Raw genomic sequence first — 64,667 nt, forward strand, 5'->3', positions numbered from 1 at the left:
TCAGGCTCAGACAGATTGGTCAGTGAAACGCTGTGGCATCCTCACATTCCGTACGGTTTAAGTTTAGTCTTAGTTTCAGTCACTCGAGGACAGTAAGAGAGTTGTCCTGAAGACACTCCAGTGGTCTCTCATCTGTTTGACTAAGGTCTCTGTCCTGCTGAAAGGTGAATCCTCAGGTTTATTACATGTCATTCTACATTAAAGGGATAGTTCACCGAAAAAATGAAAATTCACTCATAATCCACTCACCACTATGACAATGGAGGGGTGGGTGAAGTGTTTGAGTCCACAAACCTCTTCTTCAGAAGTTATAATAGAACAGAAAACATGTCTCCATACTATGAGTGTGATGTCATGAAATGTCCAATATGAATGTCGGGGCCTCTGGACACTTGGATGACACCACTGTTTCCATTACGTCTGAAGTATAAGTCGCAGGTTACTTTAAGTGTATCGGATTCTACTGCAACAAACTTTACCCCTGAGACAAACACTTCACCCACCTCTCCATCTTCATAGTGGTGAGTAGATAATGAGTGAATTTTCATTTTTCAGTGAACTATCCCTTTAAAGAGCAGTTAATGGTCACTCAAAGTTCTAGTGGTTTTTGCCTTTCACCCATTTACACAAACATTCCTACAGCGCATATACAGGCAGCACTTTATCAGGTGCAATCTAGGGATCAGTATTTTGCCCAAGGACACTTTAGCATACAGAATGGGACACACTGGGATCAGACCACCTGCCCTATGGTTAGAGGACGGCCCTCTCTCCCCCCTGAGCCACATCCGTCCTAGTAGAGTCCAGTGAGCTCCTGCAGATAAACACTATCTTAAACAAGTGTTTAAAGTGTTAGAGGAGGACTCTACCCAGATCTTCCCACCGGTTCACACACTTTCCCATGTGCTCCTTCAGAAACACACAGTACACAGGGAGGTACTGCTGCTCATCTATGTAGAACACGTGCTACCTGAGTCAGACGTGCTTATTTTTACTCACAGTTGCATGAATGAATTAAATCGCAGAGGAGGCATTTTTCAAAAGACAAAAATTATATTTATTATACATATTTATGTTTACAAAGCCTCTGGCAACTAAAGAGTCTTGAGTGATGTGGGGTTATTTGGCCATGCCAGACAGCCAGCTGAGTTTGAATAAAGAGGAAGTGGCTGTGTCTTCGTCCTGATCGGCGAGCTGTCTGAAGAGACTGCCCGGCCTGAAGCTGTCGTTGCTGTCCACTGTGGAGGATGGAGGGGCCTGATGGAGGAAGGAGATCACTTCAGGTTCACTGAGGTTTTAAGGAGATTGTCTTGTCGGTAACAGGTAAGAAAAAAACAACACCACAAGCCATTGACCCTGGTCAAAGCCCCAACCCCCACAGTGGTTTATCAATTTTCCTTACCATTGTAACATTTTACACACACACACACACACACACACACACACACACACACACACACACACACACACACACACACACACACACACACACACACACACGGCTCATTCAGTTAATGCAGTGCTGACTTACCATGATGCATTCTGGACCTGAAACAATGCATCCAGATAAAACTAATCCCTAACTTTTGCAAGCACTAAGATCTTTGTGTCGTCACATGACACAATTTAGAGATCTCAAATTGTGGAAATTTCAATGACACTGGAAGCGATGACTATTTCTGGTATCAGGTGCATCATTTCTGCTGCAGAGACACCGGTTTGCATTCCTGCTGACACTAACACAAACTTAGTCAGTTACATTTCAAGGACTGGTCCACTCACACAGTTAAGAAAGCCCCAGGGTCAATGCTGCTGTGCTGCTACTCAACAGTCTGATCCAAAGTTATTTGACCAGATTAGTGAGAACAGAGCAGAACTGTTTGCAGCCACCAGACCACAACAATCATTCAAATCAATTAATGAACCACTCTCACACTGCAAATGCACCAAAGGCAAACCAAGTCACTACTAGCAATACAACCAAAACACACACACACACACAAATGTAATCCCACACTGATTAACTTGCCTGGGTTTCTGGCACTCAGAAATGCTGGGAGGGCAGAGGGTGTGACAGATAACATTTACACCGAGTGGAACAAAACAATGAAACAGAAATGAAGACACACTGTGGATGTCAGTGAATGAAAGAACAAAACAAATGCAAACAAACAAAAACTCAGAGCAGCCTCAGCGACCTGATCCCAGCCGAGTTACTCACCAGCTTCTGCGGAGCTTCAGAATTCCTGGAGACAAACATGGATTTGCGCACATTGGACATGCTGAGAGGCAGCAGTCCAAACCTGCAGAGCACAGAGGACACATGGCTGGGATTAGGTCGACATAATAATGTTATCTGATCAGAAATATAGAAATCTGGTATCAGTTTCATCCTGTCTTGAACTGCATGAAATGAATCTGAAAAAAAATGTACGATATACGAAGCAGCATGTAACAAATACTTGCTTAGCTTCACACGTTTGATTATTTAATCAGACAACTTCAGATGTGAATCTGAATTTTTATATATGTAGTTATTAAGTGGAGCTCTCATAGCTGCCTTGTGAAGACAATAAACATATTTGACCTAATGCTCCAAGAAAAAAAGGCTTTTGAAGAAAAACATAAATATTCCTCAACATGATGTAAATCAGATTAAATCTATTCTGGAATTTTCATAGACACAGTCTCTTGTCCTCTCTGGGGCACAGTGCAACAGGCTGTTGTGTTTGGGAAGTGTCAGAGCTTGGCGAAGGTCAAAGGCTTCACTCCGTAGACATCACAGATATGAGACTGCGTAAGCAGCACTACTGTCTCCAGAACTAGAAAATACATTTGATTGTTTAGGAACAAGCAGACCCATAGATTAAATGAACTGTTGGGGTTTAAAGTGTGACTGCAGGAAAGCAGACTGGAGAATATGAGAGAGCATCATGCACAGATGTTGTGTGGATGAAGGGCTCCTGAAAGCTTTCTTCACTGATGAACAAAATCCACCATGGAAGTTATGTTTACATCTGCGTTGGTTTGTTGGCAGGATTTCTTTTTTTACATTTCTTTGATTTTGCGAGATGGAACATTTTCTCGGAATTGTTTTTAATAGAGGAGGATATATCGATATATATATGGAGCTGAAAAAGAGTTTCAAAACACAGGACCCTCAATTAGGGGAGATATGACCAGTCAGAGTCCTCTCCAAAAAGTTCAAGCTTTGTGAGCACAAATTTGTTTTTGTTTTTTTGAGAATAATTAATTGATCTTGATGGAAAAAAACAATCTGACATGTTGAGGGGACTGATATTTATGAGTGTGCATGATTTGGTGCAGATGCAAATAAAATCTAGTGAATTTAATAAGTCAGTGATTAAGCATCACTAACAATGATACAGTAACAAACAGTAACAGGCCTCACTGCTGCTCCTGCTTGGTGGAGCGATGTGCTCTACTGAGTGCCAGTCTAGTTTTATTCAGTGGGAAACACTGTAATGTCTGAAAATGAAGTCTGGAGAGCTGGGTCCGGGGTTTACCCAGAGTTTGACTTTCAGACTTGCACATCAGGAGCAGGAGGTTCAGACATGTTCATAACAGCAACATATCCTCCGTATTATTCAGGTGCAGCTGACAACCTCCTGCTCATTGTGCGTGTGTGAAAGAAAAACTGTGAATAAACTCTGCACCCACTTGTCTGGACTCTATCTGCAGGACGTGTGAAAACGGCAGCACTGCTGTGTTTCGTTTTATCCTGATCATACAGATGTCACTAATGTCACGTGGTTATTAATGAGTCACTAATGTCCAGCAGGGGCTAGCGTTGACCTCTGACCTGATCTGGCTGCTGGCCAGTGGCAGGATGTTGTACGGCTCCTGGGAGGTGACGCCGCTGCTCCGTGAGGAAAACTGCTTCTCTGAGCCCGTCAACAGTCCCAGCAGCACCTGCAAACACAGCGTCACATCAGACGGCTCACAGCACGCCCAAACACATCTCTCACTGTTTGGTTGATGTTTCCATGTTCATCAAGCTACAGGTAGACTGTTTATTGCATGTGTGTCTTTGATGGTAGAGGAATGAAAGTACCGATGTCCTCTGCGACAGGCGGTTCAGGTTGGCGTTCAGCGGGGGTGTGAAGACATCCAGGTCAAAGGGGTCGATGAAGCTCTCTAGCCAATCACAGACCTCTTGGAATCTGGAAGACACATAACAACAAATCAGGTGTACTTTTCTTGAAATCAACTTATTCCTTCATCCTTTAGCTATACCAATTATCCCTTAGGGATCACAGAGGGCTGCTGCCATTCCCTGCTGGGCCAGAGGCAGGGTACCCCTATCACAGTGACGACATATGGAAGACGGCTTTTCCAGTCGCCATTAATGTAACCAAGCAACTGTGACACATGAATTCTCAAGTCTGACCTTGAAATGCCACAACTTTGCATCTGCAGAAATTTCTTCCACTTACTTTTACGTCACAGACTCCATTTACAAGTACATAAGAGGCAGAGTGGAAAATCTGTTTTATAAATATGCATATGTAAATAATAAGGGTCTAGATTTTGACAGAGGAACCCTGCAACAGCAGCCGCCATGAGGCCCTTTTGTTTGTTACTGTATTACTGTGATCATTATTGTGCATAATCCAAAATTCATCGACACGTCCAAACACTCCGTGGATTGACACGTTGTTCGCTATGGAACATTCTGGTTTATTTCTCATTCCCCTTCAATGTGGCTCCTGTGAATGGCCCGAGCGAACTTCACATTAATCTGCTCTCAGGAAACACACCTGTACACCTCCGATTTTTAGAACGTGTAATTGTGTGTCTGTGTGCTGGAGAGTATCATACATACTGAAAGAAAACCTAACTAATCTCAATGACAGCAGTAGCCCCGGGTGGTGGCGTGAAGGTTAGAGAGCCACTGAAGGGTTCGATCTATACCACGGCAGCCAGCTGTTGTCTCCTCCCACCTTTATCACCACTGAGGTGAGTAAGGTCTTTAACCCCACCTACTCAGACTGAGATTACACGAGGCAGAAAAAAAAGGTATATTACCAGGCTCCTCTCCTGTGGAACCAGCTCCCACTCTGGGTTCAGGAGACAGACACCATCTCTGCATTTAAAGTTAAACTTAAAACTCTTCTCTTTGATAAAGCCTATAGTTAGTTCTGGATCAGGTCCTGAACCATCACTTAGTTATGCTGCTATAGGTCTAGACTGCTGGGAGAACTCCCATCATGCACTGAGCACTTCTCCCATCATGCACTGAGCACTTCTCTCTGACTCCAGAACTGAAGGAGAACAACTATTATTATTATTAACAACAATACTTCAGTAATTCATTATTATATGAATTGTGACTAAGGTTGCAAAGGAGCGTAGGAGCGTCCGGTAAATTTCCAGAAACTTTCCATGAGAAGTTAAGGTGGGGAATTTTGGAAATATTCCAAATTATTGGGAATTTATGGGAATTAACTGTAAATTGGGGGTAATTTAAACAAACTGGATCATATCCAAATATAAATGTCAATATTTTTGTTTTGTCATAAGCAGACATCCATGCAAAATAATACAATTAAAAAACATGACATTTCAACAGAACTATAGTTGGCTAAACAACTGGAATGGTCCTCAAAATATTTGACAATTGATGTATGAATTCTTGTATGGTTACAGAAAACCATCTTGCAGGAGTCTGAAGAAACAACATCAAGTTAGAGGTAGCTACCGCCACCATTATAAGCTAGCCTCTTAAATGGTCAATGAAATGAAAAATAACTTACATTTAGCACCTATTCTTATTCAATATTTCCAAGTTAAACATCAATACTATTATAGATCAAATATATTTACCCCATAATATTATCAAAACTTACTTGACTTCAGATAGTCCTCGGGCTCAAATGTGTGGCTTCAATAGTCTTGAAATCAGATGTGCATGTGATGGAGGAATGCACAGTGCATGTAGGGGGCGTGGCCTCAATAGCCCTGCAGTAAGCAGTGTGCTGTGTGCATGTGATTGAGGAGTGTACCTGAAGTAAATCTGGTTGTTTTAGCCAAGATTATGCTACAATATATTTCCCCCAACTATAGTTAAGTTCCCTGTTGAGGGCCCACCTCCAATTTTGTGAATTTCAGATTTATTCCAGTTAATTCCCATAGAAAGTTTCCAACTTTGAAAATTCCCCGAATTTTGCAACCCTATGTGTGACTGTTAACAATACTAATCTTTGTTGTTTACATTTGAACTAGTCAGATCTGATACCTGATGGATCTCAAGTGTTCCCAGTCTCTCTGGCCTCTCTCTCTCTCTCCCCCTCCTCACTATCTCTCTCTCTTCTCTCCCCTCTTTTCCACCCATCTCTCCTCTCCCCCCCTTTTTTCTCTGCTCACCCCAACCGGTCGAGGCAGATGGCCGCCCACATTGAGTCTGGTTCTAGAGGTTTCTCTCTGTTAATGAGGGAGGTTTTCCTCCACGGTCGCAAAAGTGCTGCTCACAGTGGGAACTGTTGGGTTTCTCTATATTAATACCATTTTAAGGGGGGTCACGTGATGACGGCCCAGGAGACGGTGGTTTTTGCGGGAGCTCCGCCAACACCCTACATATTTTTGTACATTGTCTCTTAAGTACACTGCCTTTTTGTAGTGCTTGTTCTGCGGTACGACTCTTGAGCAATTTTGGTCGAAACAACACCAAACAATGCCGAAGGGAAAGACTAAGTCACGACAGCCAACCGACGACACGGCTACGGAGCTAGCCCAACATGGCAGCGAGCACGAAGACGATGGCGGGGAGGCAGAACTTGAACCTGGACTCGCTAAAGCGCTGGACTTGATGACTACGAAACTAATGGTTGCTATTAACGACAAACTCGATCCTTTGGCTCTCTCATACTACCGAGCTGAAGAGGGCTAGCGGCCGCTTGGACGAAGCAGAGGCTAGGATGCTACAGCTTGAGACCGCTAACGAGCCGCAAGCTAATCGCGTAACAGCTCTGGAGAAAAAAGTCGAATCCCTCCTCGACCATACTGACGACCTGGAAAACAGAGGACGGCGGGGAAATATCCGCATCTTCAACCTGCCCGAGAAAATGGAGGGGTGAGATGCTGTGGACTTTTTTGAACAATGGCTACCGGATTTTCTTGACATGGATGCTACGAGGGGGCGAGTCAAGATAGAGCGGGCTCACCGCTCTCTAATGCCCTTGCCCGGGGCTGAGCAGCGCCCGCGCCCGCTCATCATTCGTTTCCACGCGTTCCCGGACAAGCAGAGAGTGATGGCAGCTGTACGGCGTAAAGCAGCAGGCGGGGGTGTTTCTGTGGAGGGAAGGAAGATATCCTTCTACAATGACCTCTCCGCCGCAGTACTTCGCAAACGGAAAGAGTTTAATGAAGCCAAACAACACCTCCAGAAAATCGGTGCTGATTACTCCATGCTCTTCCCTGCAAAGCTACACGTGTCGCTGAACGGCACCAAGAGGCCCCTCCTCTCCCCCACAGAGGCTCTGACCTTCGCAGCCAATGCAGCGCGTCAGGAATGACGGACTCTACGACCACACGAGAGCTAAGTGTGGACACTCGGTGTATTCTGGTGACTCCACTCTTTGATTCATCTTACATTCATGTGAGTAACTATTCGCTGTCATAATGCCTATTAAGAAGTCCCCCTTGCTTAATCATACTCGAGTGTCTACCCAGTTAAATCCAACTGTTTTAAAAATAGATGGCGATTCATACTTAAAAAAAACAAAACAAACTTTTGTTCATCATTTAATAATCGGGTGTAGCTGTGAGCCCCGGTCATCTGGGTTATGTCACTTGCTTTGTTTTCTACGGAAGCCCTAAAGGGTCATACATTTTATTCCACCTGTTTTCCCGTGATAACGAGAAAATATCTCGTTATCACGAGAAAACGGAAGGATTATCTCGTTATCACGAGAAAACGATCTTTGTTATATCGAGATAACGAGATAACAAAAAACAAAAAATCGATGGCCGTTCTCGGCTTCCGTAGTCTTCTCAGATGACGCACACTAATGTGTACATTATCTACAGCAAGGCATAAAGCTATTTCAGCCTGTGTCAGGCCTTGATTGAAGAGATATGTGATGCGGTGATCGGTATTCTCCTGCTCCTCTGACATTGCTACACTAAATGATTTTTCCTGCAATGATTTAATACGTTTTGTTTTCTCAAGATCTCGAATTAATTATCTCGTTATCACGGGAAAACGGAGGAAAATTATCTCGTTATCACGGGAAAACAGGTTGAATAAAATGTATGTATGTATGACCCTTTAGGGCTTTCGTAGTTTTCTCTCTGTTCACATGATGTGAGAAACACACTCGGCCCTAATAATTACAGAACAGCAATTCCCCGCAATCTGGGGAAGGATCCCCATTATCCATCCTCTTTTCTATTAACATTTCCTTTTTCTTTTCTTTTTTCTTTTCTTAACATGTGCAGTTTCTTATTGTTATGGTTCAGTTCATGCTCAGTACTGGTCTCTTACAGTTCAGTGTATCATGTCGTTGTATTTAGACAAATTACATAAAAACATGTCCCTAAAAGCAATACAACCTAGTAGAGACTATATTCAACTGCATTTTGGTCATCTGTATGGATTTTCAATTTAGCTCATTATATTTTCCAACAGAATGATGCCACCTTTTAAGTTAAAACTCTGTTCATGGAATATAAGGGGTTTGAGGGGTAATGTGAAGCGTAGAAAGGTTTACTCTTTATTGAAGACGGAGGGAGTAGATGTGGCTCTATTACAGGAGTCCCATTTAATATCACCATAATCAGCATCTCAAACTTAAATACAGTTGGGTTGGCCAGGTGTACTTTTGCTCTTTTACTACCAGCAGCAGAGGGGTTGTTATATTCATACACAAGAATCTACCATTCCAATTAAAAAAGTGTATAAAGGACACACATGGAAGATTTGTGATTATAAATGGTGTCTTAAATGGTAAAGATATTACTATTATGAATCTTTATTGCCCACCTTTATTGCCCACCTGCCCACAACTATTCACCAGATTTATTAACTAAAGCATTTTCAGAATTTGCAGAAGTGTCTTCACCACTGGCCTTGGTGGGAGGTGACTGTCTACTTAACCCTCGACTTGATAGACACCCCCCACGAAATTCTCCCCTGTCAAACCAGGCTAGAGCCCTCCTGTCAACTTGTGGGGAAATCAACCTGGTTGATACATGGCAAATATTACATCCTTCTGATAGAGAATTTATCTTTTACTCCTCTCCTCACAAATGCCACACACGGATTGATTATTTTTTCATACCCCAGACTGTGATGCAATGTGTATCCTCCTGCTCAAAAGGCAATATTGTGGTTAGCAATCATGCAATTCTTCTCCTAGAATTGTCTCTTGACATAGAATCTACGAAAAGTAAACGCTGGAGATTTGACACGTGTCTCCTAAAAGATAACAAATTCGTGTCTTATCTGAAAAGTGAATTTAGGATATTTCTGTCTATTAATTCACAATCTACTCATAACCCATCCTTACTGTGGGAAACTTCCAAAGCATACATCAGGGGTATAATTATTGCCTATTCAGCTTCAAAAAAGAGAAAACAATCAGAACAATACCTAAAACTTGAAAAAGAACTCTCAGATATTAAGAGTGCACTTTGTTTAACATCAGACCCGTTACTACTGCAGAGGAAATGCGCCATACAGGCTGCTTTAGACACTTTACTAACCCAGCAAGCAAAGAATGCTCTTCTCTTCTCAAAGCAAAAGCTATATGAGTATGGGGATAAGCCCAGTAAATATTTATCTCATTTGACCAAAATTAAAATGGATCCTCAGGTGATTTACTCAATTTTAGATGCAAATGGCACCCATTAATGATACTTTCAGGCAATTTTACGCTAAGTTGTATGAATCAGATCAACCACAGGGAGTCACAGACAGGATGGAATCATTTCTAGGGGGACTAACCCTTCCAACCATCTCTGATTCCCAAAAGCGAGATTTAAACGCTCCCATCTCCAGGGAAGAGGCCTTATTAGCACTTAAAGGCCTACAGTCAGGCAAGACACCAGGGCCTGATGGCTTGAGCAGTGAATTTTATCGGGAATTTCAAGATGTGCTTATAGATCCCTTCTTAGAAATGTTGGAACATTCTTTCATCACTGATAACCTTCCCAACTCACTAAGAGAAGCTGATATCACTTTAATTTTAAAAAAAAGGGAAAGCCCCCTGAGGACTGTTCAGGATACAGGCCTATGGCTCTTCTGAATCAGGACATTAAAATATTATCCAAAATTTTAGCATTACGTCTCGAGAAAGTTCTACCTTTTCTCATCAGAGAGGATCAGACGGGCTTTATCAAAGGTAGGAGTTCTAGTTACAATGTTAGGAGGCTTCTACATATTATTAATATTTGTCAGACACAGGAAATTGATAGCATGGTCATTTCATTGGATGCAGAAAAAGCATTTGACCGTGTCGAGTGGTCATACCTGTTTAATGTCTTACATAAATTTAATTTGGGAGACAATTTCATCAAATGAGTCAAACTACTATACAAAAGCCCCATGGCCGCAGTCATCACCAATGGCTATAGATCTGACAACTTCCCACTTCATCGCTCAACACGTCAAGGCTGCCCCCTTAGCCCCGCCCTTTTTGCTCTTGCAATCGAGCCTCTTGCTGAGGCCATAAGGCAAGACCCTGAAATAATAGGCTTAAATGTGGATGGGATTCAACATAAAATTTCTATGTTACCAAGATTGTTATACCCCCTACAGATGATCCCACTACTCTTGTCAGGCAAGGTACTGAAATTGCTCAATAGATGGTTAAGTGACTTTATTTGGAACAAGAGAAAGCCAAGGCTAAAAGTAACGAAACTACAACTCCCTAGTTCAAATGGTGGTTTAGATCTCCCCAACGTCAAATGGTATCAACTAGCATCCCACTTAAAATTTATAGCAGAATGGGTCAAGGAGGATCCTGCCTCTGATTTGCTGAGTCTAGAAAAGTCACAGAGTTCAAGCTCCCTGTCAGGCCTCTTGGCCTTCAAAGACTTAAAGACAGCCAGGAGCCATTGCAAAAACAACCCTATAATATCTAATACGTTAAAAGCATGGTTTATTACGAAAAAGCTTGAAGGGAGGTCTGGACAAACATCTCTATTGGTCCCAATTCAGGGCAATCCCAACTTCCTACCAGTCATGATGGATGTTGGCTATAGCACTTGGACAGCTCAAGGAATAAAGAGGATGCGTGATTTATTCCAGGGGGCATCAATGCTATCATTTGGACTTCGAGAAAAATATAGTCTCCCCAAACACGTCTTTTTCAAATATCTGCAGATTCGGGACTTCATAAATAGGGAAACTACTCTCAATACTGATGCTACTACATCTGCAGTTGAACAATTACTCCTCCTTGGCCCAGCTAAGAAATGCATTGCTCGCTTCTACAATGTTTTAAGTCAGACTGATGTGATAAATGTACAAGATGTTATGCAGACGTGGCAACATGAACTTGGTATAAATATTGATGGGGATAAGTGGACTAGGATATGGTCTCAAACAAAGAAAATTTCTGTATGTAACCGTGCCAGATTGCTGCAATTCAAGATTAACCACCGTTTACAAATCTCTCCTAACAAAAGACATAAAATTAACTCTCAACCCTCACCTGCATGTTTAAAATGTAAAATCTTTCTGGGTATCTATACTCATTGTATTTGGTCTTGTCCTAAAATTCAAGCATATTGGATAGATGTTTTGCAGGATTTGGAAAGCATTTTTGGCGTTGTGTTACACATGGACCCTCTCTCTTTAATTCTGGGTTACCCCAGTCAAGATACTATTGTGGATGCCAACTCTACCAGACTGTATAACATCCTTACATACGCAGCAAGGAAGAACATCTTCTTGTCTTGGATAAGCGACAAACCCCCCACCAAATCAAACTGGCATAAGATAATTATGGAATGTTTCCCCCTTGAGTACCTGACCTGTCTGCTTCACTCATCTGAAGGACAATTTATGGACATTTGGACTCCATATCTTCACTTTTCCAATTCCACAGTGGCTTCAGTGCTCTCAGTGTTGTCCTTGACTAGCCTTTGTACTTTGCCTCAGTACCTGTACAACACTGTACCTTGAACCTGTTCATTTGAATCTTGCAGAACTGTGATCTGGGGTGTATTTCTTTCTTTTTTATTTTTATGTTGTGATATATGTATGTACACTGACTGTCTAGACCAATGTTGTACTGTGCATTGTTGTCGATGTTATTTTGTGTTGTTATGTTAATATAAAAAACTCAATAAACATATTTGAGAAAAAAAAAAAGGATTTTAAGGTCTTGACCTCCGATATTGAGATAATGTATATTATGATTTGGCTCTAAACAAATCAAATTGAATTCTTTGTGGAAATATGACTCTTAACATAGTCTCAAGATATATGTATGCAGGAAATCCTAATAAAGAGTGATGTACTTTGACCTGAAGCTTTCATGTCCCACAGAGCAGGATGTCACCTTGTGGGTTCTCCAGCCAGATAACACAGTAAAACAGCTGCATGTGAGAACTTCAAAATAATAATAATAATGTGATGAGGATTCATACCTGGGGTCTTGATGTGATCTGGAGCTCTTGCCCTCCTCCAGTCTGCTGCCCAGTGTGGTGTTGAGGTAATGGAGGTCAAATAGCAGCTGCAAGGCTCTGTTCTGAGTCATGGGCAATACCCCCTCCTGGAGGACGGAGGGGCAGAAGAAAAGGAAGCAGAGGAATTCATGAAGCTACAGGTAAACATCTGTATCCTATAGCCTTCCCTGCTCATTTCCTTGATATGATATCTTCGTTCTCTCTGTCCTCCCAGTCTATTCTCACTCATTAACCCTCTTGTCTTCCTCACTTGCAGATATCCCTGAAAATCTAAACCACCACTGAGACAGGTCTGTTCAGCAAACATCCCTTTAGCAATCGATAGGAGACAAAGGAAACATTCAGGACCTCGTTTCGTTAAATCTATAATTACAAGGTTTTGTGTGTGTGTGTGTGTTAGTGTTTGTGTTACCTTGGTGCCGGCTTGCTGTGAGAGGCTGTGGTAGTGGCCAAGGACTTCAGTCAGACAGGCATGCAGCAGCTCCTGCAGGGTGGGCCGGGGCAGGGCATGACCTCCCACCCTGTTCACCTCCACACACAGCTGGAACAGCAGCGACTGGACAAACCAAGATGGCTGCAGAAGACACAACATTTCACATCAGATCTCTGAGTGGAGTAGAAAATCTCAGTGTGTGCTAGAAGACGGGCTGAGCAGCAGACCTGCACTGGAAGACGGATTTTGGACGTGACACTGCTCCCTGACTCGGCCTCTTCTTGGATCTCCAGGTCCTCCCAGTTTGTGGCTGTTGTCAGGATGGCACCAGCAGACTGTGCATGCAGCACTGTGCCAAACTTACCCAGCAACACCTGTCAATACACAACACAGTGTAACTACAGTGCAACAACTCCAATATGATTTAAAGCTGCATTCATATATTTTTATATTGGTCTGCATATTAATTGATAATGGAATTATTAGATTGTTGCAGCCCTACATGATAACTTTGTTGTAGTAAACAGCAGATTTGGTGATAATACTTTAGTTTGTCACTAAAACTGGATCCATTGTTTCACATTTGAAACTGTTTGCATGAAAACACATCATCACAGTCGTCATCTTTTGTTACAGACTGAATAACAAGTGAAAGTTATTTCTGTGTATTGAAAGAACAGATTGTACTCAATATGTTAAGTGCTGCAACAAAGGAACTAAAGAGATTGAAGCTTAGATGATTTAGTTATATTGGCCCTTTTCTGACCTGGTATCTGTCTGCAGTGATCCAATCACAAGTGGACAGCTCTGAGAGTCAGTTCATGGCTGACAATAAATTCTGTGATCAGATCTGACTTCCCCAATCAATATCCAAATAAACATGCAAGTCATTTCAGATTATGTTTTAACTGGTCTGACTTTAACAGACCTGTCTGTTGTCAATGTGCTAGTGTGTGTGTGTGTGTGTGTGTGTGTGTGTGTGTGTGTGTGTGTGTGTGTGTGTGGATAGTGCTGAGGGGCTGAGAGACTCAATGATCTGCCCTCAAGATTTTCCTTATTTGAAACAGGAAAAAAAAACAAAAACCATATATGTTGTTGTGTGTGTATTAATACTTTGGGTTCAGTATGAGACTGTAGCGGGACAGAAGATGTCAGCTGAGTAGGCGGTCCTTGTGTGGGGCCCAGGACCCACTTGTGTTCATGCAGCTAAAACAATGTGGCCACACGCGTCCCAGACCACCTCTGAATATCTGTGTGATCATAGCTGTGTTCACAGACTTGAACTTGGAGCTGACCACCCCTGATCAGATCACGCAGGATGGATGTTATTACCAGACCAGAACATAAACTTCTCCTGCTAATGAACCCTCTGACCCTACATTCTGTTTTTCTCTCTGCCAATTAGATTTATGTGCTCCTCAGCACATCAGCCTCTATGCTCCATGCAGAAAATACAGTTTCACAGATATACATCTTCCTTTCTGACAGTGTCTGACTTTGGAGAGGGCGGAGCTCCAGATGCGGTAGGCTTCCATGCTGCAGTTGAGAAGCTCTTCCTTCAGCCCCGCCCACTTGGCTTGGGCGGGGCTGACCTCTGTAGCGGACCTGGCTTTGCCCAGCTTCTTTCCCTGCCTGGGGGTCACCTTGGCCGTGGTTTCGGCCCTGCTCTGTTTTCCCAGAATGCAATGCTTCAGGTTAGGGCAGAGCTCGCCCATGGACTGGCACAGCCTGGCCATGAAGAGGACTGAACTGAGACGGGTGGGGCTGGGGTCAGGTGAGACTGCAGCCAGTTCGGAGTGGATGGAGGCCAGGATGTGGCGAACACAGGCCAGGGAGCCTTCACGTAAAGCCTCCTCCACTGCCGGCGAGTCCATGAAGCGGTTAAATGAAGATGCTGAAGAGGCCTCAGTAGTTCCAGAGGAGGGAACAGTGACTGAGATGGAGTCAGACCCTGCACAACGTGAAGATCAACATTTAGCACTATTTAGTACTATTCACCATCTAAAAGATGAACATTTTCACTTTCTCATATCATTAGGCTACATTATTTTTAAACCATGAACGTGTGTAAACGTACAGATAGTAACTATGACAAACTAGTGTCACCTGACAAAGAGGATAAATAGATTTTATAATTTTCCTGACCACTGATCTCAAAATTACCCATCACCAATCATTTTGTCCATGACAAGATGTGTGGAAACCAAGATGTGTGTATGAGCTGGATATTACTGGAGATTTTCATGGTGCCTGGAAAGGTTGAACTGAAATGCATTTGATAAACCCTCATCTCCTCCTGCCAGGCAAAAAAGCTGAAACTAAAGGGCAGATGGACATTTAATTGTACTGTTCATGCTCTCCAGAGGATGAGTAGTACAATTAAATGTCCATCAAAAATAGGCTGCTCTTAGTCTTTAAAGGATGAGCCCCCTTATCACAACTGCCAAGGAGTTTATGTTGTGTATTTGTTGGAGGATTACACAAAAACTACACAACTGATGTCCATGTAACCTAGTGGAAGTGTGTGGTATGGGTTAGGATAATTAGTGAATCATTAATAATAAGTGAATTTTCAGTTTTCTGTAAACTATCCCTTTTCAGGGAGATGCAACAAGTCAAGAGTCCTCCCAAACAGGTCAAGCTTTCTTAGTCCAAATCTCTCTTAATCTCCCAGACACACAAACGTGGTGCTTTATGTTTCTCATGTGACCAAACAGCCAAATTTCATTTTTATCTGTGATAGTGCGGCTCAAAAGTAGGATGATTTGGTCTTCAGACCACAGTGGAAACGCAGACAAACTATCTGCAGGAACCTTTTAGTTCCTTGAAAAATGTTCCTGGGACTAAGAGCTACAGGAACGTTTGGTCGAAATGCAGCATTATGTTATGTTTATAAGTCTGGGTTAGGACAGACTGGCACACGCCAGCTCAGTCTGAGCTGCACCCACCTGTATGCTGGGAGGGAAGGTAGTGCTGGACGTCATCCAGCCTGGCCTTCAGCTTTGCATCCATGGACGAGCAGAAATTCTGAACACAAGGTGTGAGGGCCTGGGTCTTCATGGCCAGGCCGCTCCTCTGATGCTGCTGCCCTCGCTGGGTCACACTGATCCACCCCGCATCACTCAGCAGGTCTCCAGGAGACTCTGACCACAGGAAGGAGGCCACGTCTAACTCATATTGTGCTCGGCGGACAGTGCCAGGGGTGGTGCCCACAGGGGTTTGAGGGGTTTGGCCCTCCAGGTCCCTCACAGCTGAGATAAGGAGCTGGACAGAACTCGTTGAGATGGCCTCAGTTTCTTCTTTGGTGATGGCCTTGAGAAATAAGAGGAAGGAATCATTAGAGTTACTCAATATGTACCTATTTTACCACGTCAGCAGGCAGGCTGTCAGTGTGGCGAGACTGAATACATCAAAAGGGCAGAAATACATACAAGGTCAATGGACAGATCTATGTAGATGCTGCAAACAGCTGACAGCTCTAATATCAATGAGACTGGACAAGCACCAACCTGCAGGCGCTGAAGGAAGAGCAGTTGGAGGAAGTCCTCCCAGACAGCCAGGGGGCGCTCCAGCAGCCGCTGGCACACAGTGCTCCAGTGCTGACTGATTGATTCGGTGGACAGGAGGTCCCATACAGCATCTCTGATGGCCGCCAGCCCCTTCAGGCTCTTGACATAGACCAGTAGGCTGCCAACGCCATGGCAAATGTCCTCCTTACACCTGAGAGCAGAGGAGACATTGATCAGCTCAAAAAAATCACAAACAAATCAATGTCAGATTAAACAAACACTGGGCAGATTAAATCACTAGCAAAAGCTGCTTTCAAACATAGAATAGAATAGAATGCCTTTAATGTCATCATACAATGAAGCATGGCCAAATTACAGCAGCTACCACCGAGAGGTGCATTTAATAAAAAAAAGAAATAAAATATAACAAAATATAACATGTTTACAGGACGTTAAAAACTATACAAAATAGTGCAAAGAGAGGTGCAAGAGGAGGAAGTTGTGGTTGATTGTAGTGCAAAGTAGGTAGTTACGAAGTTACAAGTTGGTAGTTACGAAGTTACAAGTTGGTAGTTACGAAGTTACAAGTTGGTAGTTACGGTTGGAAAGTATAGGAGTTATTTTATTGAGTTCAGCGTTCTGACAGCCCATGGTGAGATGCTGTCCCTCACTCTGTTTGTTCTGCATTTTAATGACCTGAGCCGCTTCCCAGATGGCATCAGGTTAAACAGCCCATGGCCAGGGTGGAAAGTGTCCCTGGAGATTCTCTGCGCTCTGCTGAGGCAGCGGGAGCTGGCGATGTCTTCAAGGGGGTGCAGAGGGGAGCCAGTGATCCTCTCTGCGGCCCTGGTAATCCTGTGCAGAGCCCTCCTGTCTGCAGCCGAGCAGGCGGTGAACCACACTGTGGCACAGTACATCAACACCGGCTCTATGGTGGACCGGTAAAAGGTCCACCATAAAAACATGCATTGTACTCCGGAGATCGTTCAATTGAGAACCTCCTCTGCGGTCGATGTGATAGCACAGCAGAGATCCTCTGCTGGATTCACCACAAGCAAGTCAGAAGTTGATGACGCTTCAGAAACGCAATGGAAAAATGTGAAAATGTCCCAGTTGTCAATGACAGAGGTGAAGCTGACTTGTGAGGGAGAACATGACTTCTACAATCTGCAGCAAGTTTTTCTGTCGCTCTCTTTGCTTAACGCACTGTTTCCACACACAGTAAGTAGGTCAACATTAAATGATAACAATGCCAGGTACCAAAGACTCTATGCCTCCGCTCCTCCTGTGCTGTCTCTCCCCCTTATTGCTCCCTCGTGTTCACACAAAATTAAACTGTACATGAAGGAAGGTGTGTCGTGATGCGTTCACAGCACCTCCTGCAACTACAACAATGACGGTAACAGACACTTTCCGCAGTGTTGTCATTAGTATGTTCTGCATCTGTGCAGGATGTGTTGAGTTTGAAAAACAACTGTCCTCAGTGTTTCTGTGAGACAAGCAGCTGATATGGGAAAAAAAAAAGACAAGCAGCTTCCTTACGTATTGATCCACTGTTGCAGTGTGTCCCGGAGCTGCTCTCTCTGGATTGGCTGAGCCAGGGTGCGGAGGGTGGGCTGGAAATCAGTGATGGAGGGAGGCAGGTACTTGAACCAGCTGCCAGTGCTCGTCTCTTCCTGCAAAACCTTCTTGACTTTAGCTGAGCAGCGAGAGGAGATCAACAGAGGAGACTTTGTATCAGAAGCCTTGAAAACACATTTTCTTCAGATTCAGATTATATATAAAACTATGAATAATAATATTAACAAGCTTTACGCACAAAGTGCTTCACAAAAGGATAAAACAACAATAAAAAGAGAGGGTGTTTAGGTTTTTTTTCCTGTTGTAACAGATATTAGCAAATCCAATTTTAGCAGGTTAAGTCATTCCACAGCTATAGTCACCAACCAGGCTCTCTGATCTAAGATGGTGCCAGGGATCGTAGGTTAGGACAGCGCTCCCCCTAATTTACCATGGGCTACTAAATTAGTAGATTAGATTAGATCAAAATAATCCTTGATTAGTCCCACAACGGTGAAATATGCTGTGTTGCAAAAAGGACAGTCAAAAAATTGACATCAGAAAAAGTGAAAAAATACATACGTTTTCATGCAACATAAACGCAAAGAAACAAAAATATAAATAGAATCAAAATAATACTTATAATAATAATTATAGGATTAGTGATATTTATTGGGGCCTGGTTATAATTGATATATTTCTAATAATGAATGGTCCACACGTTGACATTGGATTTTCTTCCTTTCCACAAATTGCACTGTATTAAATAATATGAACCCTCACGTTTCAACTGCATCAAAGAACCCACTTCTTCTTATATATGACTGATGAACATATGAAGCTTGTAACAGCACGGTTTTGGATAAACATACATAAACCTGCTCAAAAAAACTGTCAGAGCAGAGCTGGGTTGTACATTTCCCCAAAGGAGCAGTTGAATAAAATTGAATGATGGTTTATGAGCATCACCAACACTTTGAAATAATGTAGTAGCTGAACTGTATTTGTGTTTGTTATGTTCCAGTAACACCAGTGTGGAGAGTCCACATGTTGAAGTGTCTCAGCTACTTGTATGGCAGCTATGCCGTCTTTGTAAATAAGGCCAACCGCAAAGTGCTTTGTTTGTTAAGCTACAGCTATCAGCACAGTCTGTTAGCAATATACAGGAATTATTAATAACTGAATTATCATTAACATGTGTAGCATGTCTGGCTAAGATGAGTTGAGTACTGCCTTTGACAAAAGCTAGAAAATACAGGAAGTAGAAGAGCTAAAACAGTCTCGATCGATAAGAACCACTCCGGTTGTTACTCTTACTCTTAGTAAGGAAATAACAAAAAAATGTCTAAGCGTCCAGGAAGTTCATGCTATTTACCTGCAGGGCTGGTTGAGGTAACATTCTCCAGGATAGAGAAGAGCATGCCACAGCTCAGAGGTCCCTCCCCTGGCCTGGGGTTTCCCTCTGGGGGCAGGTAGAAGACGGCGTAGGCCTGGAACAGAGTGGTGACCAGCAGCTCCACCAGGCTGCACACCTGGGCTTTGATCCCCGCACCTGGATAGAAATAAACATGGTCATGAACCGATCCACGTTTCCATTTACAGCTTATTGCAAAGGGTAGAGTACCATGCTGTGGTTGGTTGAGCAGTTGATGGATGGAGGCTTTCCGGGCGAGCAAGAAGTCAGCCAGGGCCTGGCGTGGTGAGCTGTCCTCCAGCAGCATGGTAGACACCAGGGCCTCAGCGATCGCCTGGTCTGACACCACCCGGACCCGCAGCAGAGACCTGCTGTCCAGTAGAATGGTGGACCTGCAAGAAGATGAGCTGCTTACTGACCTATGACGTCACTTTCACCAACTTTCACATGCGGAGATTCTTCTTCAGAGCCACAAATCATCAGTGAGAAAACATCCGGTACCTGAAGTGTCCGGTGGTGGCCACCTGCCGCACCAGAATAGGGAAGCGGGCCAGGACAGGGCTGTAGTGGCCCGCTGTCGCCGTCTCCAGCTGCAGCAGACTGTGCAGGTGGCAACACAGCAGGTAGAGCTGAGTGGCCTGGAGGTACTTGGACGCCTCCATGGCGCTCCAGATGCGCTCTGGGATCTCCAAGAGGAGCTTTATCTGGGAGGACATGGTGTAGAACTTCTCCTGCCACTGCCTCTGGCTCTACAACACACACACACACATTTATATGTAGCAGGATACAAGACTTTTAATATGACAGAAATTAGCAGTGATATAATTACATAAGACAACATAGTGATGTACAGTAATATACTAATGCATTTGATGAGAGTGACTTTAAATGGTCTGTGTTTAAACATCACTTTTCTAGAGCAGACGGCCTCTCAAAGTTCTTCACAGTACAGTTTGGTCATTCACACTGTGCATCTATTGGGGAGCCGGGGATCAAACCACCGACTCCGACTGTACCTCCTGAGTCACACAAGCAATAGTAAGGAATCATCCGCTGATTTAAGTGATTTCAAGTGAATTGAATTTCTCTCACATACAAGAGATCAGGTGTTGAGGCAGTTTGTAGTTTTAATGGTAGATTTGTCTGCCACCAAAGTTTCATGTATCAGCTGTGACTGGGACATGTCACCCCCGAGGAGTAGGGTTAGAGGACATCCTCCATGCTGTCCTCTGACAGCCTCCTACAGGACAGGTGAGGTGCCCAGGGTTAGCTCTAAGTCCCTCTGCACGTAGAGCGATGATATCAATGGTGTGACTGATTGGCTGTAACGCATGTAGTAAATCAAGTGGGACTTTTTTTTAAATGGAGTCTGGTGATCCTCTCGGTGCTTTGAACCAGATCGAGTTATTCCAGTAAAGCGTTCACCTCCTGTCTGCAGCTGCTCACATCGGCGGTGCCTTGCTTCAGGCTGTGGCAGTACCGGTGCATGTCCTGGATGGACCGCACCACGCTCTCCGAGCACTGCCTCATCTCTCCGATGGTGTCGGCGGCGTCGATCAGGTCCCGGTACCGCTCCCCGACCATCTGCCTCAACTCCTCCTTCTTCTGCTCGATCTCCCCGCGGACTTTGCGCTCGATCCGCCGGATCTCCTCGGTGTTGTAGCGCTCGAACAGACCCGCCGGGTGTTTGATCTCCGACACCCGGAGGGACAGCGCAGGATCCTCGGACATCGCAACAACAACAAGCTTCAGCCGCTGCGGGGACTCCAACAACCCGGAAGACTGACAGGAGGATCCCTTCCTGCTTCCACGTAGGTACAATGTGACGACAGCGGGGTCCGATGTGTTCATTCGTTAACTCAGCTGTCAGTCAGGGAGCGCTTCCGTACAGGCCGGGTGCCGCCCACCCACACTGCTGAGCCAATCAAACGATTCCAAGCCGATGAGGATAACGTGACGTCACATACATTTATTAAAAATTTTTAATTTTAAAGAAAACACCAGTCCTCTTGGAAAACAATGCTCAACAAAATGAATCATTCACCTTCTAAAGAGAAGACCAAAGTAAAAACAGCATAAGAACACACTGTTCATTAGTTTCTCATTCTTATCCTGCTCCTTATAGTTTCAATATATAATTTAAAATGATACAGAATAGTCATTTCTTGAAGAATTTCATTTTGTGAAGGTAAAATCAATGAAGTATTGTTCAGTGCAGAAAGAGTTGGAATTCTGTTGTGTACAAAGCAAAGTAGCCTCACCTCAGCCTGTGTATTGTTCACTAATCCCTCTATATGTTGGTTAGTGCGTAGAGGTGTGGGGTAAAACATATTATATTAGAAAAGAGAAAAGAGCAATAGGATTTATAAACAGACTGTTCATCAAGTCACACGTTTAAATATTTAGATGTCATCCAAATATTAAAAACTGTTTTCATTCATATGAAATGATGAGGACGAACGAGATCATAGAAGTCTAATTTCAAAAATCCATATGCACCAGGTTAAGGCAGATGTACTGTATATTTCTGTTTATAGAGTGAAACTGGAATTCTCTGGACAATGATTGAAATGTTGCTCAAATGTTCAATTGAAAAAATATATTAAATATATTTAAAAAAATAAAGAACAAATAATGAAGCAGTATGAGGGTCATTTATGTTATGGTGTTGGCTATTGAAAAATGAATCATTGATTTGTGATGTGATTTGTGAAAAGAAAGGAAATCCAAAAAGGGGGATGGTCCGTGTTTGTTATGTTATTTATATGAACGGGACAGGTTTTTTTGTTCATGGAATGTGGATACGTGTAAAAACAATAACCATACAATTATTTCTATTTACTATAAAAGATGGAAAGTTTGATATATGCTGGCTCATTCTGACCATCAGTCCACATCAGTCCACATCAGATCCACATCAGATCCACATCTGGTCCACATCTGGTCCACATCTGGTCCACATGTGGCCTCTGGTCACCATGGCAGCGAGCAGAGTCAGCTCGCAGGTAAACAACAGGTGAGTCAGATCGACCTTCGTACCCGGAACATAAACGACGAACATAGACGCCGCTCGCAGGTAGGCACCTGTTCTTCTGAACAACGACGAAATAACGCACCGTTTATGTGACAAACCACTTTAAAGTCCGATGTAGCCTGTATTCAAATGTACGCGTTCACGGTGTATCTGTAGAAACATGAATGGTTTCTAATTCTAGTCGTCGTGAGAGATTCCGCCTGATTACCAGTCAACACTCACTGAAGTGCGTGGATTTATCCAGGAAGTAGACGCATACAGACCGTGTGTGTGCTCGATGTAAGTACCAAATATTTGACCTCAATTCATTTACCTTCGATCACACTTCAAACTATTTACTCCAACCAGTGCTGTAAATACTCTTATTTCTCCGACCTTCTCAGTTACACCTCACATCTATTGCTCTTCTGTCCTGGGAGAGAGATCCCTCTCATGTGGCTCTCTCTGAGGTTTCTACCTTCTTTTCCTCCTGTTAAAGTTTAAAAAAAAAAAGTTGTTCCTCACTCTTGTTGAGGGTTAAGAACAGAGGATGTCACAGCTTGTTAAAGCCCTATGAGACAAATTGTGATTTGTGAATATGGGCTTTACAAATAAAATGTGATTGATTGATTGACGAGCAAATAAATCAAATACTCCCAACTCAACCAAATACTGGCAATACAACCATATACTCCCCGAACTCTGAGTATTTGCTGCCCAGGTCTTTTGTCAGTTTGCATGTGCTTTGTCTGTGTGTGTGTTTTGTGAAGTTGCGTTGTGTTGGGCTCTCATGGCCACCACACATTACCTCACAGGAGCGGCTGCTGACAACATTCACAGCCTTGAGAGTGTCGGAGGAAAATGAAGCTGAAGAAGAGACAAATAATTCAGCCAGTTACTTTTGTTACTATGTACACGTGTGTTTTCTCCTGCTTGGACGTCAAAATGTCAGCTGGGACGTAGATCTCTTATGTTTAGCTGTGAATGATTCATGTCGACACCTCTCCTCAGTCTGTACGCGAAAACACCCAATCTAAAACACACATTTACCAAACACACAAAGTTACTAATTGAATAAACATAAATAGATGATAGCTGCGTCCACCTTTTACAAACTGAAACCCAAATAGTTACAGCATTCTCTAACCTCATGATCACTTTGGTTTTTAGGTCTTTATGGTGTCATTCACATACACGTGGACTTACATGAAAAATATTATTGAAGCGGTGAAACGTTTTAAGAATCTAATTTCTTACATTAACATTTCAATGTCGTCACAGAATTTCAAACCTTGAATCTAAAAAAGTTTGTTTTCCTAAAAAGACAAACTTAAATAGAGACTGTTTACTAAAACACACATCTGTATTTATTATATTCAGCATATTCAGTCAGTCGTCAGGTGGCACAAATGATAATCATCAGGTATAACCAGGTAAAATCTCAGTTTAAACCAATGATTAATAGGTTAAAGTGGACAAAGGGTTGATAAATATAATGTTAATAGTTATTGTACTTAAATGTAAATTTGGATGCTTTAAATATTAGATACCTGGACAATAGAATGCAAAAACCTTAAATTAGTATAAAAGAAAACACAACCACAAAATCCTAATAGGTTGGGGAGTGAAGACACCTTAAGGGATGCTTGCCGAAGATAGAATCTATGCAGACTCTTGGATTAAGAAGGTTATTGAACTGTCACGTGCAGACGCAGAGATGGATCAGAGGAACATCCAGCAGGAGTTTGAGGAGCAGGTCAACGATGTGGTTTCCAGACTGCAGTCCAAGCATTTCTTCCAGTCTGACTGGGACATCGCTTCTTTTGCAGTCTTCTTCATCTTCATCGGTGAGTGGAAGTGAAGGAAATGGTTTAGAGTAGAAAACACTGAAAACATGTAGACTTGTTTTAAAAACCTCCTTCTGCTATAAGAACGTGGGGATGAATCAGCACAACACTTGAGTTGGCTGCTCATCGTTCACTCTCACATTTAAGCCTTGTGTCAGAAGTCAATCAATTCAGCAGATGCTTTAAAATGACATGTTTCTTTCTCATGACCAAAGGCACTAAAATGTCTAAGGGACTGTGTGAAATGCGTTTCTTTGAGACGTAGTACACACAGTGAACGAGGGGGGCTGTTATATAACCACCGCAGCCCGCTAAGTGTTGATTCAATCTCCTGCTGCACGACAATTCAACAAAGTCCATATTCACATAGCAGTGAATCACATAAAGCACAGTTGTGTAAAGATTTACAAACTTATAAAGCAATGCAACAAGTGTATGTGGCTTGATAACTGCTGTGTGAATGCCCCCAGTTAATCCACATCACAGTCTGATTGAATTACGCAGCACATTTTAGGCTGTTAGTGTTGACTGTAGACTTTATGCAAAAAGTTCACAGTTCACAGACCAATAGGTGAAGTCATGGTAGGCTGCCACCAGCAAAATAAAAAAGACAATCAAATAATTAAAGCAATAAGAAACGAACAAAGCACCTTTCAGAGATGTTACTGCTTATGAGTGTGTAGGTAAACTCTCTATAAACACAACAGGTCCTTTCACTTTTGACATCACTGCTGATCAGAGAGTGGTAGTAGAGCAACAGTCACCAGGGGGCGCTGTGCTGTACAGTATTGGACTAGTTGGCCTGTTGAAAGCAGAAATTATCTAACCTTTTAAATGTTCATGTGTAGTCATTCCCCTATATCTACTGTTATTCAGTTTACATGTGTATCTGAGGTTTGTTGTGATGTTTGACATCTATAATGATTTCCTTTTGTTTTCTGTTATCTGCTTGTTTTCGATCAGGTCTTGTGTCTTAATCACAGGCTTGTTGTCCAGTTTAGACGGTATGCATTATAATGCACATGTATTATACAGAGATATTTGTAACATATCGATATGGATAGGTCATTTAAAAAAAATGTCCATGCAGCTAACTGCTGCTCATTAGCAGTATGTTGTCTGTTGATTAATGAGCATTGGCAAATAAAATGAGTAAAATCGGAGCTTTGTGTCACCTGAAGGTTTCATGAACCTGGGTTTGACGTGATCCCCTGACTGCAGATGAGGGGGAGCTTCCACACTGAACACTGAGTACTGTGCTCTGACCCCTCCCTGTGTGTTGTCAGGTATGGTTCTGCTGCTGGTCATCCTGGTTATCATCCGCTGCTGCTGCTGCTGCTGCTGCGACGAGCAGAAGGTAAACACACACACATGCACCTGTCAGATGTAAAGGGGAACACACCTCCTCATATAAAGAACAGGAGCTTTTAAAGAACTGAAGCTTAATGACAGTGATGTAACCTTTTATTTCACGTTATGTTAAGTCAAGTTCAAACCAGAGCAACCAGCTTGAAGGACATACAAATCCCTACATATATAGTGACTGTCTTTAGCCTCTATCATTGTATTTAAATGTCTGAATTCATACACTTTATTGTGCCTCAGACAATCACCACAATGGAACACAATGAAGTGAGGAGCCCTGCAGTCCAAAGTGAAACACACACACACCCATTGTGTAGACTGTGATTTCCATAAAGTGAATGTTCCTCATTCCACAGTCAAAGTTTTTCTAAAGGGAGAGGCCTCAGTTTTGTCTCTCCATAGCTGCTATGGACTAACCTCAGGTCCCCTGCTAAAGTGAAGACAAAGGCTCAGCACATTGTCACATGAATTCTCAAGTTTATCAGTGTATCTAACAGGATACTGTCAGTGTGGCGGCTCACCAGCTGAAGATTTAGATCTACTGCACAGTGAGTTTAATCAGAGTCCACACATTAACCCGACACAAGCTGTGGAATGAGCTCAGAGACTCGTTCACACCAGACGTCTTCACGATATGAAGCAGTTCTGAGGAAGAATGATCTGGAACTCCTCCTGAACGTTGTGCAGCTCTGAACTGCAGCTTCTGGAGGGGATATTAGATTTGATATAACTTTATTGATCCCTTTGGGAAGACTTCCTCAGGGAAATTAAAAAAGGGGATATTGGAGGCAGGAGTTCTGAATTCCATGGTGCACCTTTGGGGAATCGTGGGAATATTTATGGGCGTAACACAGTGTCCTCAGAGACAGCTCTATAACTTACTCCTGTAAGTACATTCAGATGTGTCTCTGGGTAACTGGACCAAACAGCTCAGAAGACCATTAAACAGTTAATGCGGTCCAAAGACTAAACAGTGTGTCTCAGTGAAATGGACTGTTTGTACTGTGAGTGATAACGGTCTCAAGTGAAAGAAAATGATCTGCCAATGTTTCCACCACAGCCCAGAAGACGGAAGGTTGGCATAGAGAACGTGGCTCTGGAGCTCTGACAGCTGAGCTGCACTGATCAAGTATTGCGAAGACGACTGATGAAGAAGTAGAGCCTCTTAGTTTGAATCCTGTGCCAAAGCTCTATCAGTTTTTAACAGAGTTTAAACAAGTGTGCACATGCAGCAGTGTGAATATTTGTTCACTAGCACTTTATAACCAATGAAAATGTAACACACCTTATCTTGTTGACTGTCACTGCTGTGTGGGGCTGGTTGCTTGGATACTGCAGTGGAGCGGAAACTTTCTGCAGTCTCTGTGTCTCTGTAGATTTGAGACGACTTCCTCTGACTTCCTCTGTTTTAATTTGAAGGTTTTATTTAGCAATAAAAATATAAAAGGAGGAAAAGAGTCACCTTTGCTCAATGTTCACTCTCATCATTTACAGAGGACAAAGTGCAGGAAATGGCTTGGTCGTTTTCTAAACAGGAGGCAGTTCGATCCCTCTTTCCCCTTTTCCACTTGCCGAAGTGTCCTTGAATCACCGAATTTCCCTTGACGGCTGTGCCAACAGGGTATGAGTGATGGAGAGAAAGGGTTGCACATAGATGCACTGTGTGAGTGGGTGAATGGCAAAACTGTCTCCACTCTTCTGTGAGTCATCAAGACTAGAAAAAGTTCAACATAAATACAAAACCTTTAGTCATTTACCATAAAACCGACAGATGTTGTGTTGTTGGGAGAAAAGCTGGCGAGGTTCTGTGCTCCTGACGAAACTGCAGCGTCCTCTCAGGGTCACCGTGCTGAAAGTTGAACCATTGCCTCAGTCAAGTCATGTGCCATCTGTATTTTGCTGCAGTGACCTTTTATCCATTTATCATCAAATGTGCAACACAGCACAGGAAGTGAAGGGGGCTGAAGCCAAGAGTATAGTTCAAACTAGCCCCACTTGGATCAGCTATGTTGAAGTCATCCATGCATCAGTATTATAGTCATTAATAAGAAAACATGATTATCAAGAACAGAGGCAATTCTGCTGCGTAGTAGTACTATGTACAAAGAACCTTTACTTTTGATACCTGGCTAAGTTACGAGATGCAATGTGGTGGGACACAGGAGCTATGTTATACAAATGTCTCCTTTTCAGAACACGAGTTTTACCTTTAAACATGACTTAGCTGCCTCAGCTGCAGCGTTCTATGGGACCACCGAGTGGTTTAGTCAGCCATACTGATGTATTAACATTAGGGTATACGCTACACTTGGCAAGTACTTTCACTTCAGCTGTAAGTATATTTAAAAGCAAGTATTTAATTACTTCTACTAAACTATAAAAAGTTACTGTGATACTTGAGTACATTTTATTCTATTTATTTCTACTTTTCTTCAGTAAAATGAGTATTGGTACTCAGCTGTGATCAAAGCTGTAGTCAGAGTCTGATGGGTTTAACATGCATGTACATTATGTGCTCTACCAATGGTGCACATATGTCCACCAAGGTCCAGCAGTCTCCTTAAATAAAATATAGATGTCGGTCTTGTCAAGATCTATGCATTATTTCTATTCACAAAAATACATGCAAAAGTGAAAGGGTTCTTCAATATCACATCCTTCCTCAAAGTGTCAGTAAGATCAGTTCAGTAGGATTGTTGCATACTGCTTGCAGACAAACAGCAAGGAAAACACAACCTTGTAGGGGGAGGGAATGGAAAGCATCAGGGGGGGTGACGCTGACTTGGATATTATATATTATATTATAATAATCCATCCATTATCTACACCGCTTATCCTTTGAGGGTTGCAGGGGGAGCTGGAGCCAATCCCAGCTGACGTTGGCGGTGTAGACTCTGGACAGGTCACCAGCTCACCATGACAGTACATGACATGTGGTGAACTCTTTTATCCAAAGCGACTCACAGTTAGTGCATTCAACATCTTTGAGGGGGGGGGTTCACTATCTTGCCCAAGGACACTTTGGCATGCAGATGGGGAAGACTGAGGATCGCTCCGCTGACCTTCTGGTTGGAGGATAACCGCTCTACCCCTCAGCCACAGCCGCCGAATCACAGGGCCAACATACAGAGACACGCTATTCACATCTATGGTCAATTTGAGTCTCTAATCAACATAACCCCAACTTCTTTGGACTGTGGGAGGAAGCCGGAGAACCCTAAAAGAAACCCCACACAGGTAGGAACCTCCTGGTGAGAGCTGACGGTGCTAACCACACCTACTGTCACCATTCTCCATTAGACACTAATCACTATTTGATGAAGACTTTATTCATACCATATGATGACAAGTGATTGGTTTAACTAAATGAGCTGTAGATCCTGTCTCTAATCCTATTGGTTATCAAGGTTAAGAAATGATTACACTATATGACACCATTTTCTGACTTACTACTTCTTCATATGACATCGTATTATAGGAAATCATTTTGTGATGAAAGCAAGCTTTGTCTATAAATGTGGTCAGAAAAATATATATTTTCTGACCACATTTGTTGTCTTTAAACTTTGACAGGTCCCCTCCAAACGTTGATCATCTTAGAGACACCCTCGTAACTACTGGAGTTACTTTATCCTCACACTCACATGGGTGAAACCATTCCCCTGGTCACCTGGTGACTAATGAATGATTGAAGTGGAGAAAAACTGGAGTTTAACAGAGACATCTCCACATGTGGCTTCAGAGCAGCTGGAGCAAAGGGCAAGACAGAACAGACATGTGAATGTTTCGAATATTTTATTGCACAGAAAAATCATTTAATATTTTATATGAGAAGCAACTTTCAAAATAGAGAATAACACTTATTGGAATGAAGTCATTTGCTCACAATTAGATTAGTGTTTGGTTCACAGGGAATCAACAAATTGTGCAAAATATGTCAAATAAATATGAACACAGAACGGACAAACACTTGAAATCACAGACATGACTGGTAGCTTAACAGTGACTGTAAAGGACTGATTTAAATCCCTTCAGAGCTCACGATGGGAAATGTTTTCACAAAACTTTTGTGTCTCCTCACAGAATTGTTTTATTTTGCATTCACAATATTCTAGCATCTAATGACACACACTGTAATTAGCATTTCAAATATTTTTTGTGCAACACCCTGTATTGATAATTGAACAACTTACTGAACTTTACTTTGAACTCTGTCTCAAATGCCCTGATTCTTATCACTGGTAATAAGAATGATTTTGGAATTAGTGAAAGTGAAAAAAATCCACAGTCAAGTTATCAATCCCTTCTAAAATAGTTCAATAGTTAAAGGCATGAGAGTAGTATCGAACTGAACTAACAAGGATTTCCCAAAATTTGGAATTGTTCCGTTAAGTAGATAACTACAGTGTATTGTCCATGAACAGTGACAATGCTCAGTTTTGTTTCATGTTTCTCTTATAGGAGTGTGAAAATGTTGGAGGAAAATGAGGGAAATAAAAAATATTTCAAGAAAAGACCTCCCACTGTGAGCTCTAACTTCTTACTCCTCTAAGTTTTCCAACCCTGAGTACACACATTAGTTTTCCACACAATAAGACAGATCGCATGATAACATTGGGATAAATACTCAGTATTAAATAGCTTAAATGTAACAAAAAATCCTAATGATAAATCAACAATAACATTCATTCTTTCCGAAGTTCAAGTCAGTGCTATAAGATGCAATGTGGGAAATGGCAATTATTGATATCTGTTAGGATTCGATTGGCTCCTTCGCCTATTCATGCAACACCTTAGACTGAATGAGAGGGTGAACAACACATACAAAAATAAAACCTTCACAGGATGTCCCTTACACTTGTGTGGTTAGTTGGGAGGATTGACTTGAGGAGGATTAGAAAGGTCTGTAGTTCCAGAAACTAGAGAAGACTGATATCTGCAAAGAAACGAGGACAGAGGAGCTGAGTGTGGGATTAGTCTAGTTACACTTTTACAAATACACACCAGCAAATTATTACCTATGAGCAAGTGGCCAGAAAAGTTGATTTAGCATTAATAGTGAATTCCAAAACTGCTGCCCTTTGTTTATAAATGTGGGTGTGTAAATGAATGGTACTCATAAAAACCTTTCGAATGGGTCCAGTAGATCATCTCGGTAACGACACTGTAGCATTGGCTATGATATAATCTTATGGGGCAACAGCAGCAGTCCACAAAGTGTCCACTCAAAGTTTTTCTTCCACCAATAAAGGGCTCAAACTGTTATTCTGGGTCAACATGTCTCTCAAGTCCTGTGACACTCAGACTCGCAGCTGTCTCTGAGCAGGATACTTAACCCCAAACTGACCCTTCTCATAGAGAGACATGCTGCACACAGATGCACTGTAGGAATGTGAGTCAATGCGTGAACGTAAAACTACTTTGAGTGGTCATTAAATACTGACCGTTTACTTTGGCTACTGCAGAAAGACAGAGGTGGAATTGTGAGAGATTTGGAGAATTTATTGAGAGAAACTATTATTATTAAACAAAAATTTTGATTTTGATGTTCATCCCAACTTGTTGGAGCTGGAATATACACACAAAGAGTTCCTACAAATTCCAAATACCATTCATTTATACACCCACATTTCTAAACATAGGTCTAGGTTGACAAATATTGGAATTGTCCTTTAAAAGATGATAAAGATAAAGAGGTTTGGATTTGGTCAGGTTCATCTCAACACATGCCATATGAAATATGAATGCTGTAGTCATCTGTTCATTGGGGAAGATTCTACAAAAAATGCATTTCATGCATAATTTCACCTGGAGCAGATAGAAGACATTAGCAGTCAAATCAAGTGTGAGCTCCTTCTCATGTCATTCCCTTTGTTGTTTTAAGATGGACTTGAGAAAACCGTGGACCTCTGTTTTAACTGTGAAAGAGTCATCTTCCAGGAGAGACATGTACCTTGTCCTTAAGCTGCTGACAGAGCTGCAGGGAGATGGTGAAGAACACCAGCGTATCATTGAGCCAAGGCACCACGCACTCCACCTTGTGAACGTGGCTCACCTCGAAACGGTTGTTGTTGAGCTCACTGTCGGGGGAAGTGTTCACAGCAAGTAAAGAGAGATGAGAGGGAAGATACACCTCCACTCCACAAATGGGTTGAAGTCCCTCACAGATTGTCATCAATAACCACTGTTTCTTTTCATTCACTATTTATTGAAGGTAATTATTGTATGTATCATTGACATATCTGCAAGTGTTTCATACAGAAAGAAGAGAAACAGGACTTACAACATCGCTCCAGGGTTGTGCAACACTGAACTTCCAGCTGGTTTGAAATTCTATTGAGATGACAGAGTTACAAAAAATGTTCACATGGCCCTGTGTGTACTTTATATAGTGATGCAAAGAGTCACGAGTTCAAACCTTGGTGGTGTTGGCGGGCAGCACATGAAGTTGGTAGACGGTCAGACACAGTTTGCTCAGGTTGATGTAAAAGTTCACCATCACATCCCCAGGCATGGGAGGAGTGAACATTTTCTGGACATGAAAGAGAAAGAAAGGAACATGGAGCAATAATGAACAGAGCGAGGCTTCCTGCTTAATAAACCCGAGAAAGGTTCTATAAAAGTATAAAAGCTATACTTTTTGGGTTAGACTTAAAACATGTGAGTATCAGACCTCTTCCCAATGAGGTCTGAGTGATCAGATCTCAAATGTGTCTTTACAACTGAACTTAGAGCTGACCACTTGGTCTGTAGCCAATTGGTCAGATTTTACCCAGAGGTCATGTCTGGAAATGGCCTCAGTGTGTTCAAGCAGTGTGTGTGTGATGTGTGTGTCTGCAAGCCTGTACCATCAGACCACTGGTGGCCAGCTCAGGGAGAGTCATGGAGGCCGGGGTGGTGAGGCGGTTTCGTGCTCGCGTCAGCTGCAGCATCACTGCATCCATGAGCTACAGAACCACCAGATACATGAAGTTAGTACAAGTGGCCCCTGTAAAAGACTGGGATCTCATCCATGTTTGGAACAGGGCTCTGTGGCCCAGAGGAGGGACCGACCTTATTGACCTCAGCCCCCGTCTGGAAGTGGTAGCTCTCATCGCGGCTGTTCAGCAGCTGCAGAGCCTGGTTCACATGGTTCCTGGCATCCTGGATCTGATGGAGGAGTGGAGGCGAGAGGGAGGTGAGAGGGATGAGTGAGGCGGGATTTCAGCATTACTATGATCTGGAATTCTTACAGCTACAGCTGTGGTTCTCTATGTCCGTGGTAGCATTATACACTGACCTGCTGCAGCTTCCACTGCTTGTCCTCTCTGAACTGAAAGTGCAGCACTTGGCTACTTTTTGCAACCTTCAGGTTTATGTCCTGTCAAGAAAAGCAAAACATTTAGTTAAATCAAGCTTTTATGTCCTTTCCAAAAAGGAAGAAAGCTTTGATTGAGATTTGGTCAAACTCACAGCCTGAGTCAGAGCCTCTCCCTGCAGAGTTAGCACCCCCTTCACCTGATCCATGCTGCAAAACAACATCACGGTTTGATTACCCACAGAGAAACTAAGGGGAAGGCAGATTATAGCATGGGACTCATTTGAACCAGCTATGACTTCTGGGGAACTAGTATCAATATTATCAATAAATGAAAAGCATCAGAGTGCATGCTGTACACACCCCAACCGCTAACTTATTAACCTGCCTGTGAGGTGGTTTTTTTGGGGGGTGGGCGGGTATGCTTCGGTGCACAGAGAAAACGTTTATTCCAAATTCTGTCTGTCTGAGGATGGTACTTAAATACATAAATACTTTATGGATGGTGTATGAGAGAGTTTCAACAGGCCACCTACACAGGATAAATTTCAACCAGTGCTGCAGATGGAAGAGCGAGCAACAATACAGGAAAAAATGTATGTTGTGTAAAAACATTTTGTTACTATGAAACTGTGGCGGGACAAGAATTACAACACTGTGGTTATTTACTTCCTCTAACCAGTGCAGTTTCCATGTACATATTTCCAGATTTCCAGACCTATGACCACTGAAACGTTATCACTTTATCCGAAGATATTAGTCCAAATGACAACTGATCAAAGGTTGAAGAAATTCCCTCAAGCACTCATATCACATTCAAGAGGTCAAAAACAAAGTCACTGTGACCTTGACCAATGAAATCTAATCGGTTAATCAGTGAGTCCAAGTGATTTGTACAAGATGTTATGAAATTCCCAACTGGCAGTCCTAATATGTCATATTGATCTCCAAGCACCAAAATCTAATCAGTTCATCTTTGAGTTTAAGTGAAAGTTTGTACCAAATTTAAAGACATTCCCTGAAGCTGATCTTAAAGGGATAGCAAACCCAAAAATGAAACGTCATTCATTATCTGTGTTAAAGGTCCAGTGTGGAAGATGAAAGCGAACTATTGGCAGAAATGTAATGTAGAATAATCCTCATGATGTTTTCACTAGTTCATTTCATCTAAATTGTATGAATTGTAGTTTTCTTTACCCCAGAAAAGACCCTTTATATTTAAATACTTTATATTTACATGGAGGGGACCCTCTCTACAGAGGCTGCCATGTTTTTTACATTAGTCCAGACTGAACAAACTAAACACCTTTTGAGTTTTTATGACAACTGAAGCTACCACAGGTTCTTTTTCATGTTGGAAGCAGAGGGTGAGGAGAGGGGTGTTCAGCTGCAACATGACACTTCAACACTACCAAAATCTAATCAGTCCATCCTTGAGTCCCAGTGAATATTTGTACTAAATAAAAATAAAAAACAGATCTGAAGTGGCTGCTCAGCCAAACACACACAGACCAAGTGACACAGATGGTTAGAGAGACATCAACATTACCGCTATTTACTGACGTCAAACCGTGCGGAGAGAACACAAGTTTAACTGATTGCTGCTCCTGTAATTCACTCATGGTGTTCTTGTGACCAAAAGGATAGTTCTGCTCATCCACCCACCAGAGTGTTAAACAACCTCTTTAACGTAAGAGAAAGGTGGGGCCTTTGTATTATGTGCAGAGCCCTACATAACTTGTACAGTGAGTATAGGGTCCCCCAGCACTGGGTATACTGTATCTAATGGCCAGTACAATACTGTGTGATCACACTGTCTAGCCATTTTAGAGTGAGTGTGCACATGCCCTTAGGCATTTGTGTTTGAGACATTATCTGTCTGTTTACACTTAGAATAGCCTCAGTTCTACAGGAAACGCGACAGCTGCCAGGTTCACTGGGTCACATGTCCCTCCCATACCAACAAACACACTGTACATGACTTCTCTGGAAACCACATGAAGGGAATCTGTTGTAACTACAGGGAACTTTAATCCCAGCAGCCACTTTGCTCAATATAAGACATTGCTATGTAACAGACATAATGCCTTACTGTGTTTCAGTCCACCCAACCATTGTAACTGTACAGTAACTGTTGCACCTTGAAACAAAATGCTTAGAGATATGATGTATTACGTTGAACTGCCGAGGATGAAGTTTTCCTGTTTGAGCTGACTCTCCAGACCTGGTGTCGGCATTGAGAAACGTCTTGATGCTTCCTGTTGACAACAGCAGAGCAAAACGTCCCTTTCTATTAGAATGAAAACTTTGGAGCCTTTGAGTTGATACTGTAGATTCACTGATTTCTGATCCATTATGCTACGTCTGGGCTATAATCCAATTACAATTTGATTTGCAATTTATTACACAAGCTATTGAAACACATTACAGCTATGACTGGGGAGTAATGCAATAGAATTATTTATTGACTTTGACTGGTGTCATATGGTGATGATATGATCATAATCGTTTTTATAATTCTTTTTACTTGATATGGACAAATCAATGATTCTGAGCACAGTGTAAAAAAAATTCACTAACTAGCGTTGAGCTTTGTCAAAAGTGCTTAGCGAGTGGGGCGGTAATATAACAATCAATTAATGCAGCAGAAGCTGATATATACTGACTTGTAGCCCTTGTACAGACTACAGACAAGACCTCATTTCCTATGATGCATCTTGATGACACCTCTTAGTCAGATCATCCCTGTCTGGAAAAAACTCAAATCGTTGAAACTTCCAGCCACCATTGTATAAAGCAGGCTTTCTCTATTTGGTTGTATTTGTGAATTTGCTGCGTTTGAAATCTCAGGTCTTCCTCAATTTTCTCAAACTTTCTTAAGAGCCATTAAGGACATTATACAACAATATACACAACAGGCCAGGACAAGTAAACAGGTCTTCATGAGGAGTGGTGCAAAGGCCCTTCAAATGTGTGGCAATGAGTTCAGTGACAGTGATAAATACAATCCTATGGATACATGAAGTCTTAACTTTTACCTTCAGGACATCCTGGAGCTGCTTCAGGACAGCGTGGACTTCCTCTTTAAGCAGCCAGTTAAATTCCTCCTCCTACATATAAAACATATAAACAGTTAAATGAACATGTGACTGATACGTGATAACTAAAAACAAACAGGAATATGTTGTGCACAGTTCAGCCACGTGGACAGGGCTGAGGAGCTTTCCTCTGCGTCTAGATTCTGTGGCAGAGGTATCAGATGCATCACGGACCCTCTCAGTCATAAACCCTATAGTGCAGTTTAACATTGTTTTCCATTCACATGCCTGTAAAGTAAAACTGTTGCAACATATAGGAGCACCTCTCTCTCTCTGCAGGTTTTTCATTGCTTGTAAGTTGTACCCTGCACTTTCAGTCATGTGCTGCACTTGTACATTGTACACCTCTTTTTAAACTAAAGGTTTAAATACACTGAGGAACCAGTTTAATGTATTGTTTTTGTGCCAAGTTGAGTTTTACCTCTGGTTTATGGATTGCCATGAAAAACGGGGAAAGGGTGTGGTGGAGGGATGTTTGAAACTTTCTTACTTTCTCTAACCCTTACTTTGAGATGTGGTGTTGTCCAACGTTTTTGTTGATTTCTCAGAGAATAACTCACATATCTTGATGATAGCATTTAGAGGACGGATATTTATGAGTATATGTAATTCCATGCTGATCCAAACAAAAATCTGAATGTGGTGAACTACCACCAACATACAGCTGAGACACATAATGTGGCCTTAGCAATGGCATAGGTACGTGCTCTATAGTGATATTGTAGTTTGAAAACATTGCAGCCATAACTGTGGTGGACATTATTCTATAGAAACAATGTATGTACTTGCATTGTTTGCTATATGCATATAATACATTCCTCATCAAATTGAAATGTTTGTGATAGAAGCTGCTTAAGTAAATAAAGTTAAAGTAAAAAAGGCCTATGTTGAAATCACATTTCATATTCTAAATCACAATACAGGACAAAGGAAATGAAATACCACAACCTACTGCTGCTGCATGTTGTTGAGCTTATGTGAAACACAAAATTGTAATTATATATTGTAATTTTATAATTATATAAAATTAGGATAACCCGTATATTTCATTTCATCTATTTAATAGTCTTTCAACTACATTTGTCATGATACTGTTTTGGTCCAATCACGAGCGAGTGATTACGCCTGCAGTAAAAGTTAGTTCAAATAGCTCAGGAGGACAACAATCCCAAGATGTCAAACCAACCCAGGCACAGTCAAGTCAACAGTGTGTATATATTCATTTCATATTGAACTTGTGTAGTCTCTGATTATAAATGTTTACGTATTTCACGGTGCTTTCCATGTCTTCAGTTGTCAGTCCTTCGACAGTCACTGGTTTACTACTGTTTACAATCATCCCTTCACTGCGGTGCAGATCGGTTTGTGAAGGCTTGGAATCTGTTTCGGTTCCAGCACAGTGAACATAGTCCTTGCTTTAGTGTAGTTGAAGTTACATTACTGATGTGTACATAGTTACATATGCACACACTGTCTAACTGCCAAACAGTGACAGTGATGAAAAGAGTCGCTGGCTCAGGGAGATTGTTGAGTAGATCCTCAGTTATGCTAATTTTCTAAGTCACTGGTGTTATCTGGTGTTATCAGGCGGCTCATTCACTCATTCACTCACTCACACGTCTCTCTACAGTTGTGAGGACACTCATTGACATAATGTATTCCTTTCCATCCAAACTACCCTAACCTATACCATGCACACACACAAAGACACGACTTCTATTCATTGTTGGGATCTTAAACAGAACCTTATCTCTATCCCAGACCATGACCGCCAGAATCTAGTGTTATGCCTCAATCGCTATGAGCTTCAGTCCCCATGAGGTCCTCTGGTCCTCTAGTATGTCTGTCTTTGTGAGGACACTCATTGACATGACACACTCTCTCGAGCCTATATGGTGAACGCTCTGTATTTAGAAAGCACATTTCTAATCCTGAGGACCATTCAAAGTGACCTAACCCTAACCTTTCTACGTGGAACCCAAAACCTAAACCTTCCCTGGACCTCCACCTGATTCCATCCATAACTGTCCCCTTCGATGATGAGTCAGATATCAAGTGTCCTCTAACAGTCAATACACACACACACACACACACACACACACACACACACACACACACACACACACACACACACACACGGGCCCACAACAACAACGTCACGACAGAATGACTGACAGCTCGAGCTGTCTGTAGCACCTGCAGGGTGGCGCGCGGATTCCTGGCTGCACGAGCGGCTCCATGTACCGAACATGAAGAGACATGACTCCATCATTCAGAGAATAAACATGACATTGATCTCACACACACACACACACACACACACACACACACACACACACACACACACAGAGTGTCTCACCAGCACGGCTCTCTCCACCTGACTGGCCGCGGACATCTTGGGCAGCTCGGACAGAGACCTCTGAGAGTTCAGCATGGTGGGCAGCGAACTGATACTAACACCTTCTTCTTCTTCTTCTGCTTCTGCTTCTTCTTCTTCTTCTACCGCCTCTTCCTCCTCCCTCTTCTTCTTCTTCTGTCCGCTGCTGGGGATGAAGGAGCCTCACTAGCTTAGAGGAGGATCTGATGCCTTCACGTGTTGTCGGAAAATATGAGCGCCAAGTGAGCGGTGAAGAAAACTGAAATCAAAACGACGATCTGTGATCCCCAGCAGCGGACGTAATAGAGGCACAACGATACATATATATTTATATACAATAAACACTAATAATTGTTTCGCTATGTGTGGTTTAGTACTTCATTTCAGATTGGATTGTAGTGAAGGTGTAGATTAATGTCTTATTTCACACAAATGGTTCAAAATGTTTGTCTTTTGAAAATCAAATAATCTATAAATGAAACGTCCAACTGACCAATGCATTTACCTATTCATTCCGACCGAACCACCTCGGTGGAAATGTGTTTTGGTTTTTACGAGAGGCTCTTGAACGCACATTAGGCTAGTCACACGTTTACTATTAAAGCAGCCCCGCCCACAACTTCTTATCATAATCGTTTTATTTTGGAATAACTTCCGCTCATTTAACAATTGGGTTATGATGCCCTGGGACTCTTGGTGTTTATTCACAGCTCTGGAAAAAATTAACCACTCCAGTTTTGTCTTAAATCAGCATCTCTACGTGGTATTGCAGCCATTCCATTCCAGTATCTGTTGAATTCCAATACAGGCAGACCTGATTCTACTTAATGAGACACTGATTAGGTGATCACCTGAACCAAATCTTATTTAATGAAGAAAAGTATAAAAACCAGTGCTGTGGTCATCACTATCCTCTTGCAATAGGACCAGCTGGATGGCAGAAACAGTGCTAGTAGTACCTCAAAAGTAATTGGAATTTAAAAAAGTGCCAAAAAGGGATACAGTGAGCGTCAGGTTGCTTCCATCCTTAAAATTTCGAAGACGCCGGTTCATAAGGATAAGGTCAAGCAGCAGACATTAGGGACAACAAAGTTACAGCCCGGCAGAGGACGAAAACGACTCTCCACTCACCGCTAAATTTGAATATCACTCAACAACCGTAGGACGACATCAAGTGACCTCCAAAAAGAATGGCAAATGGCAGCTGGGGTGAAGTGCACGGTGAGGACAGTTAGAAACAGACTCCTAGGGGCAGGGCTGAAGTCGTGCAAAGCTAGAAAAAAGCCCATCATCAATAAGAAGCAAAAAAGAGCTAGGCTGAGGTTTGCAAAAGACCACGAGGATTGGACCATAGAGGACTGGAGTAAGTCAGCTTCTCTGATGAGTCCAATTTTCAACTTTGCCCAACACCTGGTCGTGTTAGACGGAGACCTGGAGAGGCCTACAAGCCACAGTGTCTTGTACCTACTATGAAATTTGGTTGAGGATCGGTAATGATCTGGGGGGTGCTTCAGCAAGGCTGGAAATGGGCATTTGTCTTTGTGAAGGACTCATGCATCAAGCCAAGTACAAAGTTGTCCTGGAAGAAAACTTGCTTCCTTCTGCTCTGACAATGTCCCCAACTCTGAGGAGTGGTTTTTTGCTCCATGCCAAACAGCCAGGTCAGTGAAGGTGTGGATAAAGGACACCACATCAGGACCCAGTCATGGCCGGCCCAATCTCCAGACCTGAATCCCATTGAAAACCTCTGGAATGTGATCAAGAGGAAGATGGGTGGTCACAAGCCATCAAACAAAGCCAAGCTGCTTGAGTAATGCACCAGGATGGCATAGGATCACCCAACAGCAATATGAAAGACTGGTGGAGAGCATTCCAAGACACAAATATTGATTTCTGAACTCTTCCTAAGTTTAAAACATTAGTATTGTGTTGTTTAAAAATGAATATGAACTTGTTTTCTTTGCATTATTTCAGATCTGAAAACACTGAATCTTTTTTGTTATTTTGACCAGTTGTCATTTTCTGCAAATAAATGCTCTAAATGAAAATATTTTATTTGAAATTTGGAAGAAATGTTTATAGAATAGAACAAACTTTTTCATTTTACTCAAAAACATACATGCCAATAAATAGCAAAACCAGAGAAACTAAACATTTTGAAGTGGTCTCTTAATTTTTTCCAGACCTTTATATATATATATATATATATATATATATATATATATATGTGTGTATATATATATATATATATACTGTATATAACCACACCCATGCCTCACAGGATGCTCTTCTCAGCAAATGTTTGCTTAATTCTCCAAACAGACCTCAGGTGGTAGTACATCTGAACTTCACCTTTCCACAGCCCCTGTGGCTTATTCCGTTGTTGCTTCGCAGACTTCACGTGTTTAGTTACGATGTTGCAGGTAAGGTTTCCTCCTGATCACTCCTCTGTGTATGTGGGGACTTGGCTTTGCCAAAAGTAAAATTGATCTCCAAACTTATACTTCAGACCGAGAAACATTTCCATCTGGAAGTTCTTTGACATATTTTATAGATCTGACATTATCAGGATTATTTTCTTACATTAGATACAAATACACCAAAAATTGCTCTTACATGGATAAATTATCCATATTTGATTATCGACATGAGTCTGGATTCAATGGTTCTTCGAAGCTGGTTTCAAACAGCACCAGAAGCTGGTGTTAGAGCAACAAGACCTAAATATGACAAAGTGCAGCTTTACTGTCATGATTCATGACTATGATCATTTTAGTGTGAATACCACACATGAACTCATTTCCTGGTCCTTGAGATATAATGGGAGAATGTTTCTGTAATACAGTTTTCTGTTGGTGTAGTTCTGAAGAACCAACAAGTCCAGACCAGTCAATTTGGAGCCCAGTGGCATGCACCACAAAGCTGACTCCTTTAATCACCACGGTAACAGGTGAGTTAGATTGTGAAACACAACAGAGAAACAGAGTTATCAGTTTAGTTTCTAATCCACACCATGATACAGGCTACAAAGGATGGCTGATGTTAGGGTGAATACGTCCACACACACACAGGCCTCATCTCATAAAGGCTGATGGAATATTTAGGCTTTGTTCCATAACATGGGCTACATTCAACCAGTGTATCACAATGAGCCGCCACTTCCTCACCCTCAAAGTATAAATCTGAAGATTTGATATGTTTTTCTAGTGTGTGTATCACAGAACATCTTGTCCCTTGCATGGCATTGTCCAAAACCTATGAAAGACACAATTGTGAGCCTCACTGTTCCTTCATCGACTCACACACTAGTTTATTATGAGTCAGTCCCACACACACCATCCTTCTCTTGGAAATACTCATGAGAGTATAACCCACTGCTGAAAGTACTGGCAGCAAATGCCAGTTTGAATAAAGTTTGTTACAAATAACAGCGATCGACTGTTTAAAGGTCCAGTGTGTAAGATTTAGGTGAAAGGGATGTATTGGCTGAAATCGTATGTCAAATAATCCTTGTATTGCTTTCAGTCATGTGTTTCACCCTAGAATGGGGCCTTTATATTTAAATACTTTACATCAAGGGAGTCCTCTCTACGGAGGCCGCCATGTTTTTTTTAACGATGTTATCTCTCATGTTTAGAATGGTAGGGTGAGGTGAGGGGCATTCAACTGCAACATGCAATTTCTCCACTAGATTTCACTAAATTCTACACACTGTACCTTTAAGGTAAGAAATATACAAATATGCCTGTTTTGTAAAACTGTTGTGTTGTGCTTTTGAAGGTTTTGTGTGGCACTGAAAGGCAAATATTAAAATTAACTGAACAGAGATCCTCTCCAGAGCAAGATCAAACTCAGTCAGTTCTTAAACGTGCAAATGTCAGTAATCAGGAGAGAATTTATTAAACAGCACATACGTCTTGATTTCTCCACATGTACATAAAATTATCCATTTCCCCAAAACCAAAGTTGCGCCCTCTTTTCTTCAACAGGATTCAAGTCATTGTCATTTCATTGCAATAATGAGCCAGATTAATAATAAGCCACAAATGAATAAACCATTTACACTTTAACAATCTACAGTATTAGGACAGAAAGATGTTAGTCGCTCTGTAGAGTCCAAATCTAAAGAAGTTGCTTTCATTAATCCAAGTTATTGTAGATATAAAAGAAACCCTATAGGCTAACATTATTTACATCCGTCTTCTAAAAACACTTCTTTACACTGAGCCTAAATTAAAAACCTTAAATATCACTCGTTTGGCAAAACTGGATTAACGTGAAAAAGTGATTCTGCCGAGGGAGACTATAAGAAAGTAATTTACAGTTTCAACTAGTTAAGAGTAAAGGAACCAAACACCAGTCTTTGTTTTCCTGCAGGGGGCAGTTAGTTTGGGTCCTCTAATGGTGCACACGCCTCACTGTCTTCACGTCAGTGGAAGAGCAGCAGAGCTTCAGCTAACTCGTGTTTATAATCACTCAGAGACAAACCCCACATTGACAGTGTGGTCCAACACTGATGTGCATTCCTCTCCTTTTTATTTGTTTTGGACAGTTTGCAGTAGTATTGTGATGGACCCATTTCTGCATCTTCTTCCTGACACCACATGGGGCAGATTAGATCTGAAGTGAAGTTGGCAAAATTGGACGAGGAAAAAACAAAACAAAAACAAGGAACAAGCCGTTAAACTTGAAACTCACTCTGCAAGTATTCTAACACATGCCTTGGGCAACTGAACTCCTAGTTAGCAGGGACATATAACACCTCTGGCTGAGCATGCACAACAACACGTTTGTTTTGCACAAGTTGGACATTGTCATTTGCATCTGCAGACTTATCTAGGGCATGATTCACGCTTCACCGTGGAGGTCTTCACAGGTCCAGAATTTCCATTCCATTTCAAAACACGCCGTTACAGAAAAACTTGACGAACGTTTACAATTTTAAAGAAATGAACTCTGAAGGTTGTGGTTATGAACTAAAAGTAATTATCGGAACAGTCTGCTCTGGTCTACTGGGATGTAACACATACTCACACAGCTTCAAACACAGAACATGCTCCTACATGACGTGATCAAACTCCAAACTAAATGGAGTCATGACGGTATCTGTCTTCAGACTTCACATCTCAACATAAGCATGAGTTCATGAAATATATCTGCTCATATTGGCTTCTGAACATGCAGCAAATGATTTTAGTAACAATTCAGTAAATCTGTGTTGCAGTAACCCCTTTACCATATTTTGCATATATTAGGACTAAGATCATGTAATCAGTAAACATGCTAAAGGGACACACAACTTTAAAGTGACCTCTCACAGCTTTAGCATCTCTTTACTGACATTTGTTGATTCAATCAATCTGTAATGAGCTATGATCAGCTGATGATACTGCTGATGAATCCATCAGTCAGGTTGCAGAACTGCATCAGGTCTTGTATGTTAAGAACCCAGTGGACTTGTGAGGACCTCTACTGTGTGGTCAAGATGGCCCTCACTGTCATGTGATCAACACCGGCCCCTCTTTGCTTTACCTGAAGTGTTTCTGAGGGTGATGTATTTAAGAAGTGATCAAATGAACAATATGGAAATGAAACAAACAGTTGAGTTAAAGTGTTGTTCGCCTGTGTGTGTGCTAGCTCATCAATAAAAAGTTTCAAGTGAACTGAGGATGTTTTATTTATTCCAGTGCCAGTCTTTAAAACTAATGAAACATTCCCACCACACAACCACCTCAAACTGTTTCATTAGTTTGTCTTTTAATTGTGGATTTTTGCCCCTTGATGAAACTTGGCCTTCAAATGTAGCCATAAATTCTTATAACTTAGCAGAAATAACATGACACTTGGGCTTAATCATGAACTTCAGTTAAAATGCAACTCAAGAAGTGGATTCATCTCGTTACAGGTTAATATATTAAAAAAAGAAAAACACAGTAGAACTGAGAACTCTTCCAAACAAAACAATGAAGGGGTTCAAATGTTGAAATCTCAAGTCGTGATGAGTCATTTCAATTATTACTGCATTTTAAGGCCTCAACACATCCTGTTGCTCTTTTCTTAACCGCTTCAAGAAAGATTAATCAATAACACCAACATAAAAGCATACATCATGTGGTCAAACACAGAAACAAGCCATGAATAAACTGCACCAAGAAGACCTGGAAAGAAGCATAAATAAATACATCTATCATTGAAAGACTTGAGGGGGTTACAATGTTAAGGCAATGCAGTGGCATGTTCTTGGTGTTTTCTCTCATGGAATTCTGGACGATTAAAAAGAAAAGCAAATAACACACTCAATTAAATAAACTCTTCATTTGCACATGAACAAAAAAAAAAATCTTTAGGGTTTCTGTATCCACTATACCTGACAGCATTTTCTCTGGACTGAGTCGGACACGCTGCTCTTCACAGTAGCAATGCCCCGACCACCCTGCGTTACTTCTACCACTTTTTTTTTTTCCCCCCCCAGTTGTCAGAAACCAGACTAACCGCCCCCACAGCAGTAGTACAACCTTGTTTGGAGCACTCTCATGGTGTGTTCAGATCAAACGTGAAGACATAGTTCCCCGTGCTGTGATTACATACTAAACCCAAGCAACGATGCAAATTTGTGCCAGGTCACATGAACATGTGTCTGCTGAAATGGAAACAATTTCAACTGGAGCAAAAACAAGGAGAGCAAACTTATTGTGTGTGGACAGTGAGTTCTGTGATAAATCTGTACTTTGTAGAAACAGTAACAGTAGGAGGACCAGGGAAAATCTGAAAATACTAATGTGACTCCAGCTGTCATTTTGTCTTTACCACAAACAAAGCTCGCACAACCCTTTGACTTTGTGTTTGTTCTGAACACACCATTACAATGCTCAAGGTTACCTCGAAAAACATAATTACAATCCATGACTTGTGGGCAAGTAACATGGCTGCCACTGGGGCTAAAAGAAATAAAACAACTAGAATTGAAAATAACACTCAGTAAATAATGAGGGAGAAATAAGAAGGGATTAAAGACTGGTCCAGAGGATAGGTCACACCCCGCTCTAGTGAATGTAGGCTCGGTAGACTGCAGAAATATCATTGTCTGACTGGTCCAGTGCCTTAGCCCTCTTGTAAACCTGCACGGGGACAGAAATCAAAACAATAGTTTCAGTTGCATTACAGATGCAGAGCGTTAATAAAGTTCATAACCTCCAGAGAAGGACTGTGCTTGAGCAGTCTTCCATGTAGAGGACTGTGATACTGAGACAGCTGACCACAGGACAACTAAGCATCTACAACCATGTCCAGCTACCCTCTATTCAACCTGGAACATTAACCTAGTTGATTTAGTATCTTCTTGCCCATAATATTCTCTCCTGATGAATGAGACACTTGTGGTGATTGTGTCTATTAACTTCAGTTAGGTCATTACACACACCTCAGATACAAGGGCGTGAGGGGAAGAGGCTTCTAAAGGTGGCAGCTGGAGCAGGTGAAATGCTTCAGTGGACGTCAGTTATAAACAAGTAAACCCGGTCTGCATTTTTCTGTCCGAACCCAATTCAACCCTAAAAAACTAACCGAGCACGACGGGCATTTCGTTTTTTTCTGTCTGGACCAAGGTTATTATAGTTTTGAAATTTTCTTCACTTTTTTATTTCAGTTTAGTTTTAGTTAGTTCAACAAGTGATTTTGTAGTTTTAGTTTAGTTTTTATTTTGAGGAATCGACTAGTTTCAGTTTAGTTTTTACTTAGTTTGAGTTTTTCCAGGTATTTAGAGAAAGCCTTGACTTGTAGAAGCTGAAACAGGATGAAACAATGTGTGACACCAAATATGGTTTATCAAGTCCTTTAATTTCATTCTGTAACCATCACCTGCAGGACAGGCAGTGATCCAGGGAGAAAACAAAACGACAACGAAGCTGAATTTATCTGCAATTCAGTTTAGTTTTAGTTAGTTTTGCATTGTTCATTGTAGTTTTTATTTAGTTTTCGTTTTTTTTGTAATTGTCGTTTTTATTTTTATTTCAGTTAACTAAATTATTTGTTCATTGCTAGTTCTAGTTTTAGTCTTAGTTTTCATTAACTATAATAACCCTGGTCTGAACCCGACCTGTGCCTGAGCTTCAATGAGTATGTGTTACCCCCGTCCCTCACACACATTGGTCATTGCTTGATTCCCCTGATTACAGACATGTGCGGTGTATCTCTGGCAGCCTGTGAAATCTACCGGATTCATTTCAACTACACAAACAAATACCCATGTGTGTCTAAAGGAGACAGTCTTTGCTCACCAGCTCAGAAGAAAGCAGAAAAGTTGTTTTGTTGTAAAGACAATTCTGAGACACTAAGAAAACAATGCTCCTAAATTGATAATAAATATAAGAACAGAGTGGTACCTCATTGGCAGCCGCAGCCATTGGGGTTGGATGGTTGGCCATGTCGCCCATGGAGATGGCTAGCCTCAGATCCTTCTGAATATGTTTCAAATAGTAGTCTGGTTTAAAGTTGCCCTGCAAAATATCTGAAAGTTGCAGGAAGAAATGTTATATGACTACCTTCAAAAAATATTTTCAGTTTAGTCAATAACCTCAAACTCTCAATCTTAAACACTGAAATGAGAAGAAGAACAAATATTCAGAGTCAATAAAAACTTGTCTAGGGTGCAGGTCAATAACCAAATTACTTACTTTGGCATTTCTGGTCCACAAAGGTGCTCGCCATCTGGCCCTGGCACAGGATGTCCAGGAAGGTCTGCTGTGATTGGCCAGTGGCCTGGGCCAGAGTAAGCCCCTCTGCGATGGTGGCCATGAAGCTGCCCTGCACCATGTTGAGGATCAGCATCATCCTCGCTGCGTTCCCTGCCTCACCTTAATTAAGACACGTTGTCACATATTAATGAAAAGAGAAATATGGCACAGTCTCAACCCAAAAATCATAAAGTACCACAACATACCCAGGAAGAAGGAGGTCTTGCCCATGGCCTGGAAGCAGCTGCTGCAGTCCTCATAGACCGTCCTGTCACCAGCTGCCACAATGACCAGCATCCCATCATTGGAGAGCTGCTGGCTTCCTGCCACTGGAGCCTCCAGGAAACGTCCGCCCCGCAACGTGATCACCTCAAATTCAAACATTAGAAAACAACTTAATACAGAAATGCTTATTATGTTAGCATTTAGATTTTTGGGTGTGTTGGTGAATACCTGTGAGAGTTCTGTGATGGTCTCTGGGTCAACGGTGGACATCTCTACATAGCATTTCCCTGGCCTGATTCCCTGCAGCACCCCACTGGGTCCAAGCACCAACTGCAGAGCATCAAACACAGGCGTGGAAACGTTTTTAACCAATAATCCAGCATCTCAGCAGGAAGCCGTGTGTAGTTGAGATGATACTTACATCCCTGGCGGCCTTTGGGTCGGAGACGCAGGAAAAAGTGATGTCACATGTGGAAGCCACCTCTGCAGGAGTCCGGCCTAACCTGGCACCCTCCTGAATGAACAGGTCGCACTGGAACACAGCAGGCAAGGGTCGTTAGCGGCAAAACACTTGAATTGATATTATTGTTCAACAGGTTCACGAATAAGCAGCCTCAGTTGCACTCTCCACCCAATGTGAAATTTGAATCTGTTACTACAAGAATATGAATCTTATGCATTTTACCCTTTGGCCTCCCAGCCTGTGTGAAAGAATCGTCTAGAGTTTCACTTGTGTCTATGTATAGTCATATAATATGTGGCGGTGACCAAACGCACCTTTTCTGCTGTGCGATTCCACACGGTGACCACGTGACCCATTTTCAGCAGGTTGGAAACAATACCACTACCCATCAGCCCCAGACCCAGGAACCCTATCCTGAAGGGAAAAATCCAAAAGAAAAAAACATTAAAACACAAGCAAACAAATAATAAAATGAAATACTAGCATTCATATAAACTGAGTAATTTATTAGGAACACCTGTACATCTGCTTAACTCTGCAGCAGAATGATGGAAACTGGTTGATCATGACAGTGAGTTTAGTGAACTTCAGTGACCTTTTCAGTCACCGGAGGTAAATCCAGGTGAACATGTGGTCGAACAGGAGATTGGTGGCATAAACGTGCAGCTGACGAATCTGCAGGGATGTTGTGACGCAGTCAAAAGGAAAGTTTCCAACATCTTGTGGAATCAATGAACACAAGAGCTGTTCTACCTACAGTGTTAGTGTGGTGTTTCTAATTGTTATGGAAGTTTCCTGGAAGCTGGTGAAAGGAGATCTCAGACAGCAGCTGATGTCCTGTCAGAAGATTTGAATGTAGACTTGATGCAAGGAGACCAGAAGGTGGAACAATATACAAACACTAACAGAGTAACATGAGACATTGTCACCCCCAAATCTGAAGATGTCTCCCACAGCATCCCCATATATCTTCCTCTACTTGCGTCACCCATTCTAACAGCACATCCATGAATGGCTAGAATTGCTGTCACTCTCCATGTTCCATGTAGGTGTTTGCCTCCTATTGGATAGTTAAGCCTAACGCATGCATTCCTAAATCACATTGTGTCCTTATGTCTTGCCACTGGTGAAATACACAAAAGAGTTGAAGTTGGTGTCTCTCTGTCTGGGGCATCTGAGTCAGATATGAAAGTCCCTGAGCGTAGACACTACAATGTACCGTTGGTTGGTCCTTTATCTATAACCTGACCTTGGGCACTGCTAGGAGAGAGAAGGGATCTGTGAAATTAGACAGGCACTATATGCCAGATGTGTGAGGATGGTCAACAATCCCTCAACACTAATAAAGTGCTATATGAGTGTTCTCAATTATCTATTTTAAATGTAAGGATGACCACTAAATTAAGCAATATCAGTAATAGCAACCCTGTTTCCTATAAAAGCCCATTTCCTTCAGCACGATGTAGTCTGAAATAAACTTACTATGCCAAAATGATTAGAAACCTTCTCAAGGAGTCATTTTCATATACACAAGTTATTATTTTGAGGACGTTTCGCATCATAATGATTAGGGGATCATTTTTTATCTCATGACATTTGAAGATATGCCTTTCCAGCTAAATTTAGTAAGTCGTTGTAATAATGGTGTTCAGTAACGCTTTAGTGAGCATGTGTTAATACCTTTTATCTGTGGGTGTGATGCTGCCATTAATGGCTGTGCTGTCGGCTGCTTGGATAGATGTTGACCCTGTGTCCTGCACAAAAAAAATAAAACTGTCAATATCATACTCAATGTATCTTGTGTCGCAACACATAATGTGAAATTGTTTAGAAGACTAAAGTTGAAATGTAAAGAAAATCAACCTGTACAAGTAAAAAAGATGGTTCAACATTTTACTGGTTACTGTAACAAAAAAATGATTCTGCTTTACCTCTTCAACGATCTTCAGGCGCTTGCTGATGGGTTCCATTGATGAGGCTGGCTGTGGGAAACAAACAAGAGATGACCAAATGGTTAACACACGACACAAGTACACGTGTGATTCTCTGTATCAGGTAAGTCCTAAATTATTAAACTATATCAATCAAATGACAGTTATTAACAAAGAGCACCTAATGATCAGTCAGTATATGGGTCAGTTTAAAAAGATTTACCTCCACCAAGGAGGTTATGTTTTCCCCTGTCAGTCAGCAGGATTATGTAAACCTCGCCCAACCTCGAGGAGTGATGGGGCAGGGACCAGGAAATAACCCATTACATTTAGGTGTGGATCAGGTTAGTTGTCGCTTTCCTCAACAATGTAAGACAGTTGAATTAATTTCTCAGGAAATACCGTGTGGATATATTTATGGTGTCTATGAGTTTAGCAATTTGCTGGAGACTACAACTTTTTTCATTATAAAAGCAACAAGCAAGTATGGGACTGTTTGGCTTTGGTGGAGATGTGCTCTCTAATGAGTGCTTTTTAACTTCTGTTCTTTATATTTATTGTTATTCATCCACTGTCTATTGCTTTGACTTGCCGTAAGCACTTAGTAACGACTAGTTTGTGGTAAGTGCTATCTAAATAAACCTTGTCACAGCTGTGCCAGTGTTGTGTATTGAGTGCCAAAATGCAGAATCCCTGAAAGGGGAGGAGGATCTATCACTTTAGCTGCAGGCTGTTTCGGTTTAACTGTGACAGGCCTACATTGGGGGCGAGTTTCTGGTGGGGTTCACACCGCTGCCACTGGCACAAAGTTGGGTGCGTCTAGATATAAGACCAAGATAACATAAGGTACTACATTACTTCCCTGCTGATGAAATCAGATTCAGCCCACAGAGTGTCACAGACCTCCACCAGATCTGGTATTAAAATCCATCCTGCGGGATCTGATCCCAAGTGGTCAGCGCTAGGTCAGCGAACACTCAAATGCGCCCCGAGATCCGATCCCTCGGTCCACTATCAGAGGTGGTCTGGGACGAGTGGCCACATTCTTTAAGATATGTGAACCCAAATTCTTCTTGGTCAACATTGAAGGGCCGCCTTCTCAGCTGATGTCCTCTGCCTCCTACAGTCGAAACGTTTTTCAATTCTCAGTGTCCATACGTCGATTTGTTTGTAGCCCCGATATCAAAACTGATCACCACAGAATGACTGATACTTTTCTTAAATTGGTCAATTCTTTCTTCATAGCAGAGCTGCACAAGATCTAAGTAAAGGAATCGTCCTGTTCAGGTTGAAGACAACTACTCATTCCCTCTAAATGAAAAGAAGGGTGGCAGTCCTGGTCAGCATGTTTCCTCGTACCTTCTCAGACTGGCTCAGAAGGAAGTGATGGAAATGTGGGTCGTCCTTCACAGGCTGCAACAGAACAAGAGTTCAGTGGGACAGTGTTCTCTTTGGATAGAAAACCCTTGAGTCTACATTGCACAGTGCTGACATGTCAGGGCTCCTTTTATAGTGTGCCATGTTTTCCCACACTACTTCCCTCCCTTCTTCCAAGAGCATGGGTTTTCATTTTGAGAGCATCATTTCAGCTTCTGACATTCTAATGTCGTCTTACATACACCTTCTGCTCAAGTTCAAATTTTCTCTGCTCCTGCTCATAAGTGTTTGTCGGCACTGTGGCCCTGTTTACACCAGGCATTCAAATGTGTCTCGGGTGATCTGATTACAAGGGGATGGGTAAGTTCCCCCAAGACACATTGAGATCCAATCACTCAGACCACATTCTTTTTGCAGAGTAAACGCTGTGTACTGGGACTCAGGTGACTCATTCAACCCACTTGTCTGGACCTTTTCCGGAGTTCATGTCTGAAAACTGCTTTAGAGTTGGAGCAGAGCAAATCTGAGCATGAGCTGGGGGTGTTGGGAGAGATCGGAGTTTTGATGAAAGCCTGTGAATATCTGAATTTGAAACATATTTAAATTACTCTACCCTTGAATATAGATGGGTAAGAAACTCCATAAAGTTTCTGGTAAGCAGTTCATTCAAATATGGGAAACTCTCCCCAATGTACTACAGTAAAGAAAAACACTAAATAAAATAAATTTGGTCTCACACCAAGAGACAAACAGTTTGCTGTTCAAAAGAGCCAGAGCTTTATGTTGGCTTTGCCGGTAATGTCCACAAATTCTTTTTATTCCAGTTCTACACTGATCTGATACTCTTCCAGCCAAACTGTAAAAATGAATTAAAAACAAAAAAAAAGGTGAATAACAGTGTGTTGTCTGAAACCAGACAACTTTGATTCCAGTAACTTCAGATAAACTGCACCTCTACTTAAAACAACCCATTAAACCCACAAATCCAGTCATTATCTGCTTCTTCCCATGCAAGTGGAAACTGGTTAGGTTTGAATGACTCCCAAATACACAGTTACATGCTTTCACCGTCCCATTAAACAACATTAATTGAGTGGATTTAGAAGTGCAAAGCAGCCTAAGACTTTTTCCCCAGTATGTTTCACTACTGTAAAGGAACTGGTTCTGTTTTACATAGGCCGATACAATTCAACAGCGCATGAAGCAGGATGAGAGCAGCAGTAACTGGCAGCACGAGCTCTACTGGTTGGAATGGAATTCGTAAAACAACATTAGGTTATAACAATGAATATTCTACAGGGGGAAAAAGAGCACTAGTGCAGCTCACAACGTCTTGCATGTTGCCTGCAGAGAATGATAGGCCCTATCTAAAACTCCTGCTTGGAAACACTTGGATTTTGCAAAACTGTGGAACCATGATAGAATGTTGCACACAAGCTATGTTCAGTACAGTGCCACAACAGAAATGTGCAGCCAAGAGTGTGGCCTGATGTTCCAAACTCTTAAACTACATTTACCACATTCTAACTCAGTCTGTTAACACATTCTTTGTGTCTGGTTTTGAATGCCCCTCCAGGGCCAGACACTGGTCATTACAAGTAGCAGATGATCATTGCATTTGATAATAGTTGTGAAATCAATCGAATAAAATATATCAATGATGAAATAAATAAACCAATAGTATTAGTTACCTCATGAATGTAGTGCAACAATACATTAACAGCACAAATACATATTTTAATTGTTAAACTGGAGTTGTCTTTAGTAGAAATAATCAAACGTCCTTTTTGTCAGTATTAATTTCTATTTAAAAGGTCCAGTGTGTAAGATTTAGGTGAAAGGGAACTATTGGCAGAAATGTAATGTAGAATAATCCTCATGATGTTTTCACTAGTTCATTTCATCTAATTTGTATGAATTGTAGTTTTCTTTACCCCAGAAAAGACCCTTTATATTTAAATACTTTATATTTACATGGAGGAGGTCCTCTCTACAGAGGCCACCATGTTTTTTACATTAGTCCAGACTGAACAAACTAAACACCTTTTGAGTTTTTATGACAACTGAAGCTACCACAGGTTCTTTTTCATGTTTGGAAGGAGAGGGTGAGGTGAGGGGTGTTCAGCTGCAACATGACACTTCAACACTAGATATCACTAAATTCTACACACTGTACCTTCAAGGTTGGATACCAAAATCCTACACAGCCGATACCTACCAGACCTAACCCCAACACAGATTTCTGAACAATATTTCAGTTCCTGGGCTATGTGCTGAAAAGGTTGTCCTGCTAACTGGCAACACAAACAGTCTACTGTATATTACACTTAACTCTGGTGGCACCCTGTCTACATGATAAACTCAATGAAGCACCTAGCACTGCTTGGATATATCTGAGGCAGAGGGATGCTCCGTGCTTGACTGCTTGTGTGACCTCATGATGAACCAATGATCCAGCAGTTTTCTGCTGATGACAAGTTTTGAGTATTTTGCTGTATTGAGGCCTGACACTGTCTCACACATCTTCAATTATTGTAGGTTTTATGAATTATTTTATTTTATTATGTAAATTTGTTGAAGAGATTTGCACTTATATTTTATATTTATATTTTAGTTAAGTAAACATTCACAGTAAATTTCAACTTCCAATTTGCCTTAGCATAAAAAAGCTAAAGTGAATTGTTTGACCTTTTGGACTTGATCAGTTCCATGCAGTTTTTGTGCTGTAAGTGCAACAGCAGACTGATCAGTTTGACGTTTGTGTGAAAGTGTTTCCACTGACATTAAGAAGACCAGTTAATGACTCAACTTGTATTTGCTGTTGTGTTTCTTTACATGCACACACAAACCTGGTGGTCATACAGTTCGGAACAGTTTATCCAGGAGTGGTCATCAACCCTGGTCCTGAGGAGCAGGCTGCTAATAGAAGGCAGGAGGCTAACCTGGAAATCAGGTCAACTCAACCAAACCTCAGCTTGCTTTTGGGTCTCCACATACAGAGTTGGTGACCATCTCAAAAGCACATGTCAAATAGACAGTCGTTGAGTTGTCGAGAGTGTGCACCCAACAGGTCAGAAGGGAAAGGTCAGCAGTTGTTGGTGAGTAAAGCCAAAGGTTAAAGTTCAGGTAGAAGAACAGCAAGGCAAGGCAGGCTTGGTGGGAGAGAGGGGGGGTTCACCTACACTGTTTTCCCATTCGAATACTGAGCCAGGTCCAGACCCCAGCCTCTCAATAGTGGATGGCTCTGGGTCAGAGTCAGTCAAGTCCTTAAGGAGGAGAAAGACACATATTCACCTTCGAAATCAAAGGGTGAATTTGTTGCTTGTCTACTGTAGTGGGGGACTTTTCACTTGTTGGGAGGAGACAATGTAGAGCAGATTCCATTCACCTCCACTGTTTAGGGCAGAGGCAGAAAACCCTGGACACACAACACCCCACTGATGTGCACGGATAGATACCTCTACAGATGGAAGAAAACCCTATAGGTGTTGTTACTGATGTCAGGTGGCTGTTACTGTGGCAACATTAGGCCTGCAGCCCCTGCTGTTGTTACACTGTTAAGTGATGATGACTGGGGAATTAAAAACTGGATTATAAAAACAACATTCTGTGAGGATGCAGGAACTAACAGAATGCAAAGAAAAGATAACAGACGAAACCTGAAATTACATGTACACCAGCCTCTTTGTATTTTAACTTCACTTCTGCAGCATACATGGAGTGTAGAATGTAATTTAATGCATGTTCCACTATCAGACTGACCAAAATATGATGGTGGAAAGCCAGTTGAGACAATACAGTCTAGAAATTAATTAAATTAAATCAAAATAACTTTTACACTACATTTCACCAGTATATAACAATAAATTCCTAATGACTTTATTAATAGGTTTGTTGTTGAATTTTATTGAAATAAACAAAAGATTCATGTCAGCAAGACAGGCGTAACAGCTTCAGAGCACTGTGGTTTGTGTATCTCACCACATGAATTGTAGATCCACATTCACTTTATAGGTGACAGCTCGCAAACTCATACTAAACTTTATCATCAAGTAAAATCAATGACCACACCAGTGAGGAGAAAATGTGGATGAATTTTGTAAGTTCAATTTTAGTCTTTAAGACATGCTGACACTGTTTACAAAGCGGAACAAACCCCTACAGGACCAGCCTCATGGTATGGCCAAAGAAATCGATGCCGGGACAGAACTGAAGAGGGGTCAGTGCTATTTAAATCTCTTTAATTACCCCTGCACTGTGAGGCTGTGTGTTCTATTCCCACTTCTGCCTGACGTTGACAAATCTGCTTCTGAACAGACACGTCTCTGTAAACACTAATGAGGCCTGGAAGCACTGAATGTCCTATGGTCTGTACTACGAAGCCGGAACTGTAGTTATCGATCTTAGGTTAAAGTATTGGGTTTTCAGTCCTATGAAGCTGGTGCACTTTATGCTAAACTGCTAATAAGAGCAGGTTAAGTTTGAAATAATGAAAATAAATCTGTCAGCCCAACTCCTGATCAATCAGTTCACAGGAAAACCAGAGTCAGTGCAGCTCAGAAGAACATGAGGGGGAATGAAAACTAAAAACCCCGATGTCAGACTGAGTTAATCGCACATTAACTACTCCTCTCCTCTGACATCACCTAAGCTTCTGTTTATGATTGTTTGTTCATCAACAAACAAAAAGACAAAAGAATAACTCGAGATAAACTTGATCAAATCCATGTGCTAATTAACAGTGTATCATTGGGCTGACTTAAAAATCTATAAATATTGTGAGCGCGCTTTCTATTGTAGTTATTTGATCGTGTTATTTCCATGTGTTAAATGTCACTTTTCACTGAGACCAAGTTAGCCTGCAGGTATCTGTGTTTCTGTCATATTCAGAACTTAATTTACATTTCTGATGATCTTGATATAATTTACTCTGCTTCCTCCACATAAATGAGCTTGTAGCTGGATAAGAAAACCCAGGGTTAGCTCAGACAGCTGATAAACAGCTTCATAGTACAAACTGTCAATGTTTGGTTCAGTAAAGCCAGAAAACAGACAGATATGCTGGGTATGTTGAACTGTCTTTGCAGTACTGGCCCCTGGTCAGCAGAGACTTCTTGGGTATAAAAATAAAGGTTCCTGTTTGTTGACGTAATTCCTTGCTGTGATCTAACATTTGCTTGACAAAACACATTTAGTAGCAATGTTGGTCACCTCGACAGTGATTAGTGGCTAATTTGAATTTAGTATTATCTTATGACCTGTGCAAAAGTTAAGTTCCATAAACATTCCTGGGGTAGAAAATGGCTTTTATTTATTTTTAATTACCAGTTTCGAACCAAGAAAACCAGGACAGTGCCCTGGTGCTTGGGTTAGGTGGAGCTTACAATTACTAGTATCTGTCTGCCCTATTATTTTATTTTTGTGTATTAGACTAAGCAAGAGAATATCGTAAATGTTTTGCCATCATGAAGATTAAATGTGCGTTGTAAAACTCTGGTCAACTTATGATAAGACAGTTTTTTAACTCTTCAGTGTCTAACTGACCTTCTCAGAAGGGTCCTTCAGTGCACTAAGATCCTCGTCATCCTCCTCCAGTATTTTCAGTGGCTTGTTAGGTGTCTTCTTTCCCTTTGAATCTCCTTTACCCTCCGAGTTCTGTCAAAAAACACAGACTATTGTTTAGTGCTACCCTTTCAGCATGGAAACACAGTTGTGAGTCGTTATGACCTTAAGTATTAGGCATGGCTTTCAATAAGGCCTGATTGAGCAGGTTCTGTGTACACTGAACATAAGAGAGAAGAGCTGGTGAAAGCAGGGGACAGATGGTCTGAATTCATCATTTGTCCACCTGAATAAACATTGGCTGAGAGTGAATGTGATCCTGATGAGAATTCCATGACAGGACGTAAGAGTCACTGAGATCAGTCTCACTTCATTACACCGTCAGCCACAGTTTCCATACTAATTGATTGATCAACAACCCAAGAGTCATGTTGATTACTGATCAATTATTTCTAGTACTTTGGTCAAGCCGGTTCCAGCTTATCCAAAATCAAGATTTGCTGCTTTTCTTAGCCTCTTTGTACCAGTTGATCAACACCAGCTTTTTGATGAAGTCACTTAGGGCTCTTGGAAATGAAGGAGTGACCTTCTCTATTTTAACTAAATGTTTTATTGATTGACCAGTGGAAGTAATCAGCAGATTGATCGACAGTGAAAATAATGAGTAAACATGTTCCCTATATGTATTTATTTTGGTTGTGTGGGGGCATAACAACAGAATTGGGTATCATTGCAATAAATTGTCATGTTTACCTTTTTAAAAGATAATACTATCTTCTCTAACACATCAGGCACCCGATGCACTCACTCTAATCCATCAGAAATTACAATAAGCAACAGTTACGGAACATGTGGGCTGTTTGGAATACGTTTAGGGATGTGTTTTCTAAAACAGAAAATCTAAATGAAAAAAGTTTCATACAGCTAGTGAAAATCAGCTGTCCACTACGTAAAGTGAGACCATAAAACCCTCTGTTGTCTCATTCACAAAGCAGAATGCTCACCAGTCATGTTGTATAATGGAGACACACCTCGTGCAAACAGATGCTGATGCTTACACAGTTCACACCGTCAGCTACTCAATATGGAGATTCAAGATCAGGATAATCAAATCTAAAATTACGTCACATAAACATGTGACGTGCCTTGCAAGAGGTATTTTGTGTCATACTGTACATTTTCTTTACAGTACAGCCACTGTGCTTCGAGCGGTATCTCCATAAAGTAATTGTGCACTTCAGCATACACCAAATTTGTGTATTAGTCAAATATGTATATGAACCAATAATCTATATTGAAAGCAGAATCCATTACAATAAAATGTCTCACCTGCTCTTTTCCCTTTGCTTTCTTTAGGAAGTCTTCCACTGCATCAACCGCCTGCTGGAAGCGCTTTCCTTTATTTATCTTGATCATCTCCTCTTTGTGGGCGTGATAGGGCTTCAGCTGTTCTACTTTAATCCAGGCACTGCACAGGCACACAGACACACAGCTCTTAGACATTTCCTGGAGAAGACACTGCAGTGTCAATCAGAACAAGTAGATTACAATTCAGACTTACTGGTCTTCAGTTCCAAAGAATTTCACAAAATGGCATTTTTTACCCCTAGGCTTTTTCAGGTCCTTTGGAGGGCTTACTACCTGAAATGTGAATAAAGCTTTTAGTGTAATATCAGAATACGCTTCATGTTAATTGTAGAAATGTTTTGAACCAGCTAGTGTGAAGTGTCTTTGATCCTTACCTTTCCTGGCCATGGTGGGTAACGCCCGAGCTTCCCCCTGAAATAAGAGTGATACATTTAGGCGTGGTTAATGTCTTGCTTTCATTGCTGGCACCACAGAACATATTGGGTACAAAAAGTCCCCATAGCATTGAGCGTGTAAAGTATTTATGTTTATGATACGGTTTCTGATGAAATGAAAAATGCGCTGGTTTTAGATGGAGGTAGGTGAAGTTCTGGCACAGCTGCTCGTGTTTAGACGACATCTGACCTCGGACCTCTGGCTTCTTTTGCTGAATGAAAATGTGCTTTAGGAAAAATTCTTATTGTTTTGAATGTGTACGAAATGTACACCATCAGCATAACAATACACAGATCTGTGTTTCTCCTGGTTGTCACAACACATGACAACAAATACTTGGCAAAACAAGCAGAATTGCAGAACTGGCCAACTGCATTACGCAACTACAATACAGAGAAGAGACTAAATGGGGGAAAAACACAAGGGAGGAGCAGCGCTGAAATAAACAGTGAGGCACATGTGAGTGTGTTTATCACATGGTGCTTTTCATTCGGCGTTGTTTGCCTGTTTGTCCTCCTAACAAGCATTTCCTGTTGACACATGTTTGCAACAAGCACGTGTTAAGTTCAATACTGTTTGGAAACAGCCAAGTGCGACACTTCATTAAATTCTGACAGCTGATGGTGCTAACAACAGAGGGAATACAAGCCGCTGGTGTTGTGGGGCTCTGTGGTCACATTAACATTGTGATCATTGTGGTTTGTATTATTTTTTCCTCCTAACACGATCACGTGGTCATTTTCATCCTCGATGCGTGGAATAATCCGGTTTAAAGACACTGATGGGCGCTAATGTTTCGGGACGTGTGACGCCGCCACACCGGACAACGTGCCCCTCTCTCCCCCGGTGATACCAGCGCCATGAAGCCGGAGCGACCGGGTCGTCGTCCCTCTCCGCACAGAGGAGCCTCATGTGCGGGTTAAACCTCAGCTCAGAGGAACGGCTGCTCCACTTAACACGGAAGCAGAGCTGCAGAGGAGGTCCGCCGGAGCTACGCAGCTAGCAGAGCCCACAACACGACAAAACACAACGTGTGTGACGGGAATAAACACAAGCACACGTCGGTGAAAGAAACGGGACGACAACAGACGAGGCTGTGTTGGGGTGAACGGTCTCCGTGAGTTAGAAACCCTCCATTTCGCCCGGTCGCTTGCTAGCGGCTAACGACGGCTGCTGGCTGAGTCAGCTCGGTTAGCAATTTGTTTGGGTTGACTATCGACCGACCGAGTGCGCGTACACGTCCGCGAACTACGTGTGCTCGAAGCCCGCAGACACAAACATCAGCGCCGAACTGTCGAGTGCGACAACACGGAGCGATTTCAGTGTTTCAACGTGATCTCACCACACTAGGTCCCCGATCCTCAGATGCACCGTCGCCATCTTACAACTTTAATAAAACGTCGCACTGAATGAGGAGGAAGACAACACACACCCACTAATCACATGTGACGACAAGCCGTCCCTCCCCACGTCACTTCCGCCCCGCTCATGTGTCACTCAGGAATTTGCCTTTCACCAGAAACAAAGAAGAAGAACAACAACAACAATTCATTTGCCCTTTTATTGGTCCATAATATTCCACCTCTGCGTATTTCTATTGCTTTGGTGAGGAATGCAATATAATAAATATAACATTAATGTTTCACTGCACAATTAAAAAGTGTCATATTTTTCAAACAGAAACGTGACATTGAGAGAAGATCAGATTAAACCAATACAATTGTTAATTTCCCTGACTGCCTATGTCAGCTGCTTTTAAATGTCAATTTAAATACAAATCTCACCTTACCAGCGGTCTTGCCCTGCTGTCGGAGCCTGATTGGGTGTTGTCAGGGAATTAGTGATTTTTACACACCCTAATACTTCATGTATTACTTCTATTATGCCTGATCTGAACTGTTTCACAGATGGTTGCCCTGAGAAGTCTGAAAGCGTCTGCAGTAATAATTTAGATGCAATGTTTTATGTTATGAGATGTGATCCTGTCTCTGGTGCAATGTTATTATAGTTTTGAAATTTTCATTAGTTTTTTTTTTTATTTAGTTTTTCAGTTTGCTTTTTTATTTCAGTTTAGTTTTAGTTAGTTCAACAAATGGTTTTGTAGTTTTAGTTTTTATTTTGAGGAATCGACTAGTTTCAGTTAAATTTTTATTTAGTTTTAGTCTTAGTTTGACTTTTTCCAGGTATTTAGAGAAAGCCTTGACTTGTAGAAGCTGAAAATGGATGAAACAATGTGTGACACCAAATATGGTTTATCAAGTCCTTTAATTTCATTCTGTAACCATCACCTGCAGGACAGGCAGTAATAAACATTGTACAAATATATAACATGTCTTTCTACCACATCTGTAATATTCAAGGTGATAATCTCTCACAGTGCTGTTGATAACAGTCCACTTCAAGTCCCTCAACTTCTCACAGTGTTAAAACAGATATATAATATATATACATATATAATAAATATGAGCACTGTTTACAACAGTGGTGTGTGGAGATTATAATCACATCTAAACTGTCATATAATTACACATCTGCACTGAGTCTAATTCACTGGCTAAAAAAAGGTTTTGATAGTAATGGTGGTTATACGAGCCTGTATCAGAACATTTGTGAAACATAGTTACTATCACATGCAACTTACACATGCAGCTTATTAGTATTAACTTATTAAAATTACAATCAAATGACAAAACACAACTCTTTACTAAAGCTAGTTAACTTGCTTCAAACTTCATTAGATGTGTTAAATAAACGGTGAATTACCACAATAACATCAAAAACCACTTGAGGCTTGTAAGTATATGTGGTATGATTATAATAATAAATAAATCAATAGGTTTTGTTGTTGTAAAGTTTCAGTGTAACTTACCTCTGTTCTGTTCGATGTTACGACCGCGACCATCCCAGAGCAACTACACCGCAGCGCTAGCAGGTTAGCAGTAGCGGGTAGCATTTAGCCTAGCTCCTTAGCCTGAGCTAACCAGGTAACGATGAGCTCTGTGGGCGTGGCTCAGCTGTCAGTCTTCACCATGATCGGATACAAACATTGAGTGAGAAGGGGACGTATTCCTCTGATGTTGTGCAGCATGTATCTACACGAGTGGGTTGTTGCAGCAATGTTGGACGTAAGGGAGAGATGACTGTCGAGTGTCACAACCAGGTTCCTTGCGGTCTCGGTGGGGCTACAGCAGAGCTGTCAATGGTGATAGTCAGGTCATGGGTGGGAGAGCCCTTCCCTGGAAGGATAAGTAGTTGGTCTTGTCAAGGTTCATGCTAAGGTGGTGTGCCAACATCCACTGAGAGATGTCAGTCAATTCAATTCAATTTTATTTATATAGCGCCAATTCATAATTTACATTATCTCAAGGCACTTTACATTTAAAGGTCAAGACCTTAAAACAATATTAACATAGAGAAACCCAACAGTTCCCACAATGAGCAAGCACAGGCGACTGTGGAGAGGAAAAACTCCCTCATTAACAGGGAGAAACCTCTGGCAGAACCAGGCTCAATGTGGGCGGTCATCTGCCTCGACCGGTTGGGGTGAGGAAAGAAAAGTAAGGGGGGAGGAAAGGAGAGATGGGTGGAGAGCGGGGGAGAGAAGAGAGAGATGAGGTGGAGAGAGAGAGACCGGTAACAATTTGGCACCATCAAAATCAAGGCTAACCATAACAATAACAATGTATAGATCTACAACATGACTAGATATATTAATGAATTGCTGAGTTCTTGTAATAAATGAAGACAATGGTGATGGTGGTCGTTGTGGTCCTGTAGTCCCGGTGCCGGAGTTATCTGAAACGAGATAGAGAGAAGAGCCAGAGGGACTATGGGAGGACAAAGTGACACTTTGACATGATGACATGTTAAAACTAATAAATAAATAAATAAATAAAGAGGTGTGGGGGGGCAGAGAGACAGAGAGACAGAGGGAAGTGAAGAAGTGCTCAGTGCATGATGGGAGTTCCCCCAGCAGTCTAGACCTATAGCAGCACAACTAAGGGATGGTTCAGGACTCACCTGATCCAGCCCTAACTATAGGCTTTGTCAAAGAGGAAGGTTTTTAGTTTTACTTTAAATGCTGAGACAGTGTCTGCCTCCCGAACCCAGAGTGGGAGCTGGTTCCACAGGAGAGGAGCCTGATAGCTAAATGTTCTACCTCCTGCTCTACTCTTACAGACTCTTGGAACCACTAGAGAGCCTGTGTTTTGGGAACGAAGTGATCTACTTGGATAATAAGGTGTTATCAGCTCTTTGATATATGAGGGGGCGTGATTGTTGAGGGCTTTAAAAGTGAGGAGCAGGATCTTGAATTCTATTCTAAATTTTACCGGGAGCCAATGTAAGGAAGCTAAGACAGGAGTGATATGATCTCTCCTTCTAGTTCCTGTCAGCACTCGTGCTGCAGCACTTTGGACCAACTGGAGACTTTTAACAGTCTTCATGGAGCATCCTGCTAATAGAGAGTTGCAGTAATCTAATCTAGAGGTTACAAACGCGTGGACTAGTTTTTCAGCATCCTGCTTAGACAGGATGTTTCTAATTTTGTTAATATTGCGCAGATGGAAGAAAGCCGTCCTAGACACTAGGTAAATATGGGGGTCAAATGACATGTCTTGGTCGAACAACACTCCAAGGTTCCTCACAGTGGAGCTGGAAGCCAAACTGACACCATCCAAAGTGACTATCTGGTCAGACAGTGATTCTCTGAGATGTTTAGGGCCAATTACAACAACCTCAGTTTTGTCTGAGTTTAAAAGTAGAAAATTTTGGGTCATCCACGCCTTGATATCTTTGAGACATTCCTGAAGTTGAACTAGGCGATTAGATTCATCATGCTTCATGGAAATATACAATTGGGTGTCGTCTGCATAGCAGTGGAATTGTATGTGGTGCTGTCTGATAATGTTGCCTAAGGGGAGCATATATAAGGTGAAGAGTATTGGTCCAAGGACAGAACCTTGTGGAACTCCATGATTAACTTGCATGTGCATGGAGGAGTCATTGTTAACGTTAACAAATTGGAATCTATCTGATAAATATGATTTAAACCAGTGTAGTGCTGTTCCTTTAATTCCTATATGTTGTTCTAATCTCTGTAGCAGAATCTTATGATCTATTGTGTCGAAGGCTGCACTAAGGTCCAACAAGACGAGGACAGAGACAAGTCCATCATCTGATGCCATAAGAAGGTCATTAGTGACTTTCAATAGTGCTGTTTCTGTGCTGTGATAGGTTCTAAATCCTGACTGAAATTTTTCCAATAAACCGTTACTATCTAAGTAACCACACAGCTGGTTAGCAACGGCTTTTTCTAGGATTTTGGAAATGAAGGGCAGGGTTGGATATGGGTCTATAGTTAGCTAAAACCTCTGGATCAAGCGTAGGCTTTTTAAGCAGAGGTTTAATAACGGCTACCTTAAAAGCCTGTGGTACGTAGCCGGTTAGCAAAGACATATTAATCTGATCTAAAATGGAACTGTCAATTAGGGGGAGGACTTCTTTAAAAAGTCTAGTTGGAACAGAGTCCAGTTGACAAGTAGTTGGTTTAGATGATGAAACTAACGAGGTCAGTTCAGGAAGATCAATAGAGTAAAATTTGTTTAGACATAAATCTGGTGCTATGGTTTCAGGACCAGACAATGAATCCATGTTATTCACTGGGAGGAGGTGGTGGATTTTATCCCTGATGGTTGTAATTTTATTAGCGAAGAAGCTCATGAAGTCATTGCTTCTCAGATCTAGAGGAATAGATGGGTCAGTAGAGGTGTGACTTTCTGTTAGCCTGGCTACAGTGCTGAAGAGGAACCTGGGGTTGTTCCTGTTTTCTTCTATTAGTAATGAAAAATACGAGGTTTGGGCATTTCTAAGTGCTTTTTTGTAATTTATAAGGCTATTCTTCCAGGCTAGGTGGAAGTCTTGGCGATTGGTGGAGCGCCACTTCCTTTCTAGCTTCCGCGATGTCTGTTTTAGAACGCGCGTTTGGGAATTATACCACGGAGCT

General features: G+C 41.7%; 4 protein-coding genes across 9 annotated transcripts; 1 reads left to right on the top strand and 3 right to left on the bottom strand.

Annotated features, from left to right (window-relative positions):
* Positions 1-1,033: 1,033 nt before the first annotated feature.
* cog1 (component of oligomeric golgi complex 1) lies at positions 1,034-21,439 on the bottom strand. Of its 2 annotated transcripts, XM_069525035.1 has the most exons (16): positions 20,999-21,439; positions 20,075-20,322; positions 19,784-19,965; positions 19,535-19,711; positions 18,142-18,298; positions 16,600-16,810; positions 16,039-16,402; positions 14,587-15,041; positions 13,318-13,464; positions 13,070-13,231; positions 12,619-12,743; positions 4,076-4,184; positions 3,824-3,933; positions 2,222-2,303; positions 2,030-2,053; positions 1,034-1,257 (listed from the first exon to the last, which is right to left on the bottom strand). In XM_069525035.1, exons 1-15 carry the CDS (start codon positions 21,422-21,424, stop codon positions 2,045-2,047), a joined length of 2,964 nt encoding a protein of 987 aa, XP_069381136.1. In that variant the 5' UTR covers positions 21,425-21,439; the 3' UTR covers positions 1,034-1,257; positions 2,030-2,044. The 2 variants fall into 2 exon arrangements, with proteins under 2 accessions (XP_069381136.1, XP_019959909.2); XM_020104350.2 differs by lacking the exon at positions 2,030-2,053.
* Positions 21,440-22,500: 1,061 nt separating this feature from the next.
* On the top strand, positions 22,501-27,244 carry smim22 (small integral membrane protein 22). Of its 2 annotated transcripts, XM_020104330.2 has the most exons (5): positions 22,501-22,649; positions 22,789-22,886; positions 24,296-24,433; positions 25,720-25,790; positions 26,859-27,244. In XM_020104330.2, exons 3-5 carry the CDS (start codon positions 24,304-24,306, stop codon positions 26,904-26,906), a joined length of 249 nt encoding a protein of 82 aa, XP_019959889.1. In that variant the 5' UTR covers positions 22,501-22,649; positions 22,789-22,886; positions 24,296-24,303; the 3' UTR covers positions 26,907-27,244. The 2 variants fall into 2 exon arrangements, with proteins under 2 accessions (XP_019959889.1, XP_019959890.1); XM_020104331.2 differs by lacking the exon at positions 22,501-22,649 and having other exon boundaries at positions 22,656-22,886.
* Positions 27,245-29,576: 2,332 nt separating this feature from the next.
* rogdi (rogdi atypical leucine zipper) lies at positions 29,577-38,786 on the bottom strand. The gene is made up of 11 exons (XM_020104325.2): positions 38,553-38,786; positions 36,134-36,205; positions 35,271-35,353; positions 33,251-33,305; positions 33,078-33,158; positions 32,852-32,947; positions 32,647-32,745; positions 32,217-32,330; positions 32,082-32,131; positions 31,752-31,878; positions 29,577-30,734 (listed from the first exon to the last, which is right to left on the bottom strand). The coding sequence occupies exons 1-11, from the start codon at positions 38,625-38,627 to the stop codon at positions 30,693-30,695; spliced, it is 894 nt and encodes a 297-aa protein (XP_019959884.1). The 5' UTR covers positions 38,628-38,786; the 3' UTR covers positions 29,577-30,692.
* A 5,443-nt stretch (positions 38,787-44,229) lies between these two features.
* On the bottom strand, positions 44,230-60,125 carry glyr1 (glyoxylate reductase 1 homolog (Arabidopsis)). Of its 4 annotated transcripts, XM_020104335.2 has the most exons (16): positions 60,006-60,125; positions 58,603-58,639; positions 58,422-58,501; positions 58,190-58,328; positions 56,843-56,953; positions 54,481-54,564; positions 51,281-51,334; positions 49,922-49,972; positions 49,671-49,744; positions 48,305-48,404; positions 47,949-48,059; positions 47,756-47,857; positions 47,509-47,671; positions 47,243-47,422; positions 46,952-47,076; positions 44,230-45,688 (listed from the first exon to the last, which is right to left on the bottom strand). In XM_020104335.2, the coding sequence occupies exons 1-16, from the start codon at positions 60,041-60,043 to the stop codon at positions 45,614-45,616; spliced, it is 1,524 nt and encodes a 507-aa protein (XP_019959894.1). In that variant the 5' UTR covers positions 60,044-60,125; the 3' UTR covers positions 44,230-45,613. The 4 variants fall into 4 exon arrangements, with proteins under 4 accessions (XP_019959894.1, XP_019959896.1, XP_019959895.1 ...); XM_020104337.2 differs by lacking the exon at positions 54,481-54,564; XM_020104336.2 differs by lacking the exon at positions 51,281-51,334.
* Positions 60,126-64,667: the final 4,542 nt, after the last annotated feature.

This window comes from Paralichthys olivaceus, chromosome 5, assembly GCF_024713975.1.
Source record: "Paralichthys olivaceus isolate ysfri-2021 chromosome 5, ASM2471397v2, whole genome shotgun sequence".
NCBI classification, from domain to species: Eukaryota; Metazoa; Chordata; class Actinopteri; order Pleuronectiformes; family Paralichthyidae; genus Paralichthys; species Paralichthys olivaceus.

Bases quoted from the DNA above. Each gene is read 5' to 3' on its own strand.
- glyr1 (XM_020104335.2), bottom strand. From the start codon at position 60,043: ATGGCGACGGTGCATCTGAGGATCGGGGACCTAGTGTG. The intron at 48,405-49,670 runs GTATTAACACAT...TTTTCCCTTCAG, and splicing joins ATCACACCCACAGATAAAAG to GATAGGGTTCCTGGGTCTGG. The intron at 45,689-46,951 runs GTACCACTCTGT...GTCCCCGTGCAG, and splicing joins TGGCTGCGGCTGCCAATGAG to GTTTACAAGAGGGCTAAGGC.
- cog1 (XM_020104350.2), bottom strand. From the start codon at position 21,424: ATGAACACATCGGACCCCGCTGTCGTCACATTGTACCTACGTGGAAGC. The intron at 16,403-16,599 runs GTTGGTGCTTGT...TTATTTCTCAAG, and splicing joins TCTTCCTTCAGCGCCTGCAG to GCCATCACCAAAGAAGAAAC. The intron at 4,185-12,618 runs GTATGAATCCTC...TGTGTCTTCCAG, and splicing joins AGATCACATCAAGACCCCAG to ATTCCAAGAGGTCTGTGATT.
- rogdi (XM_020104325.2), bottom strand. From the start codon at position 38,627: ATGCTGAACTCTCAGAGGTCTCTGTCCGAGCTGCCCAAGATGTCCGCG. The intron at 35,354-36,133 runs GTAAAAGTTAAG...TGTTGTCAACAG, and splicing joins AGCTCCAGGATGTCCTGAAG to GAAGCATCAAGACGTTTCTC. The intron at 32,331-32,646 runs GTACAGGCTTGC...TTTCATGTCCAG, and splicing joins TGGCCACCAGTGGTCTGATG to AAAATGTTCACTCCTCCCAT.
- smim22 (XM_020104330.2), top strand. From the start codon at position 24,304: ATGGATCAGAGGAACATCCAGCAGGAGTTTGAGGAGCAGGTCAACGAT. The intron at 24,434-25,719 runs GTGAGTGGAAGT...GTGTGTTGTCAG, and splicing joins AGTCTTCTTCATCTTCATCG to GTATGGTTCTGCTGCTGGTC. The intron at 25,791-26,858 runs GTAAACACACAC...TTTCCACCACAG, and splicing joins GCTGCTGCGACGAGCAGAAG to CCCAGAAGACGGAAGGTTGG.